Source organism: Pleurodeles waltl, chromosome 8 (assembly GCF_031143425.1).
Source record: "Pleurodeles waltl isolate 20211129_DDA chromosome 8, aPleWal1.hap1.20221129, whole genome shotgun sequence".
In the NCBI taxonomy this organism is placed as follows: domain Eukaryota; kingdom Metazoa; phylum Chordata; class Amphibia; order Caudata; family Salamandridae; genus Pleurodeles; species Pleurodeles waltl.
This window is the reverse complement of record NC_090447.1, coordinates 935,008,713-935,080,801: the sequence shown is the minus strand read 5'-3', so window position 1 is coordinate 935,080,801 and position 72,089 is coordinate 935,008,713.

Here is a 72,089-nt window from a genome sequence, read left to right as displayed (position 1 = left end):
TGGTGAGAGCACAACAAGTTACCCCATCCTGGGTTCCCCTAGGTGGCTAGTTTCCAGAAATGTCCAGGTTTTCTAGGTGCCAGACAAGCTAGAGGCCAAAATCCACAGCTAGTCACTTTGCAAAAAATAGGTCAGTTTTCTTTGGGGAAATGTGATGTGTTCATGATGTGTTTTGGGGCATTTCCTGTTGCGGGCACTAGGCCTACCCACACAAGTGAGGTACCATATTTATTGAGAGACTTGGGGGAATGCTGGGTGGAAGGAACTTTGCGGCTCCTCTCGGATTTTAGAACTTTCTATCACCAACATATGAGGAAGAAGTGTTTTTTGGCCACATGTTGAGGTTTGCAAAAGATTCTGGGTAACAGAACCTGGTGAAAGCAGCACAAGTCACCCCATTATTAATTTTCCTAGGTGTCTAGTTTTCACAAATGTATAGGTTTCCTGGGTTTCCCTAGGTGCCGGCTGAGCTAGAGGCCAAAATCCACAGCGAGGCACTTTGCAAAAAACATGTCAGATTTCAGTGTAAAAATGTGATGTGTCCATGTTGCATTTCCTGTCACGGGCACTAGGCCTACCTACACAAGGGAGGTACCATTTGTATCGGCAGATTGGGGAAACACAGAATAGAAGAACAAGTGTTATTGCCCCTTGTCTTTCTGTACATTCTTTCCTTCCAAATGTGAGACAGTGTGTAAAAAAGAAGTCTATTCGAGAAAAGCCCTGTAATTCACATGCTTGTATAGGGACCCTGGAATTCAGAGATGTGTAAACAACTACTACTTATCAAAACCTTATCCTGTGCCCTTTTTGGAAATACAAAAGTTTCCTTGATAACTATTTTTTACTCTTTATATTTCACCAAATGAATTGCTGTATACCCAGAATGCAATGAAACCCCGTAAGCACAGAGCAGCTAATTTATTGGCTCTAGGTACCTAGGGTTCTTGATGAACCTACAAGCCCTATAGATCCCCGCAACCAGAAGAGTCCACAGACATAACGGTATATTGCTTTTCAAAATCTGCCATAGCTGGAAAAAGTTATACAAGATAAAGTGGACAGTAAAGGCTCTTTTTTTCACCTCAATGTCAATATATTTTTTTTTATTTTAGCTGTTACTTTCTGTACCTTGAGGGATCTACACAAATGTTCCCTTGTTGAATTCAGAATTTCCTCTACTTTTCAGAAATGTTTAGCTGTCCAGGATCCAGCATTGGTTTCACACCATTTTCTGTCTCTAACTGAAAGGAGGCTGAAAGCAAACAAAATAGTAAAAATGGGGAATGTCCCATTAAAATGTCAAAATTGTGTTGAAAAATGTGGTTTTCTGATTCAATTCTGCATGTTCCTTGAAGCTGGGAAGATGGTGATTTTATCACCTGCAAACCCTTTGATGATGCCATTTTCAGGGACAAAAAGCACATGCCTTCTTCTGGAGCCCATTTTACCCCTTTTTTTTTTTTTTATAACACAAAGTTTACCTGTATTTTGGCTAATTTCATGGTCTCCTCCAGGGGAACCCACAATCTCTCGGTACCTTTAGAATTCCTAGGATGTTGGAAAAAAGGACTCAAATTGGGCATGGCTAGCTTATGTGGACAGAATGTTATGAGGGCCTAAGCGCGACCTGCCCCAAATAGCCAAAAAAAGGCTTGGCACAGGAGAGGGAAAAGGTCTGGCAACAAAGGGCCTAACGCACATCATCTATTCTCCACCAGCAATTGACAGCAGGGAGAAGCAAATTCAATGTTTTTTATATTCTCCACTGAGTATTCCAGAGCTCTGCTCCCAAGTTACTATCCTGCAGATGCTCACAATATACCGTGACTAAGCGCCACTTATACGAACGATTTTGCATGTCTCAACCATCGAATCTGGCTGTTTGCGATGTGCAAAATGCACTTCCCAATGTACAAACCCAGTTTTGCAACTTGGTAAACTTTTTACCGAATTGCAAAACAGGATTGCGAATCACAATTAGGAAGGGGTGTTACCTTCCTAATTGCGACTCACAGTCCTATGTATGATTGTTTTGAGACCACGAATGTGGTCACAAAACAATCGCAGTTAGCACCAGTGTCACACTGGTGCTAACACATTCACAAATGGGAAGGGGTCCCCATGGGACTCCTTCCCCTTTGTGCATGTCACTCAAAACATTTTTCCAGAGCAGGCAGTATTTTTTGTTTTTGTAATGCATCTCGTTTTCAATTAAGGAAAACAGGCTGCATTACAAAAAAATAAATAAATAAAAATGCTTTCTTTTAAAGCAGTCACAGACATGGTGGTCTGCTGTCTCCAGCAGGCCACCATTCCTGTGAGGGCGGCCATTCCCAAGGGGGTCGCAAATTGCAACCTACCTCATGAATAATCATGAGGTGGGCAATTGCGACCCCCTTGCGAGTCGCAAATAGTGGCAATGACACTATACTACATACTGTTTTGCGACTCGCAAATTTCGAATCACTCTGATTTGCAATTTGCAAGTTGCAAAAGAAAACTTTGATACATGTAGCCCCTGATCACTTAGATCAGGAACTGTGTAACCGTCCCCTGTTATCACTGCATCGGCACAGGAAGTAGGCATTTATCTTCATGTACCCAACACTTTGGAATAACCTTTAATTTGATTCTTTCTTACAGTTTTTCAAGATTATAAGCCTATCTCTTCTGTTCTTATCATCCATGCTGTTGCTGTTCAGTTCTTATCATCCCTTCTGTTATCAGAGCACAAACATCAAATGGTGGCAAATAACTCAGAAACACTGTCATCTGAATTATGCAAAAACTAGGTAACATAGCATAATAATATTTATTTAAAATGAATTAATGGCAGGAGCACTTGGATGATTTATTTCAGCAAGGAAAGATGAGTTAAAGAACCACAAACAAGCAATAGTACACAGAAAATTAGAAAATCTATAAAACATTTTTTTTTATATATGTATATGACCAAACAAGAGGACTCACACAGGTATGTTCACAATGAAAAGCCTTTTTTGATATGTATATGTGTGTGTGTGTGTCTATATATATATATATCATACCAGGAGTTTATTTTATTAAAATGTGCTTTTTAGCAGATTAACAAACGTCATGTATTTGATTGTTGCACTTTATTTGTACTGCAATCTGCATCACTTGCGTCGAAAATACAGTATTTAATCCAGTTTTGAAATATTTTCTTACAGAGCAAAGAGACTTTACATATTTGCTATTTGCTTCTGATTTCTACCTCCATTCCCCATGATTAGTGGTGCAAATAAACCTGTTACAACTTTTCAATAGTGTTTGTTTGTTCAATACATCTTACTGTGGTTTACAGCCAAATTGTTTAGTATGTCTCCTTCATAGTTTATATTTGCTTCTATTGTGCAACATAAATCGTTTCAACGATAACAAGCACTAACAGGCAATTCGTTGTGGCTATGTGTACTACATGCACACAGATACAGAAATTCACACACACACACACAAACGTATTCAGGCAAAACAGTACACGTTTATTTTGAAGTATTTATGTGAGGGTTTTGTTATGCATAAAGCTGAACTACGAGGTACATCATGCACATACAGTGCAACACACTTACCAGCATCCATTGATACACAAATCAACACTTACATTTGTATCTACATGCACAAATATACAGGTAGCCATACTTACAGACTTATAGGCACCCTTAAATACACATCACTATGGATGCAGTCTTTCAAACATACCGATGTCCATGCAGTCAGATTAAAACACGTCGAGGCTTCCACTCTCATAAACCACATACAAACACACATAAAGCCCCTCGTAAAAAACGTATACAGACAAACAGTTCACAAGCATACTTAGAAAGACTGTAATATTTATGAATCGACAGGCTGCTGGTTGGACGATAAGAGGATAGCATCTGCATGAATATTTAGGAGCCGATATCCAGTCCATTGGTAACTGAAACACCTCGACTTTTGTAGGAAGTTCAAACTTTGTAGTTGAGCAAATTGGTTGAGTTTTCTCCATGATAGCTCAAGCAACTTCAACCAGTGTGATTGTACTTTAATTTAGAATTTCCTCAAGAAATGTTCTGGTATTTTAAAATGAATCAGGTCCACAGGGTCTCATTTCTTTGAGCGCAATATCAGGATAATGATTTGCCTTTGGTGAATGTTCTACTAGGCCAAACTTTATTTCTTAAAGGGCATTCCTGATGGGCTTATTTTTGCCAAGGCACGTCTTCATATATAAATAGGGCGTGTCTCAGCATTTTTAGGGCTGTAGACCATTATAAAAGTTTTCTCACAATTAGTTTCGAGGTCCAAGCTTTTCATGAACTCAGTGAAACTATCGACCAGCTGCTTAAGCCCATTAGGTGTCCTAGCCAGTAGAGACCAACGTTTTTTCCAAGTTGTTGATGTATAGAAGGAATAAAAAAAGAGGCAAGAACACACCCCTGGCATACACCCTGACAGACTCTAAAAGTTGAGGCAGTCTCGCCATTTGGCTAGTAACTCACACTTGTCCTCTAATTCTGGTGTAAAAGTCTCAGAAGATTTGGCAGCCCACCACTGAGACCCATGGACAACATGATTACCCAAAGCTTCTCCCTGTTGATACAGTTGAACGCACTCAAGAAGTCCATAACGGCTAAGTGAGTGGACCTACCCTTCACGTACCTATACTTGGCCATGACGAGGTGGAGGTTAAGAGACTGTTTTATGGTTCCCAAAACCTTTCCGAAATCCATATTGAACCTGAGATAGATTATTTTCTCCTGCACCCAAGAGTTCAGGTGTTCCAGCACCACCCACCCTACTAATTTAGAAGAGGAGTCTAGCAGCAAGATTGGTCGATAGCACCTAGGGTCCAGATTATTACCCTTTTTAAATTTGGAAACAGATGTTCCCCAAGATATAGGGGGGTTCCAGCTCTACAAACCATGTTAATGATATTAGTAAGAAAGGGGCCCAAAATTCTGGATATTCAATAAATATATCCATCAGAATCCCATTCAGTCACAGAGTCTTGTTGGGAAGCCTGTCACAAATGTCCTTTGATACTTTTGTCTCTAAAAAGGGGGGACTGAGATTCAAAGGTAAAATTACTTTCACAAAATCATCCCTTATCTCTTCAGACCCATAGATACCAGCAAAGTGGTCAAGCCAAACTTCAGGAGAGATATGCAACATAACAACTTCCGAGGGCTTATCATTTGCAAGACCAGCCCAAACAACCTGCAGAAGTCCCAGGAATCCATTTTTTGGCAGGCTACTACTATGTTTTCCCACTGCTCCATCTTGACTTCGGCCATCCGCTGCTTCAAGGCCTGGACATATGCCTTTCTATAGACAGAGCCAGTAGCCTAATCTCAATGAGTTTGCCTAAGCACCTGGAACAGCGAGACATTTGTTATCCTACATGATTTATCAAACATGAACAACCAGTTGTGGGACCATTTTTAATGAATCTACTAATGTAATCCCTAATACAGGACAACAACTCAACAAAGCCTAACAAAGAGTTAGCAGGATCACCACTATCTACTTCACATAATCTTACCAAAAATGGGCAGGCGTTTTGCACCGGGTCCTGGTCCATAATAAGCACCAGTTTTGCATAGCGCTAAACCACCCTCCTGCTGTTATCCTTAGTCCCTAATTTTGGACTAGGGCCAGATTACCTCAAACACCCCAGAGATGGTGCTTTAAAAAGTTGGGCAAGGGGGTTACGATCACTAAAGACCGATGAATCACTTCTATCCCATAGATCAGGGCTAAGAGGTTCTTCAAAAAACAAATACATAGTCAATGGTCGAGCTACACCCCCGCCCAATAAAAGTCAGGCCACCATGACATTTGTCCAAATCATGTGCCAGAAGGAAGGCATATAGGTGTCACCCCTTCAAATTCAAACTTGCATGATCCACTTTGCAGCAGACAGGGCCAAAAGGGGAGTCCACTTGAAGGGACATATCTCCCAGTTTGCCATTAAAATCCCCTGCCAGAAGTAAATTAAAAGGTCCAACTTTCACCTGAGCTATATCAGCCAAAGAGCTAATAGCTAAAGAAAGATCTTGAAAGGTAGAGTTAGTACTACATATTAATTCATTAGTGTAGTATTTCACCATACCTATTCTTAACCTGCCGCCACAGCTAACCTCAAAGGCCTGAATCCCACCCAAATCTATTGCTATTGGTAGGACATTGTACCCAAAATTAACCTTATCTCAACAATGTAGCAGCGCTAAGCCCTTTTACTGCCTGCTCCCCACCAAGCAGCTCCACTAGGCATTTTATTAGAGGTTACAAGTGGTTGTCAATCAACATCTTCCAATTCATTCAAAGCTGAGTAACAATTACTAATTTGAAGAGGGGTAAGAAGAGAACAGCTCCCTATGCCTGGCACAGGAACATGGTGAGAAATTTGAGTGTTGTCAGCGTCTTCCGCAGGGGCTAGATGTTTATTTAAACAAAAAAAAACAATGGTAATATTCTAATCTGCTTGAGCCTCACCATACTGGCTCCTGCAAGAGCTAGCATTTCCCTAGCAACATTAGGGTCATGAAAATTGATAATCACATAGTCACCAAGAGATTGCCTCCGTATTGGGCCTATGTCACCCACCCGACGAACAAACAAAATCTCTTAGAATAGGTACCACTTATTTAGCCAAAAAATGACTTTATTTTTGAGAGCTGAGGTAGATTTGTTTGTGGGCCCTGGAAGCCTTGGCACATTGCCCAAGATAACCACATAGGGGCATGAAGCTGGGGGAGATCTGTAACCAGGACCTGAGGCAGAGGGTGCTCTTTTCGTTGTTTCCTATGCTGACTGACAGAATGTAGCATTCTATTTGAGGTTTGGGGAGTTGGATCCTGTAGACATGACTTAACAGAAATAGTGGCTAACTGATTAAGTGAGCCTCCCTCTCTACCCCCAATCTGTAGACTGGAGGGAAGACTCTGAGCAGCTACCCCAGATGAATACCTAGGACCCGTGGCCTCCACTTTGGAGAAGGGCCAATCCGAGACCACTGGCTGGGTTGCTACAGACTGTACTTGTACAGGACCCTTCCCTACCACAGAAATTAAGTTACCCAAGCTAGATTCTGGCGATGCTAGTCAACTGTGAATATGTTGTAACATAGAGTCCAACAAATCATTGAGCCAAGTCTTCACCAGAGCCCAAGAGTGAACATTTGGAGGGTTCAAAGGTACGGGATTAGCAGGAGTTTCGTAATCCGTGAGCTGTGGTTTTGAGGTTGGCTTAGATTTTGGCTTTGAGGCCCTCCTTCGCTTTTTTGGTAGTGAGCCAGAATCTGGAGAACCACCCAAGGCACCCCAGGCACCAGAAAGATCAGCTATATTCTGACCTTCACTCACCACTGACTTACCCATAACAGCTCCACTGAGTTCCAAACTCGGGGTTTGAATAACCAAACCCACAGAATAGGTATCATGCAGTGTATATCCAGCAGAACCAGTATCACATATAACAGCAGGACTTAAGGGCTTAATAAGGGGCATAGATTTGATGTCCTTTACACTAAAGAAAAGCGATGCTCAGCCAACTTATTTTCATTTGACACCAAGCCCATGGCCCGTACCACAATGTCAATAATGGAGGACCGGGATGAGTTTGCAGGGTAGGGGTAGACCCAGTGGTCACATTCCTTTTCCCCATAATACCCAAGCTTCCTGAAGGGGGGACTGAAAATACCCACAACACGGGTAGCCAAGAGTGAAATAAATCAAGATAAAGTAACTTCGAAAGAGCGTGGGCCCAGCCCAGCCTCTAACGGTCTCTGATGCGCTAAGATGGGCCTGTGTTGGCCTGGTCTTCACCTGGGCATATGCCTGGGCGCATCCCATGCAGCAGGAAGTGCTGCTGAGTTTTATGTGCCTCAGGGTGTGAGTGTCTGTTCCAGCGGTGTTCTGCCACAATGGAGTCTGGGCCTGAAAGTGCATGCCCCCCCCCCCTCGAGGTGAGCTGGAAAGTATTCAAATGCAAATGTCTGACAAACTGAGTGAGTTTGCTTGTCAGGTTGGTATGAAAAATCATAAAGTGCTATTTAAGAGCAGATTTTCCCGCACCAGGGAATTTAGGCCTGTGATTAGCTTATCTTTATCCCAGGTCAATTGGAAGCTGTGGGATACCAGAAAGCAATCATCCAGGGTGAATAAAGTATAAAAGAAACAAAAACTAAAATTATTAAAGGAAGGGACTATGCTTACCATAGTGCATAACCCACCAGTTCTTATGGGTTCTAGGTTCTCTGATCAGGCTTCTTCTGATATCTTTTAAGTTAAAGCAAGTGTGTCTTGGCGCTCTGTACTTATGTCTCTTGATACCTTTAGCTGGCTTAATGCACGGATGCAGAAAAGGTTATCAGCAGTAGCAGAGCTGTCCATCAGAGTTTCAACAGAATATCAGGTATAGTTTTTTACCATGAGGCAAATGGAAGTACAGAACCTCAAACTCAGGAAGTACCACAGTCCACTAGGCCTTTGCTGAATCAGGTCTTCCTAACTAACAGTCAGTACATAGTGAACTGTTTAATAATCCAAACTATTGTGTTGCCGAATAGTTTTCCTCCTAAAGGAGGCTCCTGTGAATTCCAGTTCCTTTTCTGCCTGATAATGCTTTGTGAGAGATGGGACTTAGGAGGCACCGAGCAGGTTTTAGATCCAGGGAATTATTCTGATGGGAAATCTTGTGTATCCTTCAGACCCTAGGGGAAAGTTTTGTCTCCAGATAGTCATGGGCTGGCGTTCTTTCTAGAATATGGCATTGCTTTCACTGCTGAAGTCTACAATACCTAGGCAGCATTGCTCTTGGTGGGCATCGGGGCAACCACAAGGAGGGAAACAAGAACCCTTGTTGAAGCAGTGTAGATGTGCTGCACAATCATGCATGTCGGTCTACAGATGTTCTATTCCTGTTAGGACTCAAGAGCACATCACACTGTTAGTTTCATTGTTTAATCTAAATACTCAATTTTCAATGGTTATGTAGGGGATTTAGCAATGGTGGTGTGGACCTACGTGTACTCTATCAAATGTCAGAGGCAAAGGTGGATTATCTTCTGTCAAATGTTAGAAGCAAAAGTGGATTAGCAGTTTTTTATATCCTTTATATTGTGTGGTTGTGCCACAGTTCAATAGTTAGCAACAAGTAGTTTCTAAGGAGCTCTAAAGAGCTACATTGTGGCACAAAAAGTGAGTGTAAATGTTATGGCGGGTGTTCTGGCTCTTCACATATTTATTTGTACCAGTCAAGACCTCCTTAAATTCACCTCTTTAGAAGAGATGTATTCACCCTGGTGTTCATAGCACCCTTGTTGAAATCCTTAATTTTCTTTTTCAATATTACCTAACAATACTTAATTTGTCATGTAAATGATGGTAACATGTAAGGGGCTAGCATAGCTTTGATTACTCAGATGGAAATGGAAGCTAATACCATCAAATTGCTTGGTGATCACTCCCCTGAAGCCATTACTTGTAGGTCTCAAGGTTCAAGATCACTCATTGAATAATGAGGATGTTTGTTTCTCAAATGCAGGAATTTGGGGATGATACCTAATTCACTGATATTTAATTATTTAGTCAATTAGTTTCAAATCCTGAATTTAGACAGCTGTAACATTTGGCAGGTCAAATGGTTGACACTTCACATATCTTCCCTTTTAGGCAACCTATGTGCTCTGGGCCTGAAGAACTGGACTAATTCCCTTTCTAATGCGAGAGGACATATCCTAAACTGAATGCTAAGATGAAGCTTTCTGTGTGTTAATGATAGGAGACTGAAATTAGAGCAGTGGTCTGGCAATGCACCGATTCCCAGTATTTTTGTCTTTGGTGATCTACCCAGGAAATACCCATCTGCAGGCCAGAGTACTAGTGTGATACGAGGAAAGGAAAATTATTATTTTTTATGGCTCAGGGTCCAAAGTCTACTTAACGTTAAATGACAGCTCAATTGAAGACCAGACTACATTTTGTCCTCATGCTCTGGTATCCATCTCTGAAGTGAAAGAGGAATTTGGTCACTGCTAGGGTCAAAAACAAAGAACCATGATCACAACAAAAATCCCTTGATGATATCTTGCAACCAAGATGAACAGGCTTTCATCTTTAGGCAGAAGACGTCAAGCTGTTGTCACAAATAAGACTGAATATTGACAATGACATGTAGAGACCGAGAACCTGATTTAAGGTTTGATTTATGGTACTCCGTCTGTAAGGGTTGCGGAGAACATTGCTTCTGCCAGACTGATAAAATACCCCCGTCTAACTCTGAGATGACTGCGGCTCCAGCATTTATCCCTGTACATCGAAAGTACTGCTGTCATTGTGGTTCCTTTCAATTTTGGTGGATGTGTGCCATCAGTTTGGCTGCCATTCACAAAACTATTCTAAGGTTTTTGTGTTTCAGAAACAAACTCTGAAAAAATAATCACTACTACACCCTAGGAAATTTCTGCCAGTGTGTTGAGGTAATTATTCTTTTTTGTTTGCTTCACCACCAGGTTTTCCCTGTCAGTAATGGACAGAAAAGAATGACATTACATCATTCACCCTAAGTAGGGTGGGTGGTGTAATGTCCTTCCACCAATAGCCCCTACTCTGTCAAGCCATCAGAAGAAGCTTTCTGTCGACGGAGTCAATAGTGATGCCATAGACAGAATGCTTATAGTCTAACCAACTCTAAATGCAGTGATAAGATTGAGGGTTTGGCGGACATAATACTCTGTTGTGTTTGTGATGGAATACCCTGCCTGCCAAAAGTTTAAGTTCATAGTAGTGGCTGTAAGAACACGTCAACTCTTTTAAAATCAATCAATATTCAAAAGGCTGAACACCAGTTCCGATGGTTTGCTATCCAGCAAGTCATAAGCCAAATAGACTTAGGTTCTGGTCAAATGCATGTATTTCAATGTTCTCAGAAATGGGTGATCTACTTTACACAAACCCACAAAAATTTCGTATTTTGGTCCTGTTACATCTTCACCTCATGTTTTGTGTGGATGTGTGCATTAGATTTGGCTCCACATGCAATTAAATACTCCTGTTATATTTTCAAGAGGCAACATTTGAAACACTCCAATAGATGCACCCACATTGGCCACACTCCACAAAATATAACAATATCATTTTAAAAACACTTGTTTTGGGGAGGTTTTTCCAGATTCATCACAGAAAATCACAATTGTTAGTGAACAAAATGTTTTTTTCTGAAATGTCAATTTATTTAACTTAAAACATCACTGTTGATAATTCTGTAATAAATAATGCCAATATATGCTGAATAGGAACTGGAACTAGATGGCTCTTGCACTATGTTAAACGTAATGAAGACAGAAGGACATCAGAAGCACTTTGGGGCATATTTATACTCTGTTTGCGCCGGATTTGCGTTGTTTTTTTTACGCAAATCCGACGCAAAGCTAACTCCATATTTATACTTTGGCGTTAGACCCGTCTAGCGCCAAAGATCTTGGAGTTTGCGTAATTTTTTAGCGTGGACACCTACCTTGCGTTAATGATATGCAAGGTAGGCGTTCCCTTCTAAAAAATGACTCCAAGGCATGTGCGCCTTATTTAAACTCCCATGCAAAAATGACGCACTGGAGTGGGCGGGCCAGAAAAAATGACGTCCAGACGCTTTTTGTCATTTTTTAACGCCTGGTCAGGGCAGGCGCTAAGGGACCTGTGGGCTCGGAAGGAGCCCAGAGGTGCCCTCCCATGCCCCCAGGGACACCCCCTGCCACCCTTGCCCACCCCAGGAGGACGCCCAAGGATGGAGGGACCCATCCCAGGGAACTTAAGGTAAGTACAGGTAAGTATATATATATCTTTTTTTTTGTGGCATAGGGGGGCCTGATTTGTGCCCCCCTACATGCCACTATGCCCAATGACCATGCCCAGGGGACATAAGTCCCCTGGGCATGGCCATTGGGCAAGGGGGCATGACTCCTGTCTGTGCTAAGACAGGAGTCATTTCAATGGGGGTTGGGAGTCAAAACAAATGGCGCAAATCGGGTTGAGGCCAAAATTTTGCCTCAGACCTGACTTGCCCCATTTTTTGACGCCCAAGCTCCATTTTTCCCTACGCCGGCGCTGCCTGGTGTGGGTCATTTTTTTTTACGCACACCAGTCCACAGCGCCGGCTAACGTCATTCAATAAATAAGGCGCCCGCATGGCGCTTTGGAATGGCGTTAGCCGGCGTTAATTTTTTTTACGCACAACTGCGTTGGCGCAGTTGTGCGTCAAAAAGTATAAATATGGCCCTTTATTTTTACCTGGTTGTTTTTCAATCTGAACGGAAAAGTACTCTCCATCTGGCCTGAGCCAAGTGATTGTTCATCAGAAAGGAACAAACAGCGCTGTGAAAGACATCTCCCTGTTTCTTACATCTCTATTTCTAGCTCACATTATTGCGTATGTTATTTAGTTGCATACCTTTGTTTACATAGTGGACTATGAAACGCATGTAATTTGCTCTTCCGTAGTTACCTGAAATGCAAATCCATCATTTAGTGCTATAGTTTAGCTCAAAGTTTAAAGCAAATAGCCACTCACGTTCTGGCCGTTTGTTTTGTTCCTGCATGCTCACAGTAAAATTTGACCCCAAATGGCCTGTAAATATATGTTGTGGTGTAATGACAGTTTTGTATAAGGAGCATAATGTGAAATTCCTTAGAATAATTAATTACGCAAATTGCACCAGCATAATTAAAAAACAGCAAAAGATGTAGATAAGCTATGGTACTAAGGGCCATATGGACCAACACTTTTTCCCATAGACACAGAATGGGTAAAAACCTTTGCTACATCTGGCCCTAAGTTATTAAGTTGAGCACAACCCTGGCCTGAAGCCAGGCATCAAGCCAATTGGGTCACACCAACCTATCCACCACCCGGTGTGAGGGGGCTCACTATTCTAGCGTGTGCCCCGCACTGAGTACTGTTGCTTCCTAATGATTTCTCATTTGCAAACCCAGCAAAGCAAATTTGCTTTCTTAGTCTGACATAAAATTAGGAGGGATGCACAGCAGCCAGAAAAAGGACCAGGGAAATTGAGAGTTTTGAGGTGTATCAGTAGAGAACGTGTGTGTTGCTGATCTTTTTGACCTCAAAGTGTAATAGGCGGATGAGATTGAAGTTCAAGAAGGCAATGTCTGTTGGCGCATTTTAATGCTGATGACTCGCAATTTTATATTTTGGTATGGTCACTGTCAAATAATTGTGTGCCATTCTCCTCCTCCATCACTTTAACGTATTACTTTCTCCAAGATGAATACATCGCAACCTCGTACATTTGGAGCGTATTATCGAAGGGCATAGAAAGTAACTCTGAAAAGCAACTCATGTGGGCAGTTGTGTCCTGGAGCATTGAAAAAACAATGTGAAAAGAGTAAAGCTTGATTTTGAGATACTCTTTCATGAGATTCATAATAGAAATCTAATTACAAGAGTACATTAAATGTATACTACAAAAATAACACACTGCAAAAAAAAGTGTGACACCCTGGGCAAAAATATGAGGTTGAATTCACCCAGGGCACAGCAGCATCCTTTCTGCTTACAATTTGATTTGAGGGTCTTTGGTATAATTATCAATACTACTGGAGTTATCTTTGCATCACAAAATGACTGAGGCTTGGTTTAAAGTACAAAGATGATGATAAATCGACCAATTTCTTTAAGAAATGCAGAATTCAGAGTAAAATGCACTTCACTAATCACCAAACTATCCATACTGTATAGTCAGTAGGAGCAGATTCCGATAAGTCACACACCCGCAGTGAGCAGCTGGTTAATCCTGGATGTGCCTAATGTACTTTGCTTTACAAGCAGTCCCAGTCTTTACAGAGATGCAGTCTGACAGTTAGCCTGGTAGCCTGACTGATAGCAGAATAGTTCCAAGCTCCGCGTTCACTTGAAAGTATCGCGTGCATGCACGTGAATGACTCGACAGATCTATGTCGGAGGAGAGACGCAACCTGCTGATGCCCTCGGACCTCCATGCACGGAATGAGAAGAGTGCATGTAATGGACTGGCCTGAAAAGGTCAGTACAAAGAATGCATTCAATTTCCCTTCAATTCCTACAGATGTGCCAATTGTCCACTCAGGCTTGTACAAACATTAGAGAACAAGGCATCACCCTGCACACAATAAATGTTTTTGTACCTTTTTGCACTGAGCCATGTTCAACAAGGTGCAAACGTGAAGTCACTTGGAAAAAGGGGCTGTAGCCTGATATGTGTAACTAGATGTATGTGTCTATGAATGCATACATCTATGTATGCATCTTTGCATATATGTTGCATTTATATAGAGCGTTAATCTAGTCAAAATTCATCAGAGCACTGTACAGGGTCTTAGATAAATACATAGACAACATGCGCTGGGAGGGGGTAGCAGGTTTGTGAACTACTACTGCAACTGATTCCGATCCTACCAACAACATTGGGAGGCTTTCAATGCAAACTGTGTTCAGGAAGCTCAGCATGAGTGCAACCTAAGTTTTTATTTTCAGTGAATTTAGCACGATCTCGTACGCACTGGCTAAATTTGCAATTTATTTGTGCGATTGCGCGCATGATGCTTAGCATTGCAACATGGCGCAAAGTGCCACAAAAACAGTGTTTGTCATCTTTCCTCACAAAGGCGGCTTGTGCCGACAATGTTATGATATGGTAATGCAAATCAGCTTTGCTATGAACATTGCAAAGTCCAGTTAATTTATGGATTGAATGTACTGGGGCAGGAACTGCGAAAATGCCTCTAAGTTGCCCAAGTAAAGCCGCATCTACAAATGCAATGCTAACTTGCTTGGAGTGAAATCTTAATTTCAAATGAAAGCTGATATAAACAATAGCAGAATGCAAAATCGCGAATTGCGTGAAATACACACGGGCCGTTGTCTACGAGTGGAAATCTCTACTGAGGGTTGTTCCTTGAGGACACATTTTTTTACAAGATTTAACTTGCACACCTTTGCACTCTGGCACAGTGCTTGGCATCGTGAAGGAACTAACCTTTATAGAAACATAGACGATGACATCACTGGCCCGCAGCCGTTTTTAAATATGGCGCTGCAGAATTTTTAGTTATCGTGTGATACAGAGCAGCTGATGTTCATTCACCACTGTTCTGCAGATTTTTTATTCTAGGTTTATGTGAATTGAGCAGGCACATACTGAGGTTCTTTCTTAAATGCACGTTCATTAGAAATCCTTAAAGCTTCATTTATAAGCCCTTTGCGCCACTGGTGCATCATTTTTTTGGGGGAAGTGAATGGGCTAGCAGTGCATTACAGTGCTCCATATTTACAAACTAACGCATTGGGCCCAATGCATCAGTTTGTAAAGCCCTGCATCACATTTTACATGCGCCAGGTAAAAAGTACGCAGTGTATTTGTTCCCTCAGAAAAAGCTACATAGAAGTGATGCAGTGAAATTTACAACTTTTCACTGAGTCATTCTACGACTTCACTAAGTCAAAATTTTACTGTCTGCTCAGAGCAGGCAAAAAATGGACGCAGGTTTTTTCGTATGAGTCTCTCCTCACATTGCTGGAGTTGCGTCAGTTTAACGATGCAACACCAGCAATGTGTCAGTTTAGCGCCAACAGATGCATCAGAAATTCTGACGCATCTGTGAAAACATGCACCATGGAGCTATGTATAGTAAATAAGGTGCATCAATGGCATCTTTAGGGGATGTGCAGCAGGCTCAAGAAAAATGACGCATCGATGACGATGTGTCAGATTCTTGTAAGTGAGACACTTAAACAGAACATTTCTTTCTTAAATTTAGGCCTGAGGTTTACTATTTCTGCACCCCCAGTTGGTCAGTGGTTGCTGATCATCAACCCCTTCAACCCCTACTTGTGCAAATGACCTGATCATTGTTCAGGTTTCTGAGTAACATTATGGATTTAAAGCGTTTTTTTTTATTTTTTATTACTGCACATATAAATTATAGCAGACACTTTAGAAAAAAAACTTAATTTGAAGAATAAATAATGTGCATTTCTTTATTGAAGTAAACTCATTATCGTTAGGTATTACACCATTTACAAATCCTGATTTTTAACCACCAATCTTTTATTAGCATGCATATGCCATATGCTGTTAAAAAAATAACATATAAGATATATTTTGCAATACACAAGTACATCAGTTTCAAATGTGGCAATAGTAAAACCAGAACCCAATTTAATGTAACTATAATTAATCAAGGACCATGGGGGAAGCGATCTATGGTCTTCTTGTTGCAAGTCAGGCTCCCATGATGTAACTTGCCACAGGCTTATAGTTTGGTGCTATGGCCTATTGCACAGTGCTGATGTTTTTGTGCAAGATGTAATTGAATACTTTTTGAATATGTGAGGAGCCATTTGGTACATAAATGTTTGGTTTTAGTGCAAAATATTATAAAGTGTGCTATTGTCTCCTGACTGGCTATTTCAGCGTCACAAAGGTCAGAGTCAAAAATACCAATTCGCAGGTCCGCAGAGGAGGAGATGTGTGGGAAAACAAGGTATTGCGATGGATTTTCTGGTGCAGCACAGACGATGAGTCGTTTCTTTCCACGCTGCAAGGTGATGCGTCAAATTTCAGGAGTGCAGCCTTAGTTCCTTACTGCGACGCAGTGATATTTTTACACTCAGGACGATGCATTGAAAAACCTGGACACGCTGGCAGAAGGAGCAGGTGCTCTGTCGATCCGGTAGGCATTGTGTTGAAATTTCATCCACGAAGCAGGTGCTGTGATGAGTTCCAATTGGGGCTCGTTCCATCGACTTTAGGACACAGGAGGATCTCCTGAAGGGGTGAAGTCTTTGTTGGCCCTGCAACTTCAGAAACAGGAGGCAAGCTCAATCCAAGCCCTTGGAGAGCTATTTGGAGGAAGGCAGAGCCCTCCAAGGATAGTTTGGAGCACTAGGCAGCAAGGCAACAAGTAGGAGAGCAGCCCTTCAGCAAAGAAGTCCAGATGAGTCCTTTGGGCAGCCATTAGTCTCACTGAGAGAGTCCAGGTGTTGGTCCAGAAGTGTCTGATGTGGTGGGGTCAGAGACCCAGTGTATATATACCAAAAAGTGCCTTTAAAGTGGGAGAAACTTCAAAGAGTGGTTTTGCAGTGCACAAGTTCCCCTTTCAGCCCAGTCCTGTCTACCAGGGTCCCTGTTGGGGGTTATCAGTCCTTTGTGTGAAGGCAGGCCACTGGCATTTGAAGTGTAAGAGAGAGCCACTCCACCCCTTCCTGCCCAGGGAGACCCATTCAGTATGGAGATGAATGCAGATGTGACAGAGTGTCCTGTGTTTCTGTCTTGGTGGAATGCAAAAGCGGAGCTGTCAACCAGCACAGACCAGAGGTGGACTAGAGACAGGCTATAAGTGCAGAGAAATGCCTGCTTTCTAAAAGAGTCATTTCTAAAATAGCAATATTAAATTTAAATTCACCAATAATCAGGAATTTCTATTACCATTGTTGCCATACTAAACATGACAGGGATACACCTTCCAGATCAGAGCCTACCACTCGAAAGTATACGAGGGAAGTTCTAATGCAAGTCAATGAGAGCAGCAAGCATCACAGTAGTGGAAAACGAATTTGTGAGTTTTATTACTACCAGAACATGTATAACAGATAAGTACAGGTCCTGCCGTTTACCTACATCGCACCCTGCCCTATAGGTTACCTATAGCCTACCTTAAGGGTGACTTGTATGCAGAAAAAAGGGGAGTTTAAGGCTTGGCAACTACTTTCAAATGCCAATTCGAAGTGGCAGAGAAACTGCACAAACAGGCCTTGCAATTGTAGGCCTGAGACACGGTTAAGGGGCTACTTATGTGGATGGCACAATCAGTGCTAAAGACACACTAGTAGCATTTAATTTACAGGCCCTGCGCACATGTTGTGCACTTTACTGGGGAATTTCAAGTAAATGAAATATGCCATTTAGGTATGAGTCAATGTTACCATTTGTTAGGGTGCACTTTATCACTGGTTAGCAGTGGTGAAGTGTCCAGATACCTAAAGTAAAAAAAAAAAAACAATGATGTCAGAAATGAGGAGGAAGGCAAAACATTTGGGGTCACCCTTCAGAGAGGCCATTTTCCAACAGTCCCCATTTGTGGGGATTAGGCGTAGGGCAGCCAAGTGAAATGGCAGGAATGCACTGTGTTTATGTAGTATGTTGCATTCCTGTCCATTCCCCCTGCACTGGTTCCATTTTGGCAGGGTAGCTCCATTGCAGGCACCCTTGCACCATGGTGCAAGTGTGCCTGTGCTGTAGGCTGGATTGCTTTTGTGCAGGAAGGTGCCTCTTCCTACACAAAAACAATCCTGAGAGGTGTGTTCCTCTTTCCATGTGTGCTGCAGAATGTAGCACACATGGAAAGAGGATAAACTAAGGTTTTGATGTATTCCCAAGTTTACATGGTTTTGTAAATCTGGGGAAACGTCAAAATCCATGGGTATTGCGTTGGAACACCCACAGCAACACCCATGGAATGCCTCCTGAACACAGAGTAAGGCAACAGAGAGATTTCAGCTGCCTTCCCTTACTCCACATCTATGAAGGCATCCAAGTGGCTCTGCGTGACCTCGTAGACATGATTTTGTAGTTTGTGCCGCTGGAGCATCTAAAAAATTGATGATCCGGCTGCACACGGGGCTCATAAATATGTCCCTAAATCCCTAGGCAGAATTTTAAATATAAAGTGCAACGTGCATCAAGGCTGATGTCATTCAAGTATTGCTCCATGCCCAGGGTATGCTTTAGGTGCTAATAATTGTGGGATAAAGTGGATATGCGGGCAAAGACAATGTATGCCTTACGTTTTGTATTTAAACATGATTCTTTGATATAGCAACAGTGGCACTGGAGGTGTGAGCTAGTTCTAACCAGAGATGCTCGAAGCAAAGACTCTTAAATAACTTTTTGTGTAGTTGCCATGGGATTATGACGAATTCTTCTTATGGCAGACACTTTGGGCATTGCTCTCAGGTATGACTTCTGTACAGATTACAAGTGAGCTCAGCTAAAATTAAACGTGGGCTAGAATTATGAGGTCAGCAATGGGGGCCATGCCCAATTCCATGTATAGGGGTCTGGCAGGGTTCAGGTGTAGTAGCAATCTCAAAAAAGGGTTTTCTATCTTTTCGCGTTGCTTGCTGTTGCTATACTCCCATAATTCCACTCCATAGATTGCTGCTGCCACTGCTTTTTGCTTATGTACTTGGTGAATAACACTCAAGCAGTGGTGGGCCATCTTGTGTTTGAGCCTCGAAATTATGTTGACAGGTCACTGTAAGGTGCTAGCTGCCTTGTCAATGTGGTCACACTAAGACAACTTGTTATTGAAGGATATCCACAGGTAGTTATATTTCTTGACAGTTTCGTGTACTTCGACAGCAATTCATGGCGGTTTTATCATTGGTGGAGATGATCTCATTGGCATTATTTTTGCATTTTGCGTGTTAATAAGGAAGTCTTGAAGGCCGCAGCAGCTTTCGAAACTGCCTAGCCTCCTATGCAGCTGGTTTTGCGTGCAGGATAGTATTACTACATCGTGTGCAAACAGGAGGATGAGTATTTTTTTTTCAATTACGCAGCTTCTGTACGTCTGTGAGCCCCGTAAACTGAAATTCTTCAGAATCGTCCAGAAAGAGGCAGAACAATAATGGGACAAAAACACATCACTGATGAACCCCCGAGGAGATGTCGAAATGGGGGGTGCATTCTTCTCTACTTCCATGGTGGCTTTTTAAATATTCTTACATTGCCCTGTTAAGTATTGTCAAGACGCCATAGTGTACTTCATTTTAATCCAACTGCATATTATTTTAAAAAAATTGTTGAATCCAGAAAATAATTCGAACATCATTCAATAGAAATACTGTGGCCCATATTTATACTTTTTGACGCTAAACTGCGCTAGCGCAGTTTAGCGTCAAAAAGTTTTGCGCCGTCTAACGCCATTCTGAAGCGCCATGCGGGCGCCGTATTTATGGAATGGCGTTAGACGGCGCAATCAGACCGGCGCTGCCTGGTTTGCGTGGGAAAAAACCACGTAGACCAGACAGCGCCGGCGTAGGGGGAAAATGGCGCATGGGCGTCTTAAAATGGGGCAAGTCAGGTTACGTCGAAAAAATCGTCTTAACCCGACTTGCGCCATTTATTTTCGACGCCCATCCCCCATCAACATGACTCCTATCATTGTAAAGATAGGAGTCATGCCCCCTTGCCCAATGGCCATGCCCAGGGGACTTCTGTCCCCTGGGCATGGTCATTGGGCATAGTGGCATGTAGGGGGGCACAAATAAGGCCCCCCTATGCCACCAAAAAAAAATATAAAAAATAAAAAATTATACTTACCTGAACTTACCTGAATGTCCCTGGGGTGGGTCCCTCCATCCTTGGGGGTCCTCCTGGGGTGGGCAAGGGTGGCAGGGGGGGTCCCTGGGGGCATGGGAGGGCACCTGTGGGCTCATTTTGAGCCCACAGGCCCCTTAACGCCTGCCCTGAGCAGGCGTTAAAAAGTGGCGCAAATGCGCCGTTTTTAGCCACGCCAACTCCCGGGCGTCTCTTTTGCCCGGGAGTATAAATACCACGTAAAGGCCTGGGAGTCATTTTTTAGACGGGAACGCCTCCCTTGCATATCATTAACGCAAGGAAGGGGTTCACGCTAAAAAATGACGCACATTCCGGGAACTTTGGCGCTATTCGCCTCTAACGCCATAGTATAAATATGGCGTTAGTTGGCGTTAGTTTTGCGTCGAAATTGCGTCAAAAAAAACGACGCAATTTCGGCGCAAACGGAGTATAAATATGGCCCTGTATATGCTGTGCATTAAAAAATACTCCCAAACTATTTACAGATGTTCCTTTCGAATTGTGTAATATTTTGTGCCCATAATATTTCTAGCTACACTCTTGAGATTCACTGGCTGACACTTGTAAGAATGCCTTCTTGTTTTACTTTATTTCTGCACCTCCTCCCCCTCGCATTCTTCCAACCGTGGACTGTGCTGTCACCGTGTCTTGCTAGGTGTGTCAGCAACAGACTTTTATTTGGCAGCTGTCATTTCCATTATATGACGTTAAGTCATTTCGCATTTACAATACCATTTCCTTTGAATATTCCGAGCACTTTAATGTTATCACCATTAAAGTTAACACACATCTTGACAGTCTGTCGAGGTGATTCGTGGAACATACATTACAATATTGCCTCAGAATGACTTTTCAGCAAGTTCTATCCCTTCCCTTCGTGCTCCAAGTGACATATTTTCATCAAGTTGTCTGCCAATATATCTTGCACATCGAGCTACACGCCACGTCTCGGTCAAACACCAAGATAGATACGGGTGACAGAACACATATTAGGTATTTCGTTTGTTAAGATAGACCAGTGTATGGATTTTTTGCGGAGCTATAAACATTTCAAAGAAGTTTAACAAATAGGAAATTAGTTTTTACTAATCTTCTGTGTTTGACTCTCCTAAGGGTATCGTGCTATAATTACTACAAAGAACCTTAAAAAATAGGTAGGACGTGAGTTTGTCCGAACCTTCAGTGTTTGAATTTGTTAGTGAGATCGTTTTTGATTCCCGTTACATTTTCAAAACCAAAATGAAAATGCAATTTGCATGCCAGCGGCAGAGACTTCTGAAATCTCAAATCCGAAAAAAGTAGAATTAACAAAGTAATATAATAATATGTTATAGGTATAAATAAGGAAGTAGCCAGAAGAAATAAATTGACCCCACTTCAAAGTGAGAGATAACTGCCATTTCTCTCCAGGCTGTGGGAATAGCACATCGCTCCACTCCAGGAAAAATGGTGTAAAATAATGCTTATATCGCACACATTTAAATAAAAATGCTCAAATAGCTGAATGTTTATCAGCCTTTCATTCTTTCTACCTTCTGTCTTCCTGTCTTCTTTCATTTACCCTATTTTTTCTTCGATGTTATATCTCTTTTTTTATTCTTTGTTAAATGTTTTCTTCTCTGTCATTCATTGAAACCTTCTGTCTTTTTACCTCTATCTCCTTCGTTATATCATTCTTTCCTTTCTACTTTATTATATTTCATTTCCTTCTTTCACCTCTCCTTTAATTCCTTCTTTCAATCTTGCTTTCGTTCTGTCCATTCCCCTTCCATTCCATGTAATCGTCTTGCTGCCTCTCTATCTTTCTTTCTTTTTATTTCGTTGCTCCCCTCTTTTCTTCTCTCATCCCTTTCCCCTTCATTTGTTTCATTGCTTGCTTATCATCTTCCTGGTGAGCCAGGTATCCCTGTCCTCCTTTAAGTCTTCATTTATCTTCTTTCATTTTTTTTCATTGCCCTTTCTTCCTTTTCCTCACTTTGACTCTTATTTATTCCTCTTTCCATATTACTTCTTCTTAATTTAATTCTACTTTCCTTCTTTCTTTTCCTCTTTTCTTTTTCTTTTATAATTTCAATTTGACCTAATTTTCTACTTGCTGCCCATCTTTCTTTTTCTTACTTTCGATTTATCATCCTTTCTCCCTTTTTTCTTTTCCTTCTTTCAACCCTCCGTTCCTTCTTTCCATTCTTCGTATGAGCCTTCTTTAAATTGTGCTTTCTTTCTTTCTTCTTTGCAATCATATTTCCCTTTCTCTGTCCTCAAACTCTATTAGCCTCTCACATATGTTTTCAGTTCCCTTTTATTCTGTCATGTTTTTTTTCCCTTTGGAAGACCTCTGTCTGACTCCACAGCTTTGCTATGTATCTTCTTTCCTGCAATATTTAACAGCTTCGGTTTTTATCTTGTGACCTGTAAGTCACAGATAGAAGACAATGATGGGTATTAAAGAACACCTTATTCTGGCCCCCGCTGGTGCAGGCATAGCAGGTGCCTCACAATGTCATTGGTTACTAGTAGATTTGAGCCAATTCCCTCTCTCCCACCATGATTTGACTGACCACTATGGTATTCTCTACTCCGGCCATTGCTGTGATTAAAGCCTCTGTAACTCCTGTGACTGAGATGGTGCACTCACTTATCACATTCCTGTACCAAGGCATTAGGTAGCATAATTCCCAGTCATCTATATTATTTCAAGAAAAACTATATTCTGTTATCTATAAACACCAAATCCCAGTTGCCCAGGTAACACACTGATTCCCTGTTTATCTGAATACATTAAGGGCCTGATTACAATCTTGGATGAGGGGATTACTCGGTCCTAAATGTGTCGAATATCCCATTTGCGTGTGTTGCAATTTCCATAGGATATAATGGAACTTGTAATACTGCTGGCGGGATATCCATCACATTTGGGATGGAGTAATCCCCTCCACCAAGGTCATAATCAGGCCCTAAGTATTATACAGAGAATTTCCCAGAGGCACTGCTTGCTCAGCAAAGTCAGCTACTGAGTCACATTCATTCAGCCCTACATATTCTGCCATGGGTCACCACAGAACATCATCCCTCCTTTCAGTGGTTTTGAATAAAGCATTTGATTTCTAGACACTGGACAGTCTGTGTGTTATTCCCACAATGGCTAGGTTTGTGACCTATATGCTTTCTTGATATGGGCATAGAGACAGAGTTGACATACTTCAAGGTGGGGTTTGTGCTGCCTACTTATAAGATCACTGATTTTAGCAGCAACTCATTTCTGGTAATCATACCTAACGGTGCATTACCACATCAAATGAAAGACATCTGCAATAGCATCCTTGTATGAATGGACTGCCACCTGTGTGAGAACCTACATTTTATTGAGTCCAGCCAATCTCAAGTGGGTGCAGGCTAAGTGGGTGAGGTACATTTGTGTGAACTATGCATTCTGGGATGCATTTGCTGCATGCTACTACTACACCTACTCAAAATCCATAAAGTTAATCCCAACTTCCCAGATTCAAACAATTATGAAAGCATCTAAGAGTGCCTATTCATATCAAACATGCTCTTATACAGTATTGTAACTGCTTTCCATCTACTCCTCAAGGTCAGATATGTCTTCACTAACCACTGGGTCTCAGGCTGGTGCAACTGGAACTTTCATATTATTAGTAGAGATGCGTGAGTCAACAATCCATAGGTCATAATTTAGCCAAATGGCAAATTCTAGGTCTGCATTGTAACCCCAAACCTAGACAACAGTGTTTCCATTGAAGTCCAGGCCATATGTGCAAACAGGGACAGATACGTTCTCCACAGTGTCCCTTTTTGTCCTTATGTATCATATCCAGCAGTGACATACTGCTGCCACTAATCCTAGAAGATGACCTTTGCAGCACAACACAATACAGTCTCTGATAGGATAATTGGCCACACTGTGACTCACATGAAATCAGATTCATACTGTGGCTCTCAGGCAGCCTTCATGACATACTCTGTTGACAAAAAATAGATTGAAAATAGATCTGCTTATGGTCAATTGTAATACTTATTTACCGTTCAGTACCCTATTTAATGAGTAAAGAGCAATATTTGAAAAATGATTTAATAGGTGAAGCAATACTGCATTTTACCTAGTGCCTCACACATACAATGGAGAGGGGGAGTTTCTCATACAGGGTCATAAACCTTTAAATCACACCCAGTGGCATTTGCAAATAGCGGGCTTTTTGTCAATTGTAATAGGTGTTTACTGTTCAATTCTCTATTTAGTGAGGAATGAGCAATATTTGAAAAATGATTTAATATGTGAAGCAATACTGCTTTTTACCTAGTGCCTGAAACTTACAATGGAGAGGGGGAGTGCCTCATACAAGGTCATAGACCTTTGTATCCCACCCAGGGACATTTGCAAATGTTTAGAAATCAGATATATATTGGAATGATACACTCATACATCCAGATGTAAAAATGTGTTGCAGGTCCATTAAATAGGATGTGTGCATAGCCTGTCTATGTAAGCAACTATTGCTTTCTTGAAGGAGAACAGGAAAAACTTAACCCAGCTAATCAACCCAACAGACCAGTGGTCTGGAGAGGAGACCAACATTGTTTACCATTTCCACTATTGTACTGTGATCTAACATGTGATCCATGAAATGCAGTAGAATGTGAATCCGCATAGAATACAATCATATGTTGGACAGTGCACGTTTAACCACTTGGATTAATCCAATTTTTTGAAAATGAATGAATGAGCATTTCTAAGGCCAAAGAACATGATAATGATGGCAATGGTCAGCCCTGCCTAGTACCCAACTCATTTTTCCTTTGGTAATAGATGGTTAGACTTGTACGAACAGTAATCCTAACTTTGAATTTCCATGGTCTGTCTAACAGTGATTATGAAGGAGCATGGAAAAGGTATAGCTTAAGGAAGCATAAACTCTGCAAAGAACAATAGGAGATGGACAATGATCAAGTTGAGAAAACAGAAACAAGACCACAGATATCTGGAAAAAATCTGTATAATTACGGTAACCTTTATGATCTATCTTTATGTTAATTTTACGTATAGGTAAATTATTGCGTATGGGGAACATTTAAAACTATTGCTGTAGGACGATTGACCTAAAATGACAAAGAAGCATTGCCCAAAGGACATGGAATAAATTACATTGCTAAGATTTGTTTTCCATAGGTTTCAGGACATTGTGGGGGAAGTTGTGGGAGAAGCAAAGGTGAGCTTGTAAACAATATATTGTAGCTAAAGAAGGACGTTTTGGAAGCCTGCCTTGAAGTATAGAGAGAGTACATTTCATCAGTTCTCTAAAGGCCTTGATCCTGCTACTGAGGTTTATTCTGGTTTGTTTGCACATGAACCAGGAATTTTAGTTGTATAGTAATTACTACATATGGTAATAACGGTATGCAGTAATTGCGACACACAGTAATTTCCTCGAGACAAATTTCACCAAGAAAATACTGGTGAAATTTGTTCGTGAAAATGGCCAGAGAAGGTAAACTTTTCTATTGTCATTTAGTTAACTTCAGTTCCTTACTAGGCCTCATACCAATTTGCCAAATACGCTCCCAGTAACAAGTTTACCTGAAGTATTGGCAATTTAATTGGATCCACCAGCTTGGATATGTTATAAGTGGTCAAAAATGAGCCACATGTGTTATTTTCTGGTAGGAAGACAGGTGCAGTGTGTCTCCTCTCCTGACGTACAGACCGAGGGTGTCATTGAGGAGTGCTAGACATGTACTTCAGAAGACCTTTAATTAGGGGCATCTACTTTTGCGACAAATATTAATATACCAGAGAAAATCAGGATCAAAGATTAAAGGTCAGTCTGAGTTAAGATATTTAGATTGGGGCTGTCTTTCTCTTAGACTGTATGAGGTAAAGAGTCCTCTCTTTTACTCCTTATTATAAAGTCTAACACGTTAGAATCATGCATCAAAGTAGGCAGAGTCTTATTGTGTACCATTTCTCCCATCATGTTTTGGAATGGTGGACGAAATCTCTTCCAAATTTTTAATATATTTTATATATTTACAACAGTTCATGATATGTAGTACAGCATCTAAAGGTGTTGTGCTTTGTTGATTGAATGGAAGAGAGTAGAACTGTGTTATATCTACGAAGAAGTGGTGCACTTCTTCTCTCTTCTGATGTTGATGCACTTTTGGCAGCAGTTCACCAATTCATGCAAAAACAACAGATGTTGGACAGAATGCAGCACAAATCAAACATTCACCCTCAGTCACAGATCTGGGTTTAATCCATCAGATTGTTTGCTTGCCATGCCATTCCAGTTTGGAACAAGCCATATGTAAATCAGTCTTGACCCTGTTCCCCATGGGACGAGTCCAGCCCAAACTGCCAGGCCATGTCCTCCCTGGACCAGAAACAAGCATCCTGAGACCAGTTTCAGGGTATTACCCTTCATCAGCCGGGCTAGCTTGAATCTGGTGGCACAGCAAGCACGGGCCCCACATCTGGGCATACCCTTCCCTCTTGGGGCAACAAATGCAAAAACAACTGATGATGGATAGAATGTAGGGCAAATCAAACATTCAACCCCAGTCACAGATCTGGGTTTAATCCATCATTTGTTTGCTTACCATGCCATTCCAGTTTGGACCCAGCCATATACAAATCAGTCTTGACCCTGTTCCCCATGGGAACAGTCCAGCCTGAACTGCCAGGCCGTGTTCTCCCTGGACCAGAAACAACCATCCTGAGGCCGGTTCCAGGGTATCACCCTTCATCAAACAGGCTAGCTTGAATCTGGTGGCATAGCAAGCATGGGCCCCACGTCTGGGCATACCCTTCCCTCTTGGGGCAATAAATGCAAAAACAACAGATAGTGGACAGAATACAGAGCAAATCAATCATTCACCCCCAGTCACAGATCTGGGGTGGCATGGTGAGCAAAAGAATTGATGGATTAAACCCAGATCTGTGACTAGGTGTGAATGTTTGATTGGTTCCGCATTCCATCCATCATTTGTGTTTATTTGCTTTTGTCACCATAAGTGTGCCGGGTACGCCCAGACATGGGTCCCAGGCTCACTCTGCCAATGGATTCAAGCTAGCCTGGCTGATGATAAGTTTGGATGTAGGAGGCTTCATCGAGACCAACATCGGTCCAAAGCCAGCTGGTGTTGAGGCCTTCTGGGGTTCGTACTCCAGACTTCTGTCTCTGAGAGCTTTCCCACCTTTGTCGACGACAGGACCATGATCTTTCTCTTCAGCAACCTGACACCGTCAAGCTCTGATCTGGATCCTGCTTGCCACATCAACAGCTATTTCATGACCACTTTTCTTTGGAAAAAATTCTAAGTCCGTACCTTCCATCGGGATGAACCTGGTCCTTGTGTCTGACCAGCACCTTAACTTTTGACTTGTACCCAGTCTAGTGGGAGCTGATTTCCACAGTTGGTGCTTTGCGATTGTTTGTGTTTTTTTAATTCAAATATAAAAATACATATTTCTGGTTCTACCTATTGGATTTTTGTAATTATGGTCCAATTTTAATTTTTAAAATGTACTCTGAGCATTCTAAATTGGTTTGAGACTTTTTTCTTATGTCACATCTTCACTTTTCTTTTTTTTTTTTTTACAAAGTGCAATCCTCTCCTTGATGATTTGTAACCTAGACATGGAACCACAGTGAGTCCTGCAATCTAACAAAGACATCAGAATCCTTCAGTTTGCACATGTTAACCTGTTCTAATGAAAGGTCACAACAAGGCAAACAAAAAAATATACTATCAACCATCCATGACTAGACATTGAATGTCATTAGACATGCAAAAACACTCCACATGAGCCCAGTAAGACAGTGCTTCTCCAAATTTACAGGTGTGCAAGTGTGCAGAGCTGCGCTGTGCACAAATTAATATACAAGGAAGAAAGGCATGGGCAAGCATTAGACAGGTCAATGGATAGGGACATCATTAGGGCAGGGTCTTCAAAATATAAAAATAGTAGAGCTACATGTGAAGGCATTGCATAGGAACATGGACATTCATGATACACATCCAGGGTTTCGAATTGCTTGAAATTTGTGGGCCCTTCATGGAGTTGTGGACAAGCACTGAATTGAAGCTATGACACCACTGGACCTAGCACTGCAGACCTATAGATTTTGCACCGCATCCTGTCCTTCCCATACCCCAAACTCCACTAAGATACAACACAGGTGCAACATTCATAGTAACATGGTAGAAAATATATCTCATCTGTGAATTAGTTAATCTCACAAACATTTTTGCAGTATTCAAAACACAAAATAATTGGTGATGTCAAAGCTTGTTTTATGAATGACTTTGTGGGTCAGTACATACCTGTGCTAAGCTCATAATATTCACCCCATCCTGAACAGGCAAGGCTGGATACGGGACCAAAAGCAGTCCGGCCTCATGACTCGCATCAGTCATACAGGTCACTGAGCAGAAAAAGTTAAACACTGGTCTCTACCTCTCTGAGGGTCAAGGTTGAATGCTCCCCTAGAACATTTTGTAACAATTACATAAAACTGTGCCTCTACAGCACTATTTATCAAGATAGGCTTGAGTGGGCACCCAGTCATTGAACCAAAGTATGTTAAAATATGGATCTGTTGTGAACCACGCAGTGGAGGGGATGCATCAATGTTCTCCACACAACAGTGGTGACGCGTTGCTCCTTAGATGCAGTGAGGCTGCGATGCAAGTTCCTGATGCGTCAATTTCAAAGATGGATTGGGCAGTCGAGGCAATGTGTCAGTTCCGATGAAAGCAGAGGCTGCAACATGGAGCTTCAGCATCATCACCAAAATTGCCATTAATGCGAGTGTGAGGACCTTGTTCCCAGAAAAATGCAACAGTGTTGGTTCTGAAGACAATGAGCTGGTTTTGAAATAGAAGGTACAGTGTCAATGTGATTCTGGTTGCACCCATTTCAACCTAGTCATAGAGGTGATGCATCTATTTTCTCCATGCGCTAGCGCTGATGCAGCAATTCCGCTCCCATAGCAGAGGATGCATCTGTTATGCTGGAGCAAGCAGCTTAGGCCCACTTCCAAGGATACAGGACCAGACAGGCACCACCTGGCAGGGCAGACTCACAGATAGCAGTGGCCATGTGCAGCGGAGGTAGTTTGGAAGCCTTTTATGTCCCTGAAACTTCAGTAAACAGCTGGCCCTTGGAGTCACTCTGGGTTCTCGGGTAGAAGGATGCAGGTCCAGTTCTCACACCCAGGCAAGTTGGCAGCACACAGAGGTCAGCACACCAAAGCAGGAGTCCAGCATAAAAGCAGTCCAACAGACTGACAGGCCTTCAGCAGCATAGCAGTCCTTCTTCCTTGCAGAGCATCAACAAGCCCAGAAATGTACTGAAGTGGTGGTGTCAGAGGTCCAGTACTTATACCCAGTAGGCCCTTTGAAGTGGGGGGCAACAGAGTCTCTGCCTGTCCTGCTCTGGCTCCAGACTTACTACAGGGGGTTATGCAACCCTTTGTGTGGGAATGAGAAAATGGCAACTTTGTAAAAGTGGCATTTTCTAAATTGAAATTTAAAATTGAACTTCATCATAAGTTGTGATTTTAAATTGTAATTCCAGCGACAGTACACTTAGAAAACCTGTCTATTCCTATTTGAAAGTCACACTTATAAAAGCTTATAAGCTAACTTGAATGCTATCCATCGATAGAGATAGTTGCAGTAGTGAAACACAAATTAAATTGTTTTTTGCTACCAGGACATGTAAAACGTAAAGGTACACATCCAACTTTTTAAATACACTGTTCCCTGCCCCTGGGGCTGCCAAGGCCTACCTTAGGGGTAACTTATATGCATATAAAAAGAAGGTTTGGGATTGGCAAAAGAGTTATTTTATTAAACACCTATGAGTGTCCAGGTCTTGTTTAGTGGTCAACCCCTTGTATGGGTCCAAAAGAGATTTGGAAGAGACATTTTACTGACAACTTATATGCTTCATCATAGGTGAATATGAGCACCACGGTATGTGAATATCACCATGGCAGACTCAACCGTTTAAGGGAGTTCTTAAATACATTTCTACTGGACAATAAATCAGGGATCCAGATAGTTAAAGAAGTTTCCTGGTAAACCTGAGGATATTTCCTTTCATTATGTGGGTACCAGTAACATGATTAAAAACATAACATGTGGGTCATATGAGAGTGTGAATGGCTTGCTTACCTAAATCATTGTGCCAACTTGTTTTGGCCCAATTTTAGAGCCCACAAGGGTCTGAGGCCTTCTTCAGGCCTACTTGTATCCCTGCCTGGTGAATCATTTGAACCAGGCAAAAAAATTGAATTATTAAGGCCTAAGGCCCACACCTAAAGAAAGTCCCAATAATCTATTTAGAGATACAGATAGAGTCATAAATATACAAGAATGTGACCACATGTAGTTAACATTCAGTAATGTATTAATTTAGTATGTGTTACTCACTAATTTAAATCAATACGCATCTCAAATAACGTGAGAAAAATCATAACACCTGATAAAATACTCTGTATAATTGTCGTAAATATTTAGTGACACAGCAATCCACTGCAAACTTTAATTCATGGGCATGCTTGCTTATGTGTTTTTGCTATGCGCAATCTCATTCATACTGTTTGTACAATATAACTGCTTACTAATACTTCCGGGTGGTTTGGGAAATATGCAAATCAATCAGGGAAGCACCCCTTTTAACATAAAAAGGAATATTACTGTTGTCCAAAGGCAAAATGTTACGGGAAACATCACCAAGGATGGCAGGTCTAACACCCACACTGTCTTACTTATTTAGCTAAGTCTGTAGCTAGGCCTGTGGACAAAACAGTTTCTTTTTTTTGCAGGAAATAATGATGTGTCAATATAAACTTTTTGTTCCCTTTGTGTCACTTGCCTTAGATCCAGCCATACAGTATGGTAGTGTTTTGGTCAGGAAAAGTGTGGAAATATAGATGTGTGAGCTTTCATATAATTTACCTCCGTTATTTGGGTTCAAGTTGCCCATTGAATCACATTGTTGCTTAAATGTGAATTTATCTTAAAAAAATAAAGACAAGAGGCATTTGGCAAAGCAGGAACAGTTAGTTTAAATAAAAACTATGGCCGGGAGAACAGTTACAGAAATGGGGTGTGAGGACTGTATCAAATTACATTCGATCTGAGCTGTGTTTTCTACTTTCTCTGAGCACCATAAAACTATTTCAGCATTTCTTTTTTGGTAAGGAATGTTGTCTGTTGTCTGGGACTTATACATAAGCTCCTGATAACAAATGCAGGTGGGTTTCAGCCTTGCGTGGACATAATGTGGGCCAGCGAGCAATGTGTCCTGATTTACGGCCTGAGGGGTGCATAATTCCTGTGTGTTACTGTGCATTCTGTGTTCTGATTGGCTGTGTGTTCCTAACTTCATTTGGCATTTAACTTTATGGTGTTTAGGAATGCGCTCACCCCTTGGGCCATGTGTGTTTTATTGGGACTAACCTCCTGGGACCATTGTGGTGTCACTGCACATATCTGTTGGATTGATCTGTGTTTCCTATTCACACGTTTGTCTGCCGAGTATGTGCTACCCCACCTGTGACCTGTCAGTCAGGAACCTGAGGCCCAGGTCTCAGAGCCTACCAGACCACATAATTCGGAGTCAGGGTTGATGTAGAGTTCAAGAGGGGTGAATTTGTTAATAGTGATATGATCTTATTATTACATGGGAATGTATTGTTGTGTGCATCGACGTTGACTTTTCCATTATTAACAATCCCCCTCTAGTTGAATATTCAACTACACCAGCTAAACCATATTTCATGACAGTCAGAGTATTGGGGGCTGCTTACCTAATTACTTGCGTTCTACCCAATTTAAGGACTTCATTTTCATAGCAAGAAATCCCCATTTGCAGGAAACCACACAAAAACAATAGCAACATGAAAACATACAACAATGACATTCACAGACTGCGCGGCCACCAAAGGAGCCAGGAGAACCAGTTCATGAACCACTCCTGCTCAGTGGCACCTCTGTCTTCACATATCTCTCTTTGTGAATGGTGCAATGCTTTGATGGCAAGAGTCAGAGTCCCATTGTCCATATCATTGTCTGGTATAAATGTGCAGCAGAATGCATCAATTTTGCTGCACACTTCACCCTCCATAGCGGTCATTAAATCCAACACATACTGATGTTGCATCACTAGGAGGCGGATGGCTCTCAGTTCTACATTGGTTGCATTATTAAGGCCAAGCTCAGTGCTGTTCTTCATCTTGAGCATTTCTCACCTGGTTATTTGCAACCAGTGGGCGTTCACTTTTGTCTGCAAAGTGAAGAAGGGTATAGACCCTCCAGCTGATATCTGTGCATTAGAGAGCAGCCTGAATTTTTCCAGAATCACCTTGTTCTGAGCCCAGCCAAAATAATCAGCAGTTCTTTTTTCTCAAGCCTGATGCAACGTCATCGTCTTCCTTACTGGGTGTTGCTGCAACTCTGACAGATCTTCTCAAGGAATGAACAGTGTTGGGGTGAGTATGCTTACGAGGGAGCAGAGGCCATGCTATCTGGGAACGAGCTGAGTGTAGGCAAACTTGCCTCATTGCCAGTAAGTGACTATCACCATGGAAGAGGCCCAGTGCATGTCCGGAATGTGCAGGATTGTGCCACAGTTTTTATTTGTTCCTAGTGGAATTGTTCCTTTGCCTCTGAAACACAAGTAATACAGTGTGAGTTTCCATACAATTAGGGGTTGCCCCTTCCCTTCTATCCATGTATGCCTATCTATCTCAGTACCCCAGCTTTCCTGACATGGGGTATTTATGCTGTTATTCAACCCTTACCTATGAGACTCATTTCTCTTCGAATAATCGAGTTGGATTGCCCTGTACTGGAACTCCATGTCTGAGGTCCACTAGTTGTTAATGAAGACAGTCCCAGAAATGCTAAAGGCCACCCTGGGACCACAGATGGAAGCGGGAGCGGACATATTTGTGCATTGGTTTAGGGCAGTGGTTCCCAACCTGTGGTCTGGGGACCCCTGGGGGTCCGCGAAGCCTTCTCAGGGGGTCCGCGAGAGCCTAGAAAATTAAAAAATATTAGCAAATATTGACAAATTAGGTCCCCAGCTTCCAGTAATGACTCAGGCAGGGGTCCCCGGATTCCCATGATGATTCAGTGGGGGTCCCCAGGTTCCATTAATGTTAAAATGGGCGTCCACTGAGATCAAAAGGTTGGGAACCACTGGTTTAGGGGTTTTGCTACCTCCAAGTATCTCTTTTCTGGAAAGGATCAGGGCCAAACAGTATCTTCCCCTATGGTGCATTTCCTGTGCATCCTATCTAGCTCATTTTGAATAGGCTGAGTGAAAAGCTACAGAGCTGTAGGTCAGATTTACCACTACCATATGAGGGTTCTACTCTGTTGGTTTGTATCTTAGCCCTAATCCTACATAGGAATAGTTGGAGAAAGCATTTAGCTTTTTCAGTGGCTACCTCTTGGGATACGTAAAGCCTATCTGTGCCTATTACATGTGGTATCAGTGAACAGATGTAACATGATCTGGCTGATGTCTTTGAATCCACTGTAGTTATGTGCTGATACCATGTGTTGTGTAAGTGGGCAATGTGTAGTGCCTGTGGAATGCTGGTGTTGTGTTTATTGTAATTATAAGTTACATGGTAGAGGTCCCTACTCAAGCACAGTCACATTTTCTCTAAGGACTCCGTTAGACTTAGCAGTTCCTTGGCACTGAATGGATGCAGGAGTACCGTTAATAAACAAAGGATATACACATGTGGAATAATACATAACTTTTTGAACATTGCAGGTCTTGGGATGAATTCCAGGGGAGACATCTGTTATCCTCTGGTGATTGGGGGTCTATTGGTTGTGACAGTTCAAAATGTTTGTGGAGCAGTTTGTGTTTCCTGATCCTGTTGGGGATGTAGTATAGTTTGAGACAAAAAGTTCACAGTGCAGTTCGGAGTTCTCAATCCTGTTGGGAATATTAGGGGGTCATTACGACCCCGGCGGTGATAATCCGCCAGGGCAGCGCTGCAAGCAGCGCTGCCCTGGGGATTATGACTCCCCTACCGCCAGCCTGTTTCTGTCAGTTTGCACCGCCAGGAAGAGGCTGGCGGTAAGGGGAGTCCTGGGGCCCCTGGGGGCCCCTGCACTGCCCATGCCACTGGCATGGGCAGTGCAAGGGCCCCCTAACAGGGCCCCGTGCAGCTTTTCACTGTCTGCATAGCAGACAGTGAAAAGCGCGATGGGTGCAACTGCACCCGTCGCACGGCCGCAACACCGCCGGCTCCATTAGGAGCCGGCTCCTATGTTGTGGCCGCATCCCCGCTGGGCCGGCGGGCGTAAACTAGGTTTGCACCCGCCGGCCCAGCGGAGATGTTGTAATGGGCACCGCGGGAGTGCGGCCGCATTGGCGGCCGCATGACGGTTAATTACAGCTTGGCGGGCGGCGGTAGCCGCCCGCCAATGTTGTAATGACCCCCTTTGTGTGGTAACTGAAAAGTTGATGGTCTGCTGTAAAGGTGGTTCACTTGGAGGCTCAATTGCAGACCTGTTGGATAAGAGCTAGGTTTGTTTTTTTTATTTGAGAAAATATTGCATCCTTGTATGTGTCATCACCAATCATTTCTTAGGGATTCATATGGGGGTATTTCTTCCATACTTCATTTGCGCTATTTAGAGATGCACCGGAATGTGGCCCCATTCAGGGTATCTATCTTGAAAAAGTGAGTTACTGTTCAAGGAACATTGATTTTATGGGTTGTTGGGCCTCCCCCCTTTCCGTGCCTAACTGGGTATACAGGAGTAAAGCATTTTTTACGGGGTGATCTTGTGAGCATGTGGGTGATTTCAGTTATTACCTAGTTCTCTGTGGGCATTGTCAGACCTACAGTCCTAGTTTGTGTGCATGGGGGTGCCATCAATGCAGGCAGTGTCTTTTGACCTACTTGAGCACAATGCGGTGTATAAAGAGGAGGCATGTTACAATGAATGTTGGCTGGCGATCGCAATATGCTCTGAGGTAATCTATGTACCTCTCGAGTCCCTTCATGTGGCATGCAACATGGCCCTAACTAGCGGTGCCAGGTGTCTTGACTTTGCCCTCTCTCTGGATACTTCTTAGGGGCTAGTTTTGGGATTCTTTTACTGGACTTTGGGTACTTGCCTAGAACTTCAAATGATCTGTTATCTTAATGGGCGTGAACCAGAGGGAGTCAAAGAGTTGTTCCGCGACCACCATGTACTTCTGATATTGTGGTGTGTGATTGGGACGATTACTTTCTCTAGACAGTTTGTGTAAGGTCTTGTGTTTGTTGGCTGATTGCTAGGCCTGATACAGGGATGAGCATACTTCTGAGTTCTATTCCCACTTGGAGCTGAGATATATCTTTTTGAACTTCCTTTCACTGGCTCACCCCTTTCCCTCGGACCACATCTTTTCCAGACTTTGAGGGAATGGAAGAGGTACAGTGTTGCTGCATGGAGCATCCAGTGCAAGGCCAAGAACTAGTCAAAAGTAGCCCAAATGATTATAATGGACTGGGACTGCTGGTTGTTCTGGTGAACCTCCCCTACTGACTCGGTGTTATGCTGTGCTTCACAATCAGTCAGAGTTTGTGTGTGTGCTGTGGAGGGGATGGGATCTATGTTATCCAAAGTGCATGGGAAACCTGGCTTAAGACACTTTAGGACAGCTTCATTTTGGAAATAAAAAGGGGCCTCCATTTGGCTGGAGGCCACTAGCTTTGTGGGGGTGCTGTTGGAACCACACACTATGAGGTTTTTTGGGCTGGATTCCAGAGAATGAGGACCTCTTCACTTGGTCATTGGAACACGTCCAAAATGACTAGTGGGTGTGGGGACCTGGATGATTGCAATTAAGCACGGATTGGAGAGCTGCCCTGTCCCCCTTTGTCAGACTGCCCTTCCCCTGGGTTGTGTCCCGCCAACCCCACTCTAGGGGATGAGAAGCAGAGTGGGGCCGAGGGTCCCACGGAGACCCTGAACTGTGGACTCTAATGAGAATACCCAAATGACAAAACACATACAGCAGCCCTGAGCTTCCCAGAAACAAGTAAAAACCTAAAATCCCTAATGTTATCTAGTTGTTCCTTCTGTGGAGTTTGAATTTTGAGATGTGATTGAAATGGGTGTTTCGCATAAGGGGATTTAACTTAATGCACATTTGGGTTCTGCTTCTGTGTCAAGGCATTGCAGCTCCAACCAGTTCCCCTCCCTGCTGTGTTTGTTGCCTCAGTCCTTCTTGGGTTGGGTTCCCTGTCTGTGGTTGGTGTTGCCACATGTTTGTCCAGCTACCCGACCCCTGTTGTGGTGGTGCAGTAGTGAACTGGCCTCCCTGCGGCTGAGTGTTATATGCATTTGGATTTCTATGGGCTTGGTTTTCTGGATGGAAATTTCACAGGGACTGGCAATGGCTCATAGATCTCTGTTAATGATATGCCATTATCTGGCATCTGTTAGTCATGTGTATCATTCTATGGCATTAGTGGCATTCTCTAAGGCCAAGCCGCTGCCAACCTCCCTGGTTTCTGGTGTTGTAACGAGGTCGAAACCCCATGGGGTTTTGAGGTTGCACTCCCTTTAGAACTGGTGCCATGTATATGCTTGCAGTCAATGCAATCCCCTCAAGGGCAGTCTTTTTTGATTTGTGTTGGACTAACTTAGAGGTTTCCCTCTGCGTTCCTGTCTTTCCCTGTCCTTCTCTTGTTTCTTTTTGTGATAGTCTAATATGTGAACTTCTATATCCCACTAGGATTTGGTGTTTAGCCCTACTACAGTGTCCAATCCACTTTGTATTTCGGTGGGCAGTCCCTTTTTGAGGATATTGCAAAAGAATGCAACCTGGCGGCCTGTATCAGTCCATTGCTGTCCTGTCTCCTGACCCCATTGTTCCCTCATTATATCCAGGAAATTGGTTATGGTCTTAACAGGTATAATAGTTTCTGCCATTATCCCTCACCCTCAGGGCTGTCCATATTTGATGAATGTGGGCCTGACATTTTTAGTGTTTGCCAGCATGATTGCTGGGACACGGGCTCAGGTGAACACTGTGTTGGTCTGTGCTCCAATAAGATGTTTGACACGGCCTATCGCTAGGTTTATTCCAACAGTTTTCTTCTCAAAACATGAGATTCATTTCCTTGCCCCATCCAACAATGGTGGTATTTTAGTCCTTAGTCCTTCTTTCTACATCTGAGCCCATGGCACATAGATGGTCCCTGATATGCCCTTCTGCAGTAGTGGGCATTTGTTGGCTTTTGGGTAGATCCACTAGTTTCTCCCTAAGATAGCATTCCCATCTTCTCCGACAATCCTGCATGTAAGGGAAGTTGCACTTGGGATCTCCCTCTCTGTGCCAGATGTAGTCTTCTGCAACAGCTGTCTCCTCTGGTTTGAAGGATCCCTCCTCCGGTCAGGGTCTATCATACTGGTCACTTCATTTGGTGCATCAGACTAGCATGTGACAAAATGGTTGCGCAACAATCTCGCCTTTCTCTTGGCCCAGTAACTCTCTTGAGTTCATTTTGTCTGTACTGCATGTTTGGGAGGAGCAACGGAAGTCTTCATCGCTGTTCCCCTCACGTGCATGCAAAAGTGCCATTTTGGTTGTCCGGCATCTAAATTGAGTTTGCACCAGGCTATCTCGGTCTCTTATTTCCTGGTCAGCCCCTCTCCTCATTGACAATTTGGTAAGGCTCGGATCCCAGCTGAAAGCATTTCTTCTAGTTTTGCCTCAGACTCTTTCTCGAACAGGGCTCTTTCCCTACTCCTGCTCTCCTCAGGTGGAGGTTGTGCGGCTCTACTTTCTTGATGTGCTTTTAGGGTGCCAGGTCTCTGACTTTCTCCCTCTCTCTCTCTCGCTCTCTCTCTCTCTCTCTCTCTCTCTCTCTTCTTAGTTCACGTCTTTCCTCTAAATCCTACCTCAGTTGTCCCTTTCTTCTGAGCTATGTGCTGTTCTTTCTAGTAGGGGCATGCCCTTAACTCACTTTCTGTTGTTTCTTCAGCTGTCTGGGCAAACCCTGTGGCTCCCCCTCGTCATTGGATCCCAGAGAACTGGGATCCCTTTAATCAACCCTGCTCATTATCTCACTGTCCAGAAAAGCTATAATCTCCCTGTGACTCGAATGTGTTCACCAGAAACAGTGGGAGTGAGTGTTCTCTGTGCCGCGAGGGTTTAATGGAGTGAACAAAACAGATGGGGAGTCAAATTCAGGAAACTCTAGTGCTGGACTAGGGTGGTGCTGGTATTGCCTAGGCCTGCTGGCTTGTTAGACTGTCATCCCTGGACCTAACAATTCCTTGCCCGGCAAGGGACCCTCCAGCTCCCTCGACCGTTGGATTGGTGTATCCTAATTTGGGGATAGCAGCCATCAGGGAAAGCTCCTCAATTCCTGCATATAGCAAGGGAGGTGCAGACACCTTGCTTCCTGACTGTGGGGTAGTGTTATCAGTCTGGGCCACCTCATAGATGGCCCAATATTCTAATAGTGCTTCTCTCCTGTCCTTCATATGCCCTACAAACTTGGGTCTATATTTATGGATGTTTATTGTCGCTATAGCAACACTAAAACAGTGCTAACCTAGGTCCATATCTATATTTTAAGGCTAGACTTGTCTAAATAAAAAATATTGGAGTTAGCACCATGTTTAGGATGAGTGAAACCACGATGCAAGGTAAGCGTTCCCATCCTAAACATGACACTAACCCCCTAGTGCCATATTCATCTCCAGGCGCAGAAACGACGCGCAAGGAGGATGCAACCTTATTAATGGTGCTAAGCCCGCTTAGCGCTATTATTTAATTTTTATGCCTGGGCCAGACCAGGCGTTAGGCTGCAGGTAGCCCCATTTCCATGGTAAAACACAATGGAATGGGCACAAAGATGCCCACCCCAAGCCCCAGGAACACCACCACCCACACCACAGGGACACTACAGGAGTGGGAACCCCATCCCAGGTAAGTTTAGGTAAGCATGAATTTTCATTTTTTTACGTACCATTGGGGGGCCTTTACCTCGGGCCCCCTGTTTGGCACTGGGTATGTTGGGCATGCCCAGGAGACATTCGTTCCCTGTGGTGGGCATTGGAGTGGTGGTAATGACTCCCATCTTCACTTTGACAGGAGTAATTTTTTGGCAGCTTGGGTATCAAACATTATGTTAGGCTGGCTAGTGGCATATTTTTTGCCGCTAACCAGCCTATCGTCATTTCAGACCCTCTAGTGCCATGTTCCCTTATGTCATCCCTGTCCAGCCAGTGTTTTAATAAATATGACACAAATATGTCTCTAAGGAATGGCAATAGCCGGTGCTAAAACAAATGACACAAAACTGCATTAGTGCAGTTTTATGTAATTTTTCTTAAATATGGGCCTTTGTCCATAAATGTGCCCTCATTTGTTCGATTGTGTTAGTGTCAAAGGTTAACGCTTTTGGCCAGGGAACTGTATATGCCTTAACTTGTGTGTGCTCCATTTGTTGGCAAAATTTGTTAAGTTTTTTAGCCTGTGTGGACAACCTGGCTTGCATGTGCTTTAGTGGCAATTCCATGATCAATTGAGCAGTTTTCAGGGGACAGACACTTCTAGCTTTTCTGATTTTAGGGAATGTTAAGTTCTACTCTAGTAGTGGTTGAAAGGACAAAGACCAGCTGCCATTTTGTTCCTTCAAAAAAGTATACCAAATTACTGTATCATGCATTCATGACACAGCTGGACATGTGGTAGTTCCATCACCATTTGGCTTCAAGATGGGATATCCAATGCGGAGGAGCAAAAGTAAACCTAAAATACCACCAATTAGGAATAACACAAGTGCTATGCCTCCAAATGCACTCAAAAACAAAGAGTGGATAACAAATAGAATCACTCAAAAAAACTCTGAAAAGTACATACCCAAACCCAACAACTTTTAAAAGTATAAAATATCTGCAGTGTTGGATGCATGAAAGGTGAGACTCACAAGTTCACTAAAGTGATGAGGAAAGTTGGTGTATTTCAGAAGAAGACCTGGCAACTCGCATTCGAAAGTTCAGGGGAAGATGTAAGGACCACTTTTTTCTGGGACAATAGTTTTTCAGTGCTTTAATTAACATTGAAGGTAGGAATGGATGGCCACAAGATAGCTCATCTAATCTCATGTGCTGAAGGGAAAATCACCTTAGCATAGCAGGTCAATATTTGAGAAACAGAAACCACACAGGAGACACCTGCTCACATCTCACAACAGCCTTGATCATTCAGCGTCAAGTAAACTTCCTTTTGAAAAGTAACTGAAGAATTGGGCGAATCAAGGAAACTGGTGCTCCCTTCAAGTAACGCTAAATTGGCCACAGACACATTACAGACACCATGCAATGTCACCTGTTTACAAATTATTGAGTAGCCTACATAAGTTTCACATTTGAAAAAAAAGTATTTTCCCCACTCACACATTTGTAATCAAAGGGTTATCCCCCTCAGGTATAAAACTCTTCCTTTGAGCCTCATATCTGCCTACTGGAAAATGTTTTAAACATGATGTAAACTGCAACATTAAGATTGGCAGTGAGATAACTCCATGCATTAGCCATACCGCTGATGGTGTTTCAGCTGCTATAAAAGGCAACTTTTCTAATTTCTCTATATGAAAGCTTCTGTATGTGGCATCTTTTATCACCATTATTAAGTGTTTACATATTAAATTCTGTTGCATTCATGTGCTTCCGGGGCAGGCAGTTTGATTTAAAAAAAAACTGTAATGTCCAACTCAACTGCGTAATAGATCTAAGTTGACTCAGTCCAAACTGTAAGAAAGACATGTCATTTTGTTTATTATGAAATGCAGAAGACACAATGTTATTTAATCTATAAATACAAGTGGATAATGTGTTAATTACATTATCAACAACAGCCAGTGATTTTTCTGATTTAGCCTAAAACAAGCAGCAGCTTTCATTTGAGAAAACTTCTAAATTTAATTGTAAATGGAATACAGAAATCATTTGGATGATGGTGACGTAGGACCTAATAAAGAATCCTGCAGATCCATGTCATCAGAGAGGAGAGAGACGTGCTCTTTTGCAACTGATAAAGTGAAGTGGATTGTTACAACAATTGCAGACAAAGCTTTCCCATGCTGTATGTAGCGACCACCCCTGGGTGCTGTGACTGGATATAACAAAGGTTCACTCTGCTTACTTTGAAACCCTGTGAGGAGTTTAAAAACTGTGCATGAGAACCATTTATGTCCACTGGCCACAATAACCACCTGTTGGGACCTGAAAATGTAGTGTAAAATCTACCATTCTGTACCATACCATTGAGCGGATCTTCAGTGTAGCATTCAGTTGAGGAAATACTGGGCACATTCATTTCTGTATTTTTTTGTAGTTCTAGGCAAGTGGTCTGCTCCACTGTGTCATTTCGAAAAATCATCTGTAGCGGAGTTAGACAGGATTTAAATGTCATCTATGCTTTACACATTGGATCTTTTTGTTCCCCAAACTGATTTCAAATTAATCATATCGTTCCAATCTTCGAAGCCTTTAATTGTTAGTTAGGAAATGAATGCATTTTAATAAATTAATTTTGTGTGAGTCAGCATAATTTTCCTTTCTTTTGAAGGTGTTATTTTGAAATTATAGCACACAGGATGTGAAGTATCATGCCCTTTCATCAGGCATAACACCTGGGGTTATCACATAACCCAGAGCCACTTTGAAGACATAAGGAATTTGTATAGTCTCTGTAGGACCAAAAATGTCATTATCTCAAACAATCCCATCAGGGAATGGAACAGCAGAAATATTTACATGGGACAGGTCTCTTCGTGATTTGTAAGAAGAAGAATGGGGCCTCACATCCCCGAAACCAGTTCAACAGCATTGAGTTCCGGAGGATTAAGACCATTTATAAGCAAGAAGAAAACAATTACTATCACTCACCATGTCCTTAGCTGATCTTAACAACAAGTCCATAAAAGCTGCTTGGTAATCTGATTTCATTCTATGAAGTGCCAGTCCTTCTTCTTCCATAGTTCAATAGATAGCCTGAAGCTTAAGCCGAGGTTTCCTCCCTTGTCAGATAAAGGGGGTTATTACAACTTTGGAGGAGGTGTTAATCCATCCCAAAAGTGACTGTAAAGTGACGGATACACCACCAGCCGTATTACGAGTTCCATAGGATATAATGGATTCGTAATACGGCTGGTGGTATATCCGTCACTTTACCGTCACTTTTGGGTTGGATTAACACCTCCTCCAAAGTTGTAATAACCCCCAAAGTGTCATAGTGCAAAATCTATTGTGTTAAAAAATGATTCTAGTATTTTAATTATGATATTGGGAAAAAAATAAGAATAATGGAAAGATATTAATTTTGATCAAGGTGACCCAGCCTATAATTGTCACTGGGAGGCTCTGCCATTGATCAAGCAATTTACACAACTTCATTAATGCAGAACCATAGTTGAGTGGAAACAAATCATCAATTTTGGAAGTAACATATATCCTTAAGTATCTGATGGGTCCTGTTGGAGATTAGTGGGCCTGCATCATTACTGGCAAAGTTCCTTGAACACAATTAAAAAGAAAGGACTCTGATTTTGAATAACCAATCTTGTAACCACCTATGTCCATCAATGCTTTAGTCCTAGTAACAGTGCACTATAAATTTGCCTTCTCCACTGCTAAATATATTACCATGTCATTGGTGAAAAATGTCTGTTTCGCTACCTCAGATATTATGATCTTGGCGTATAGCATAAGCTAGACATTCTAAGGATAATGAAATGAAATAGACGACAAGGGGCATCCTTGACTAATGCTAATAGAACTTTGACCTGCCGGTTGGGCATTTATAAGTATATGAGTTGTTGCTTTATTATATAAGTTCCTAAGAAGCTGGTCAAATCTAAATGGAAACACAAATTTGCATAAAATCACAAATAAAATATACTACTGCACTACATCAAAAGATTTTTCCGAGTCCCACATGATAAGGATCACTTTCTCTCTCTCCCTGGAATAATATTCAATTTCAAGGATTAAATAATTTGTATTGATAGCCATGTTTCTACCAGGTAAAAAATAATCTTGTTCATTATGAACTACTGTTTAAACTACTGGAGCTATTCTATTTGCCAAAATTTTGGTATAATGTTTGTGAGCGATATTAAACAGGCTGACCAGGCGATAAGAGTTCCTATCATTACTTGGATTGTTTTTCTCAAGAAAGCTAACTACCACTGATTCTGTGAATGTACTAGGGATTTCGCAACCTGAGAGAAATTTATTGAACAGCATAGGTTGACATTTATTTTGCTGCAGTGCAAATAATTTATAAACATCTGCAATTATCCTATCTGCAGGCCTTAGCATTAGGAGATTATTGAATTGCCTGCATTACCTCAGCTATAGTAAATGGAGCTGTAATAGCCTCCTGCATCTCCACGGCTACAAAGATTCCCGCTACCATGTAATCCCTTTTAAAAATCAACCCCAGCCGCAACCTCAATATCCAATAATACATGATGCTAAAGCAACCGTGAGGGAAATCCTCACACAACTAGAGTACCAGTGCATAATAGAACCCTGTGTCTCACCAAAGAATAATCCATTATTCCCAGTAAACCGGACCATTTATGCAGAATAGTCTTAGACTACAGACATTTAAACAGTCATACACACATATATGCTATACAAAACTCACATAGCACAGCACTCATGAACAACATAGTGCGCAGAAAATACAAAACAACACTGGATATCTCCAGTGGTTTCTTCTGCCAAAATATAGCACCTGAGAGTAAAGCCTTAACAACTTTCAGCACACTATGCTTCCAGAAAAAATTCTGTTGTTTACCCCAGGGGTATAATAACAGTCCAGGAGTGTTTGCAGCTCATGTGACTTCAAAATTGCATGTCATTGACCCTGAAGCATTGTCCTATGTATATGATATCTATCTCACAGATGATGAATTACTGCAACATTTAAGATGGGTAGCCCGCATTGTTGTGGGATTTGCCAAGTTCGGCTACAAATTCAATAAAAAAAATAAAAAAAATAGCCTTCCTTAGTGTCCTGTTTCTGGGATATGAGCTATCAAGTGAAGGAAAGAGCCTAGCGCCACCATTCTTGGAAAAATGCACACAGTTACAACCTCCACATACAATTAAAAAAACTCCAATCCCTTTTGGGTTTCCTAAATTTTGGCAGAACTTACATTCCTGATTATTCATCACACATATCACCTTTATATGACTTAATATGTCCTGACTTTCCAAGTAAATTTTGGACAGTCGAACACACACGCATTCTCAGAGATTTGCAAACAGACATGCTTGCAGCACAACACCTACACACAAGGGACAACAAAACACATTTGGTCATCAGAGTAATTGCTGGTGCTATTGGCTTCACCTATGTAACTTTCAATGAGTGTGAGACGGTCCCGATTTCATACAAATCGCATCTGTATTCAGCAGCAGAACAATGTTTTGCTCCCACTGAGAAAATTCTCTTTGCTGTTCAGATGGGCGTAATTAAAGAAAGCCCTCTAGCCCAAGGCAAACGCATTATTGTTGTCTCTCCGATCCCAGCCCTTGAGGCTGTTACCAATGCCAGCGTTCCAAATGCTAAAGCATTACATCCACGTTGGATTCAATGGGCAATGTCTTTGATAGCCACTGAAGTAGACTACATTTTTTACCAAAAATTACAAACTCAAGAAGATTTGCAATATGAACTAGAATACCCAGTTCCAGCAAACACACTGCCTATTGATCAATATCAAAGAGTCATGTACACTGATGGCTCAGCACAACCTGTAGTAGGCACAAAACATCAATACTCCATGCTTGCGCAGTCGTAAGTGGCTACAAGGAGGATAATACATTTTTTCCCCAGCATATGTTCACGCAAACCCTAGGGGATTGCACAGCATAATTAGCAGAGCTAAAGGTTCTCAAGATGGTACGGGAACATACGGATCCTACACAGCTAACACTGATTGTCTGTGATTCGTACTACTGTGTCTAGTTCTTCAATGAATACCTGCATTATTGGTGCCAGAATGGGTTCAGAGATTCTAAAGGCAATACCTTTAAACACAGACGTCTGTTGGGGGAAAGTAGCGGATCTGAAGGAAACGCTACCAAACGTCCCTGGTGTACATACACGTGGACACCAGCGCGTTGGAATACACGTTGATGGAAATACACTGGCTGATGAAGCTGCAAAATCAGCTGTAGCTACAGCTACTGTTGCTGCAGTAACATGCTCAGGAGAGAAACCGGACGATGACATATGGGCTGCAGTGAAAGCTATGGCTGAGGCACGCCTTATCCAAAAGCATTTCCTGCTAATTATTCAAACCGAATAAGAGGCTTCCTAGACGCTGAAGTAGTAATTCCAGGCATAGGGGTTTGAGTAATTCCCAACAAAGACATAAGATCAGAGTTGATTAAAGAAGCACATGAGGGGGTAGCATCTGCCTAAGCTGGTGTGGCAGCTTCAATGTCATTGTTGCAAGCATGTTTTTAGTGGCCAGGTCAATATAAACAGGCCGAACAGTATGTCCTTTGTTGTGACATCTGTCAACAAATTAATGGTTCCACCGCCAAACACCCACCGCAGACACCCCTCCTGATTTCCAACAAACCATTGCACTGTGTGTACTTGGACCACTGTGGTCCCCTAACACTGGATAGTGCACACAGATACATTTTAGTTGCTGTTGTCTCTTGCTTCTGATTTCCATTGGTGTGGCCACAATGCTCACCTGACGCTCGGACTGTTATTAAAGATTTTGCGAGTCTTTATCATTACAGATGCAGTTGCAGCTTTCCACTCGGACCAGGGCCCTGCTATCGCTTCAAGGGCATTCAGAGATGCCATGGTTTCGTTAGGGGTCCAACTGCATTACTTGTCTCCATTTCATCCTGAGGGAAATGGTGTCATGGAGCAACGAAACCGTGATAGCAGTCCTTAACACCCAGAGTCTTAGGTATGGGTCATATTTGGCTTAACCACCTGTATGGAGTCCAGAGAGCACTTAACAATCTGCCTAGAAGGTCCCTGGGGTTCGTACTTTATACAAGTGCCTGTTCAGAACTCGAATGTATGTTCCAGATCTTGATGTGCCTGATGTGGAGGTGGCAGAAACATCTTTTGACATAAATGAACATGTCACTGTCTTGCAGGAATTACAACAGTTCCGTGACAATAACGCTTCTACCAGTGCTACTTCCACAGGAATTAAGGATGTACCAATAACACCTACCTGCTGGATTCCTAAAGTTGGGGATCTAGTACGTGAAAACGTTGCTGTTAAAAAAAGAAAAAGAGTTCTGTCCTTCCTATCTTGCACCGGTGCCAGTCTTGGGAATACACGGTACCAGAACTGTCATTCTACCACTGTTGGCTGGTTGTTAGAAATGGGGTCTTTGTTTGGCAGTCAGGTTACCCCCTGTCCAAGCAAGGATCCTCACTCTAGTCATGGTAAGTCGCACACAATCAAAATTATCCTTCCCACTCTCTGGTAGCTTGGCACTGAGCAGTCAGGCTTAACTTAGAAGGCAATGTGTAAAGTATTTGTGCAATAAATCATGCAATGACACAGTAGAACAGGTCAAAAAGATTAAAATGCAATAAGTATATGTTGAGATATCACCGTAAAAGTGATATAAAGTGTCTTTAGTCTTTTACTAGCAATAAGTGTCTCGTTTATCTCGTCTAAGCGCAAAGTAACTGTTTCACGTTCAAAATCTCCACAAAGAACCGCAGAGGAGGATATGCGTGTAAAACAGTGAGGTGTGCGTCGTTTAGTTTTCACGCTGGAAAGGCTGTGCGTCGATTTCCGGTACTTGGTTGTGGATCCTCTTTGGGTTGAGGGGTTTTCAGACGCCCCGGGGACGATCCGTGGATTACTGGTGCTGACAGGACAACATCACAGAGGCTGAGTTGATCCGTTGAGTGTTGCATGGAAATTTCTATCCACAGCAGGTGCTGCGTTGATTCCTATCTGGAAGTCGGGCTGGGTCGCTACAGCTCTGCTGTGCGTCGATCCAGTGGGCCGTGTGTCGAATTTCCAGTAACTACGCTGGTGATGCTTCGATCTTCTCGTTGTGAAGTCGAGCTGCATCGTTCTGGTTCAGCGTGCAGTGAAATTTTCAATGCAGTGCAGGCTTTGCATCGTTTCTGGCAGACTGTGCATCGATTTTCACAGCACAAAGAGTCCTTCTTGTAGAGATGACGTTTTTCTGGTCCTGAGACTTCAAGGGAGAGGAGGCAAGCTCTATCCAAGCGATGGTGAGCACTTCTCACCACAGCCAGAGAGCAGCAAGGAAGCAGGGCAACAGCAAGGCAGCAGTCCTTCACAGAAAGCAGTCAGGTAAGCCCTTTGAGCAGCCAGGCAGTTCTTCTTGGCAGTATGCAGGTTCTGGTTCAGGTTCCCTTCTCCAGGAAGTGTCTGTAACAAGAGTGTCTTGTCAAGAAGTGTCTAAGTTGGTAGGGTCAGAGACCCTGCTTAAATACCCAAATGTGCCTTTGAAGTGGGGGAGACTTCAAAGAGTGGCTTAGAAGTGCACAAGGTCACCTTTCAGTCCCATTTTGTCTGCCAGGGCCCCAGTAGGAGGTGTGACAGTCCTTTGTGTGAGGGCAGGCTACTGTCCTTTGACATGTAAGTGTCAAGCCCTCCACCCTCCCAGCCCAGGAAGACCCATTCAAAATGCAGATCTAGGCAAGTGAGCCTGAGTATCCTGTGTTTGGGGTGTGTCTGAGTGAATGCACAAAGGAGCTTCCAGCTAAACCTAGCCAGACGTGGATTAGAAGGCACAGAAGGATTTAAGTGCAGAGAAATGTTCACTTTCTAAAAGTGGCATTTCTAAATTAGTAATATTAAATCTAACTTCACCAGTCAGCAGGATTTTGTGTCACCATTCTGGCCATACTAAATATGATCTTCCTATTCCTTTCAGATCAGAAACTACCACTCAAACCACTCAAACAGTATATGAGGGCAGCCCCAATGCTATCCTATGAAAGGAGCAGGCCTCACATCAGTGTAAACACGAATTTAGGAGTTTTACACTACCAGGACATAAAGAACACACATGTTCATGTCCTGCCTTTTATTTACATAGCTCCCTGCCCTATGGGCTACCTAGGGCCTACCTTAGAGGTGACTTCTATGATAGAAAAATAGGAGTTTAAGGTTTGGCAAGTGCTTTTAAATGCCAAGTTGAAGTGGCAGTTAAACTGCCCACACAGGAACTGCAGAGGCAGGCCTGAGACATGGTTATGGGGCTACCTATGTGGTTGGCGCAGCCGGTCCTGCAGCCCACTAGTAGCATTTAATTTACAGGCCCAGGGCACATGTAGTGCACTTGGCTAGGGAATTACTGGTAAATTAAATAAGACAATTGGGTATGAGCCAATGTCACCATGTTTTAAGGAGAGAGCATATTCACTTTAGCACTGATTAGCAGTGGTAAAGAGCGCAGAGTCCTAAAGCCAGCAAAAATGAGGTCGGAAAAAGAGAAGGAGGAAGGCAAAAAGTTTGGGGGTGACCCTGAAGAAAGGCCATTTCCATCACTGGTGCTAAAGAAAACCGCTTTGTGTCTGTCAACAATGTCAAGTTACACCATGTAGCTGATCCGGCACAGTAGACCAAGGGGAGCAGCCAGTAGTTCCCAAATCCCTCTCACTGCTGGTCAAGACATCCCTCTAAAAGTTGTGTGCGGCAACGCTGACCCCTCTCCGAGCTTGGGGAGGGTGGAAAATTATCTTGCATTAGTTCCACTAACATCTGTTTAAAAAAACAATACAGAAATAACTGATCGATTTGACACAACTTCAACACAGATGGATGGCGTCATTTATTCTAAAACATCGTGGAAAACCCCCACTGGTTCTCCACCTACAGACACGGCTCGAGCTTTTGCATGAACTGTTTTTGGATACATTGCCAACATCAACGACACCTTTTCAGACTCATTCACCTCTTTTTCATCTGAACTGTCAAAAACATATAAGCCGATATACTGGCTTAAAACAAATTACTTTATTCTCCTGTGGAACTATTTGTGGCTTTCTTTGACCATACTAGCATTCCTCCTTTGGAACGATTTTGCCATAACATTTTTTCTATTAAAACATGGTCATTTTCTTCCTGAAAGATCAACGGTTGAACTAGTGGATGAGGTCCTAAAACCCCATATTTCTTCTCACAAGGTCAGCAGAGACTTGTCTTTTGCGAACATTTCCGCTGTACCAATTCCTGATGGGATTGTTTGGGATAAAGTAACACTTGAAATATATATGGCCCCACAGAGGTCATCACAGTTCCATATGTGTTAAAACTGTCAATGAATGGTGTAATAATACCCAGAGTTGTTTCTGATGACTGGGATGTGAAAATAGTTGATTCTATGATGACTGAATTGCAGTATTATACTGTATTTGAAAGTGAAGGTGTTAATCAATCTAAAGAGAATTATGGTGATATGCTTTGCTGTAATTATTATGGGCACCATTTCATTCACAGAGCAAGTACCCCAAAGTCTGTTTTTAATTACACACATTGGGAACATTTTCCGAATCCACCACGGTGGAGTCCTAAAACATAGTCTAAAAAGTTTGCACATTTCACTAGGCACAAAGTTAAAAATGCTGAGTCATAGTTTTTTAAATTGCCATCAGTGGAAAATGTACATATATCTTATTGACAAATACAAAATGTATTTATTCGGATTCCTTTGTTTCCCGGTTGGCTATAGAAGGCTATGAATATTGGCTGAAGTTGATTGACTTGAAAAGTGTGTGGGGAACACGACATTGGCAAATGAGGGGGAAGGAAGCTTTGTTTAGAGCATGCCTGATACATGTTCAAATGATATTTTTAAATGAAACTGTACAACAAACAAGTTGTTTAGGCTTAGCAAAGATTAAGGAATTGACTGCGCCCAGTATTCCTGCCCCCTCAAAATGTCATAAAAAGCAAAAATATATAAATGCAACTGAAGATCAGCTTGATGAATGGGTCCAGAATGGCACTTTTAATGCTCCACTGTCATGTCCTGGCGGATGGTTATTGTGGTCAATAGATAGCAATGGGTGTCTGAAAACGCAGTACCCGAATTGTGCAGCACCTTTGCTTGATTACAGAGAAAGCATCTTCAGGAGGTTCTCTTCTTGGTTATGAGCATGTTGTATGAAAGTTGCAACACAACCAGAATAAAAAGAAATGCACACCGTGCCACACTTTCACCAAAAATAACAAGGAAGCAGAGAGAGGTGCCAGAGTTCAAGATAGGAAGTCACCACCGGTTCTCGTCTACAAGTCTGTGCTTCATCCTTTCAGGTCAAAGTGAACTCCTTGTTCCTAAACACTATTTTGTCATAAAAGTAAGATTTCAGATAGACAAGCAAATTAGTCAGTATGTCATAATGTACATGAACCATGTACTCTAAATATGTGCAATGTGCGTAAGCAGTGATAGCTATATAAAGCCAAGCATGTAAAGTTCAAGAAATATATGTGATATGTAAAACAGGAAGACACAAGTAAATTTTATTCTATGGCACTCTGTAAGACTGCCGTTTGATGATTTGGCATAAGCAGTGGCACTGCGTTTTCTATTAAGCCTAATTATTAGCAGGCATGCACTCCCCACCATTTGGCACTTGATACACATGAGTGAGTAATTTTGAAGATTGTGAAATATACAAAGTCATCCAATTTTCATACAGTTAGTGTCAGAGACCCCGGCTATTAGCTTAATAGGGAGGAGGATGTTGCTGGCCACATGAGGTCTAACCCTGGCTTTCTCACCTTATTACATAGTGTCATTCTAAGCCTCTTCCCTGTTCTTTACCTTCTCAAAAACAGACCAAACTCTCCTATTGCTTGTGACTGTGTAAAAAAGAGAAAAAAATGCTTTTTTATCCTAGGATAATTTGCAGAGTGGTGAAGATATCTTGAACTTACACTCACCCTAATCCCCCTTGCCTGCTCCTGTTTTGTGGCACATAGATCAATGCACGTAGCAGGGAATTTTGAAGACCTCTGCTTTGAACTGTACTGTCCCTGCCGTGCAAAGCCTAATATTCAAATATTAGGGTATGACAGCCCTCTTGTTATCAAAAGGTAAATGGTTTCCACCTTTGTTTACTGTCTTTCCCATTTTAAGTATACGATTGGTCAGACCACCATTTGATAACTTCCCACATAAAACTCCACAAATCAACAAACCCCACAACTACTTATATACTTATACCTATCAACCTTGGAGCAAACTCAATTTTGATGACTTAGAAACACCACTAACAGCCAACACAGATCTGGATACAATTAATTTTGTTCCAAAACTTTTAGTGGCTAGAGGCTAGGGGAAGCTTTTGATATCCTAATGCCACTCAGAAAAACTAAACAGGACAAAAGAAAACCAACACCTTGGAGAAACACTGAACTTAAAAGGATAAAGCAACAAATCAGAAAGTTGCAGTGGACCTGGCTCAAAACAACAGTCAAGACAAACTGCAGGTACACAAACTTAACAGAATATACAAATCATCAATCAAAAAAGCTAAACAAAGGTACTACACAGACAGAATTCAAAATGCTGAATCTGCAACCAAATAATTTTATAAAATTCTCATTGAATTTCGAAAACCTAAATGCATGGAAGGAAGTCATCCCACTACTCAAGGTTTCACAAACAAACTGGCAACCCATTACACAATCAAGGCAGACACATTGGACTCCTATTTAAAACAGAAGAAAACCTTCAGCACCAACCCCTTTCCTAAAATACCCTCTAAGAATAAACCAACCCAGTCTCTACATCCTTCCACCAAATATCACAAGGTGAATTTATAGAGCTGGTCAAAACAAGCAGACCTTCTGGTTACCCTTCTGACCCTTGCCCACCACACATGTTCAAGAACATTCTTTTATCTACTTCTGCTGCCACACCTGTAAGAAAAATCATTAACAACTCTTTAACTACAAGAACTTTTCCTGAAGACCTGAAAAAAGCATGTATATGACTGTTATTAAAGAAAACAAACCTAGACCCATAGGACCCCAACAACTGCAGACCAATCACAAATGGACCTTTCCTGCGCTGATAGAAAGAGCTGCACTCACCCAGATGTCACAATCCATTGAAGACAATTCCATATTTTAGGACTACCAAACTGGATTCCGCCCAGGAAGAGGCACTGAATTGGCACTCATAGCAACCTGGGATAATCTTAAAAACACAGTCGACCGCAATGGAGTTGTTGCACCTCTCGTCTGCCTTTGATATGGTTGACCATGACACCACAAAGCTGGCATAGAAGGGACTGCTCTTGACTGGATTACATACTACCTTAAAAAAATAACTAATATCATCTATTCTCTCCCATTCTCGTTGAAACCCTACCTCACAAAAGCAGAGGTTCCCCAAGGATTAATCATCTGACTTTTGCTTTTCAACATATACATGATATCATTACCAGAACTGATCGATGATTTTCAACTCACTTGCTACAACTATGCAGATGAAACACCAATATTACTTAAATTAGAATGCCCCAAAAACACTGAAAGCTCACAAATCTTCATTTGCCTCAGAGCTGTTGATCAGTGGATGACTTGGAGCCATCTCAAACTAAATGCCTCCAAAACAGAAATACTCATATGTGGTGACTGGAAAAATAACGACCCACTGTGCACCTGGCCTGACGATCTCGGACCACCTCCTCAATTATCTGAGAAAGTTAACAACCATGGAACTACCATGGACTCCAAGTTAACAATGAATGCCCAAGTGGACAAATTAGCACGAACAAGCTTGATCACCTTGAAGACTCTTTGACGCATATTCCCCCACCTCAGATTTCCACACAAGGTGCAGGCTGCTATCTCGCTTCTACTATCCAAACTGGATTATGCCAATGGCCTCTACCATGGATCATCTCTATCTAATATGAAAAAACTACAACGTATTCAGAACTCCGCTGCCAGGCTACTATTACATGTGAAGCCACAAGCCCACATCTCACCTGCATTGAGAGCTGTACACTGGTTACCCTTTGCCAGAAGATGCACCTTCAAGCTGTTTTGTTTCACCCACAAAGTTATACATGGAACAGGACCCCTCTTTATCAGAAACAAAATAACCAAATACATTCAACAAAGAAACCTCCGTTAAAAGATTGGTACCCCACCTTAGAACACCACCATGCAAGAAAAAGGCTATAGGTGATACATCCTTCTCCGTTCAAGCAGCCAAACTATGGAATACATTACCCCCAAATATAAGATTCACAGATAACTAGCTTGTCTTCAGAAGCCTACTCAAGAGTTGGCTCTTTCCTTCATAAGCACCATATTCAAACAGCTATGGACTGCATATGCCTGGGTTGATAAATATTTTTAATCTGATTATTCGTATATTCTAGATATGTATAGTTCTTTAGGAAATATGTATTGCTACTATGTCATAACAATAAATCACTCAGTTACTCTTTAAACCTGTTTAACTATTGTACATTTACTCACGGTTTAAATATGTATGTGTATTTATATATATATATATATATATATATATATATATATATATATATATATGTATATATTTATATATATGTGTGTGTGTGTGTATTCATGTGTGTATGTGTGTGTGTGTATATATATATATATATATATATATATATATGTTATTATATGCCTAACATGTTCAAAAGTCATTGCACAGCTTCTAGATAAGTTGTTATATTAGATACTTATGGATATCTGCTCTCATTTTATATCACACTGATCAAATGTTTTATTATCATAAGCATTTGGCTATTCAAAAATTGAGTAAAGATTAATAAATGTTAGAAAGGTACAATTATTAATTAACTTAAAATATTGGACATTTTGAAAGTCTGTGTTTATACAATTATATTATTATTATATTATATTATTATATTATACCCATTATTGTATTCCTTGAACATATATTCCCTTACTATGTACTTACATATCTATTTATTGATGACGCTAGTCCTACTGTACTAGAGAAAAAATTAATAAAAATAACATAACATCTATAACTAAAATTAAAATTATAAATAAGTAAATTAAAAAAATATATATTAATAAGAATAAAAATGAATAAATTAAATACAAATGATAACACATGTGTGTGGTGTGTGTGTGTGTGTGTGGGTGTGTATATATATATATATATTTATATATATATATATATACATATATATATATATATATATAATATATAAATAAAATTATAAATAAAAAATATAAATTTTTACTCTTGTAAGCTTTACTTTGTCTTCCCCTCACCATATGCCATGTCTCTATCAATCTATCCTCTATCCCCACTCTGACTCATCCCAAACCCATTCTACGACTTTCATCTCCTAAATAACCCCTCCTCTTCCACATGTAACTCACCCAAACCTCAGTTTACTACCATGATCTCCCATACAACCCTACTAAATTCTCCCTCATTTATCTCCCCTTGACTCATACAAAACCCCTCGTGCTACTCTAATCTCCCTAACACTTTCCCAAGACTCTTCCCTCCTCCATCTCTCCTTTACTCATCCCAAGCCTCATCCTATTACTATAAACTCCTAATTAACACTTCTGGATTCTTCCCTCCTCTACCCCTCCATTACCCCAGTCAATCCAACTAACAAACTCACATATCTGCTGCTCAAGTTAAGTCATAATTATACTAAAACTGTTCTCATATTTCCCTATTCTAATCCACCACTAATTCCTTTTGGGTTCCGGAGAAGCGTGCTACTTGCCGAAAAGCGCTTCAACACCTCATCAGGGGTAGGAATCGCTATATAAATACTATTACAATACAATACAATACAATACAATAATTTGGATTCTAATACAATCTAGCCTTCTGTTTATTTTCTCAGTAGTGGAACGACATGAATCAGAATATAGCTTTCTATAATGATTTCTAAATGCTGCGGCTATTGATTGAGGTTGGGTAAGTACTCTGGCTGAGTCTGGATCGATGACAGATTTTTCAGAATTATTATTATGCTTGCATGTGATGGATCAGGCTAAATATCTGTTCATGTGTTCTCTCTTCTCATATCTTTTTTGAAGATCTGTGCTGTTATTTAGTACTTCTGCCGAGATGCAGTATTCTTTCAGATTCTGTCTTGCTCGGGCAACCTCCACTTTGGATGTCGAAGTTGGTTTTGAGATAGATGGCATCATTGCCAGGCTAACTAACTGTAGTTGCTACAATATCACCTTATTTCGCTGTGTTTGCTTTGCTAAAAACAATTACTTCACCTCTAAATAATGCTTTGAACACTCCCCAGACCAAAAAATAAAAAGCCATATCTATATAGCACTCCAGAAAAGCCTCCAGAGCTTGTCGCATACTTTCACTCCAACTTTTGTTTGCAAATAAATACTTTTTGAACATCCCTCTAAGCCTTTCATTCTGCTTACCTGGCAGACAGAGTTCCAGCATGAATATCGAGTGGTCTGAGAATGTATTCATTATGTTATCAGATTAGCCTTGGTAAAAAATTTGTGAAATGAAAAATAAATCTATTGGTGAAGCTGAGTGGAATATTTTTAAAAAGCAAGTTTATTATTTTGTGGTGAATCCATTTTAGTTTCCCTCTGGGACACAGGAGTCAGCTTAGCCTCTGGCTTGCAGGCCTGTGCCCCAGTCATCTAGTGACCTTTTACCTATTTAGCATGGTCTGTTTTATTTCATTATTTATTTTATCCTTTGCTTATATTTTATAAGAAATGTTTTGATTTTTGTTATTAGTACCATTCTGAGTAGGCGTCATTATCAACATCATGATCAGTGATGTACGTAGGTACGTAGGTATTGTCATCATGCACCTTTTCCTCTTACATGTGATAGGAACATCATGCTAGGTATTGTTTATGCAATTGCCAACAACAACTCTGCCACATTATCAGTTATTTTGGAGCATACCTCCATCAGAGATCCTATATGATCTGTATAAATATATCTTGCACGGAAAAGGTCATTAAAGGGGTTCCTTCCAGATGCCATCTATGGTGCACGTCACCTTGTTGCAGAACTACGCCTTTGTATGACCATGGAGTCTGACTTAGAGACCGCATTCCAAAATAACGAGGGCTGGGGGGCTTCTCATGGAAATGGTACTGGCAGATTAGATTTATCATACCTAGCTCTCACTAAGGTAGAGAATTAGGCCTTCTAGGAATTTTATATCTCATATTTATTGTAGGATGGTGGAGGGTTTTATATTCACAATTCTCATCTTCACAGTTTTGCTTTTATCCCTACTTATTATCTTAATAATTGAAGCACATGCATTGTATTGCAGATTGCAGTCTTTTCAATAAATAAACTGAAAACGTTCCTCCATCTCGTTCATTGCCTGTGTATGTCTGAGACTTATGGCTACTGAGAGAAAAGGGTGATTTCCGTTCCACCATGACTTCCCTGAGAGGTCTCATCTAGAGTCCATGCTTAAGGCTGCCGAAAATCACCTTTACTGTCTGAGTTTCGGTAAGGTACTGCTTGTGAGCCAGGAGAGTTGGGCCGACAGTTACGACTTGTTGGCTTAGTTACCTACAAACAAAGGTGCTGTCATCCCTAAACCAGCAGTCGCGCTTAGGAGTGAGAGTCCAAATACGACAGTCTATCTTGTGGCTATTCAATACCCCTATGATCTGTTAAGGCCTGATCTTGCATTAATAATCTGAACTTCTTATCCATTTTGGGTTTGTTCGAAGTTTATTTAACTAAGAGCAATCTATAGAAGTGTTTGGAAGAAAGTACTGCCTCCTTTGGAATATGGTATATAGCCTTTAAAGCTAGAGGTAAATCTTGTGTGGGTCCATAGTAACTCACAATTTTTATTATATAACTTTGCACCTTAACTTTTACCCAAATCCATCTAGCTTCTGGGAGGCAAATAACATCTAATATCTTACTACATAAATCTTTAATAATAAAAATTGCTACCCCTCTAATTGCTGCATCCGAGGATGTGTTGTATTGGATGCAGCCTGGTATCTATAAAGGGGAACTTGAGGCTTTGTGATGTGTTTCTTGAAAAAATATATCATTGACATGTAATGTCTTACATTGCGGAATCATTGTCTGGTACTTACTTCTGTTATTCAGGCAATTAGCGTCAAATGAAATCACTTTTAACAATCTTGTATCTATTACTTAAATAGCATGCTAAGCACAGCAGAAATAAAACTTTATGCTTTTTTTTAAATGACTAGGCTACTAAAGAGGTCCAAGTATAAGACACTGCATGTGATTATGGATAGATTCAATAGGATCTGGATAGAATGTGGAGTTCCTCAGTTCTATCCAAGGTTAAAACTAATTGATTGCAGTCCATTGGTGCTTTCTTTAGGCATCACCATTTCCAGACTTTTTTGATTTTGTCAAAATTATTTTGTCAAAATAATAATTTCATTCCTTGTCATTGGCTATGTGGTATTTACTGCAATATCAGTTCCTCTCTGTCAAGCATTTCTGTGCAGGACATAAAACAAGAGTGAGGTGCTAGCCAATATTATCAGTAAAACTTTTTTCACCTGAAAGATAACCTGCATAGGCAATTGTTATAGAATAGTGAAGGGATAATAACAGAGTTTTAAAATAGAATTACAATTTAAACCAATTATATGACTGATATCTCCCACTGGATGTTTCTAAACCTGTTGAGTTCTAAAGCCATGCAAGCTGCCAATTATAAGAGTATGGCATTTTTTAGCAAATGGATGCATTATTCTACTCCGGCCCCCGGCCATGAAATACACCCATTTGTACCATTTGCTTCTTTTAAGTGCAAATAAGAAGATGGGGCCTGGCTTCATGTAATACTCATTTACTACTGTCTGGCTACATTTTGGGAATACATATTCTTGGAGATGAGTATGAAATTAAAGGCAAGAACAATTCCAGAAACCAATGGTACTGTTTTGACATTGTATCGCAACCGCTAACGATGTCAAAAGGACAGTGTCAATTCTTCTTATCTCCACTCTGTCCAGATCACTTATATTGGTGAATTGGAAATCTGAGAAAATCCCTACACTGGACCAGTGGATAATGAAAATTCAAAGAGATAGTTCATGTGAAATTGTTTATGCACAATGAGTTGGGTCTCTAAAAAGATTTTCAAGAATATGGAAAAGCTGGGCTAAGTAGTAAGACACTTTAGTATGATAAAGGGCAGAGGTTTTCAATCTTTTTTCTTTTCAGTATTGATTCATATAAAATAAATCAAGATAACATGAGCCTAGCATGTGTTTCTTTTTTCTTTCATTTTGTTTTTCTCCTGGTACATTTCTGAATGTTTTATATCATATGTGAACCAAGCATTTGCTATAGATGAAATTGTATTGTATGGCTTTATTGCTGCATTGCAGAAATACAAGTTTTAAAAAAGCAAGCACAAATCCAATCCACATAGGCAAAGAAAATAATGCAAGTGCAATCCACTAATAGGACCAAAGACGGATCAGATAAGTGCATTTAAACCAGTAAGTAAAGCCATGTACACCATAAAGTAAAGTGTGTGAATAATCAGAAGTGAAGACATAATTGTTGATAAAGTAAAGTACCTAGAAGCAGTCTGTGTGAAGACGGGAGCCTAGCAGGTGAAAGAGAACTGGTAGACACCTCCAAAGGTTGTTTATCATAAACAACTCTCTAGCTTTGAGAAGTAGTACAAAATTGTAGGCTTATGTCTGGTATGTTTCTTTTTTTCTTTTTTTTTGTCCTCATAAAGAAAATCCCACCACACTACTCGAGGGTCATCAACCAACATCAAGCATGGTAACCCAGTTGGACCAGGTAAAACCCAAGCAGATGCAGCACTTCACCTCTCCCTGGCCTTCCCAATGGGGAAATGAGGCAGGAATAATCATTGGACTATATATCAAGAGTAATTCCATTTTGCCGAGCATTTTCCCAAATGGCCCAAGATGCATCATTATTACCCATTGGATCACTGCGTTCTAAGCAAGAAAAGTAATCTACTGAAGACAGCCAGTCCAAAACATTCAGGGGTATAGGGCTGACCCATTTTAGACATATTTGTCTCCTGGCCAATAGCATCAACAAAAGCAATATACACTTATGCGGCCTAGATAACTTCTGATCCCATGTAGAACCGGGGGAGACACCAAAGAATACTAAAGGGGGAGTCACCTCCACTTCGGTGCTTATAAATTGCTTAAGAAAACCATTAATCCCCGACCAAAAAATACCTAGATTTGGACAACTCCAAAACATATGTATATCGTTTGCATTAAGCTCCCCACATCGCGGACACTTTTTTTCTGACTTCCCCACAGTGGATAACTTCTGAGGAGAACAATAAACCCTATGCATTGTAAACAGTTGATTTATTTTCAAAGCGGCTGATCTGGTTACCGACCACAGCATAGAGCTTGACATTTCCCAAATATGCACTAAATCCAGATCTGGCAAGACCTCTCCCCATTTCTTCTCGAGAAGCAAAACCGCTGAATCTGACGCATCAAGCAATGCCTGATACCAAACAGAGACTTCTTTATGTACCAAGATCAAGGATAATTTCTCTTCCCAAGAATTATACACCCGCCCTTTCTCCTGAAGGGATGCCGCCCAGCTTTCTAATTATTTAAACCTTGAAAGCTTATGATCTGTTAATTCCTCAAATCTTGACCAGGGCACCAGCTTAGTATCCATCAAAATTTGTCCCCACCAAACTGACACCAAAGTCAGTCTATCTAAAAGAAACTCAGGAGTGCCAGGGGAATCCCAGACCGGAGCCCTAGTACTGTAATAATAAATATGGAGAGCTTGGCGTACCAACCACCATACTCTGCCAGCATCCAAGAAGCTTCAATCAGGTCTTTTTGAAGAATTTCGGGTGACCAAACTTGTATAAGAAAAAACTACCAGCCGCTAAAAACTCTTGAGTCACTGCGCCCCAAAATAACGTATATTCAGACCTATCCCGTAGCAAAATCCTAACATTTTTCAAGTGAAAGGCTAAATAGTATTTGTAGAAATCTGGAGCTGCAATCCCCCTTCCCCTTGGGCCTACATAGTTTTTGCCAAGTGATCCTAACACCTTTTGATGACCAAACAAACAAGGTTAAATCGGCTTGCATCTTCTAAAACCAACTCTTCTTAAATTCCAAGGGGATTGTGTTAAACAAAAATGTAAATTTAGGGAGAACAACCATCTTAAGAGTATTTACTCTACCTATAAAAGACAGAGGGAGCCCGGCCCAAGTCTTAAGTAAGTTACGAGTCTCCTTACAAAGCTTATCAAAATTAACCCTAGCCAATTCATTAAGGTTGGAAATAACTTGAATACCCAGATATCTTATCTGTTGCTTAACCAACGGACTATCAAAAGTAGTATTCCAACACATAATTTCAGTTTTCTCTGGGTTAACGGAATAACCCGAAGCTTCTCCATACTCCTTTAAACGTAGTAAAATTCTAGAGAAAACCTGTGTCAAGTCCCCAGTGTATATCATAAGATCATCAGCATATAAATCAATCTTCCTCTCCCAGCCCATACATTGAAAAGGAGGGATTGCTCTAGCCGCCCTGATTCTAGCTGCTAAAGGCTCAATATATAAATTAAACAGAAGAGGGGATAGTGGACAACCTTGTCGAGTCCCTCTATGAATGCTAAATCTGGAAGATAACTTATCATTAATCAAAATGCAAGCAGATGGATCTTTATGAATAGCCTGAATTGCCTTGATAAATTTTGGGCCCAACTCAAAGGCCTCCATTACACGTTGTAAAAAAACACCAGTTTACCCACTCAAAAGCTTTAGCTGCGTCAATTGTGAGGACTGATAGGGGAACTTTTTGAGAGGTCGCCAGATCCACTGCACCCAATAAGTCATGAGTCAACTCATGCAAATATCTACCTCTAACAAACCCTTTCTGGTCCTCATGAATCAAATTGCAAACCACACTCTGAAGCCTTTTGGACAAAATATGAGTGTAAAGCTTATAATCTGAATTCAACAGAGATATTGGCCTATATGAACTACAGAGGGCCGGATCTTTCCATGGTTTCAAAAGGAGGCTAATGACTACCTCACTCCAAGACTTGGGCATATCCACCCCTTTCTGTAAAAGAAGATGAAACAATTCTGTCAAAATAGTTACCAACTCCTCGCAAAGGTTACCATATAGTTTGTTAGGCAGACCGTCTGGACCCAGAGCCTTCCCCTTCTTTAAATTCAGAATTGCTGCTCTCACCTCTCCAGGATCTATTTCCCTTGCAAGTTGGTTCTGATTCAATGCTGTTAACTGAGGAAGATGAAGTGCTTCCAAATACTCCTTTACAGACGTTTCAGACGTTTCAGAAGAACGCTGATCTTTTGTGTACAAGCTCTGAAAAAAACCCACAAAGGCCTCTTCTATCTCGGGATTAGTTGTGAATACAACTCCTGTAACCTCTGATTTGACAAGTGAAATTACATTCTTAGAACGGTTTGATCTGGTTTTCCAGGCTAAAAGTTTTCCACAGCCTTCCCCATATTCATAGTTGGCAAACCTACTGCATTCCCATGCCATTCTCACTTTCCCCTCTAAAAATAGGCCCAACTTCGATCTTGCAGATTCTAACTGAGCGTTAAAGAACCCCTTCTGTTTTTCCTCCATCCTTAAAGTAGCTTCCTGCAAGGAAGCCACCTTAAGCTCAAGTTGTTTCAATTGATCTTTCTCCGCTCTGTATCTATAAGTGGCCAACCCCACAAACCTACCTCTAATAAAGGCTTTATAAGCATCCCACAATGTCTGCAAAGTGGTGGATCCATAATTCAATGAAAAAATTTCATTAGTCTCTTTCCTCAACCCATCCACCATTAACTCATCCAAAAACAAAGTACGGTTAACTGTCCACCTAGGAATAGACACTTTGGCTATTAAGGGAGACCTGCATTATTACTGCTGAGTGATCTGAAAGATGTGCCGGGGCGTGACAAACCGACATTACCATGTCCTTTAACTGATGTTGAATTAAAAAAAAATCTATCCTTGAATGATGACCATACTTCTTATCATTAAATGTGTACCTGGGTCCCACCCCACCCCACCCTTCTGATGCCAAATAGCAATTAAACCAAGATCCAACATTCCTTGTTTTATCCTTGACCGAGTTCTGGGTAACAGTTGGTCTTGGTGTAGACTTATGTAAAGAAGGATTCAATAAAACATTAAAATCTCCACCAATTATAATCAGGTGTTTAACAACCAATAAATGGGCAAAGAGATCTTGAAAGGGTGAAGGGTCATCAACATTAGGACCATAATACCTGGCGATCGTAAACCAGGTACCGTGTAAGGCGGCTTCCACAATCAGCCACCTACCCCTAGGATCCTTCTTAATATTAACAACCTTCACTCCTACTGACTTCTTTATCAAAATTGCCACCCCCTTAATCGCGCATGACTGATTAGTACATGGACAGTAACCCACCCAATTCAGATGTTTAAGATATAGATTCCATTCGGTCTCTAACAAATGAGTTTCTTGTAAAATAATTACTTCCTCCTCTACCCTTTTTAAAAATTCAAAAATTCTCCTCCTCCACCCCGGAACCCGTAAGCCGTTTACAATCCATGATAAAAACTTTAAAGTAGCCCCTATCTGTTTAGCCATTGTCAATTAGAGAAGAGTTATCACAGGAAAACCATGAACTCAACAAAAAGTTAAGGCCCCTCATATGAATACATACCAAACTACTAAGCATTGCATAACTTCCCATCTCCCCTGCTGTTCCCCCACCCAGCACCCACCTCCCATACCATGTAAAAAAAAAAAAAACTCCTGACCTGTATCCCAAACACACCCAATACCTCCTCCACCCATGGGAACCCTCCCTCGTCGTTCAAAGGTGACTATTACCACCCATGTGAGCTCGAGCCTGCTGGCTCTTCCCAAGAAAAAAAAACATCAACATTAAATTTTCATTTTCTCAATTAATGCCTGGACTTCCGCTGGTTCCCTAATATTGTACATGGTATTGTTCTACATAATCTTCAAAAAAGCCGGGAACCTCATCTGAACTGTAGCGCCATGGGACCTGAGATCTTGCATGTACTTCCCCAATTGCCACTGCCTATCTAAAGTTGTTTTAGAAAGATCCGAATGAATCCGAAATGACCAATCGCCCATTGAAAAACTACCTGCCTTGAGAGCATTAGACAAAATCCTTTCTGTTACAGAGTAAGTGCCAAAATTAACCAGAATCTTCCGGGGGTCTTCCTATCAGGCTTCCTCCTAAAATTGTCCTGATGAACCCTTTATATGTCCTCTTTCAACTTTGTCTGGTCCATTGCGGGAAAACATTTCTTAAACAGGATTAATACAAAGGCCTTAATATAGTCTCCTTCCAGCCCTTCAGGTACATTCAATAACCTAATGTTATTCCTCCGTAAGTTATTCTCCAAAGACTCTAGCTTCTCCTGGACCATCTTGCCATCGCATATCAACTGAGAAATGTCCTGGGAATTGGACAGTACTCGGGCTTCCTGCTCTGAAACCGCCATCTCCAAATTACTTATCCTCTCAGTCAACGCATTAAGTTTAGTCTCCAATGCCGCACAGGACTCTCTGATTTTCCCTTGGTTGTACTCAGATACCTCAAATATACCTCTGATCTCCTCAGATAAGGAAATCAAGAGGTTCTGTACCGCAGAATCATGAGTAGGTAGACCAGGCTCTAAGGCCTTCGTGTCCAAGGAGCCCTGCGCCCCACCGCACACCACAGGTTGAGTTTGCACTGACTCATTGTCTCCAGCCTACTTCCCATACCCAAGGGGGGAGGCTGAGGGGGTCTGGGAGAGAGGAGAGTTCTCCAAGGACAGTGAGGGCTGCATCTCTGCACAGCATGAGGTATTCCTCAAAAAGGGTGCAAGGGGAGAAACCAACTTGTCCCCCTCGGAAAGTAAGCCTTGGATGCACAAAGCCTTACTGATTTTACTAGGCTTATTACTGTGCCTCTTTCTAGAGTCCAAATCAGACAGAAGGGGTGCAGACAAACTCCCTTTATTAGATTTTACAATCCCCTTCACTTGCACTCTCTTATTTCCAGAGCCCCCCCTTGCTAGAAACTAGCGAGCAGGTAATTACGCTTTTGTGAAGGGCCTCCTCACCATTCCCAACACTCAAGAAAACTTTCTGACTTTGCACCAATGGGGGGCCCCTCGAAGACACCCGTACTCTAAATTTAACTGGCATCATAAAAACAGAGCCTCCCACCAAAAAAGTAGAAAAATACTTGCTGTGATCCTTGGTTTCCTTGGTTTCCTCCTCCGACTCCCTCCTGAAGATATTGAAAGCTGCTTCCAAGCATGGCCCCCGGAAACAGCTGAGGCAAAGAAAATGTCTCCCTTGGTGCAGAGTGAAAGCAGCCTCTGGCAAAAATCCTGAGTGTGGAGCGCCAAACCTTGGCATCTCCAAGACGAAATTCAACCCCCTGTCTCGCCCTGACTCACACGGGGGCCGGGGCGGGGTGCGAGGCTCATCGGCCTCGCGGTGTCCAGGCGCGGCGCTTTGGCGTTTGCAAAATCGAACGCTGGCCGGGGAGAGCTTGCGACCGCTGTGTTAGGCGGCCACCATTTTCACGGAAATCCCCTCATGTCTGGTATGTTTCATGCATTTGCAATGATAAAAGGGATCAACAAAAATTAATTATTCGCTTTCCCAGCCTAGGGGAAGCAATGTTGTTGTGTTTGATGCTTGAAAAGGTATTTCCTGTAGGTTAGTGAGATGGGTTAGGGAACTACCCATGAGTTCCCGGGGCCCACTGTGCAGGATCAGCCATATGATGCAATTTTGCTTGATCAATGAAAACAAAGCAAGCAGTGACAAAATCACAGTTCTGGTACCTTGAATTATAAGTACTGGCACCGGTACACGGTATGATGGGACAAAACCTTTTTTCACAATAATTTTTTCGCAAACCAGATCCCCATCTTTTGGAATCCATTTGGTAGGTGCTGGTTGTTCCTTCACTCCTTCAATGGCAGCACAAGTGCTTCAACGCTCCTCTTGGGAGTCTTGGAGTTCCAGTGGCAGCAAAATATTCATTGATATCAAAAGATATTTCTTCTGCCACTGGGCTGGGACCCTCAAGATCTGGGACATGCATCTGGATGCTTAACAGGACTTCATATGTGGTTCTGTTACAAAAGATCATCTAGGCAGATTATTTAATGCTCTCTGTGCTCTATACAAGTGATGGAGCAAACTGCAACCTGAACCTAACACACAAGCAGTTAAGGATTGCTTTAAGCCTTGGTTCTTTCTCTCCACTATTTATTTTACCTCAGGATAATGTGAAGAGGAGTAATGCACAGCTATACCCAGGGTTCCCTGTTGCCCCTGTAAGCCTTTGAGGTAAAAGCAAGGCACTGGTCTGAGTAGAATGCAGCTACCACATATGTCCTGATAAAGACTTGCAAATATTTAATAACAGTGAAAGAGTCAGCCAATCATTGTGGTCACACCCAGAGGAATCTGAAGCAAGAATCTACAGCAAGTAGAATGTAGTGAAATGCACCAACTGTATTAAATGGGCTGCAAAGGTCTAGGTACATGCTTTGGAGAGGTTTGTCTGAGACTCAGAGGGGTATTTGTGGTTAGTGTTTAATGGTGGAACTTTTAATTTGTTGGCAAACTTCAGGGCATTCTGTTTTGACTCTTTGTACAATAGCAGTTTTGTAACAGAATAACTGTGGCCGCCACACCAGTGTGAGCAGATGCTATGCCCTCATGTGCTGCTTTAATTCATTCTAGCCTGTGGTCTTGGTTGGGGATCACTCAATCACCCACCCCAGAATGGAAGCATAAGAAATAGTTTGTGCACTTAAGTGGTAGGATATTTTGCTGGGTATGCTTTTGGTAAAGGAGTGTCGTTGCTCAAAGCATTAACACCAGCCATTATTTCTTCATCTAACCTTTTATGAGAATGAGTAATCACAACTACTGTAGCAACATTAACTACAGATTTGGCTGCTTTATCAGCCAGAGAATTCCCTACAACGTGTACTCCAACACGTTGGTGACTCAATGTTTGAATTACGTGAGCCTGTGGCAGACTGTCTTTGAGCTCTGCTACTTCTCCCCTAAGCACTTAATGCTTTATAGTATTTCCATTTGAGTCCTTGAATCCTTTTAGGCACCAATAATTCAACTTTTCATTGAAATAGTGGACACAATAAAACAAATCACATACTAGCTTTGAGTTCAGCCAGTTGCGGGGTGCAATCCCCTACGGACTGAGTGAAAGTTTGTTGAGGGTAGAATTATCCATCCCTCATCACCTCATATACTGCTGTTCAAGTTGCGGAGTGTTGGTACTTGGGCCCATATTTATACTTTTTTAGCGTCACATTTGCACCACTTTTTGACGCAAAAACGACGCAAGCTTACAAAATACAATTGTATTTTGCAAGTTTGCGCTGCTTTAGCATCAAACAATGATGTAAATGCGGTGCTAAAAAAGTATAAATATGGGCCTTGGTGCCTATAGCAGGCTGAGCTGAACCATCTGTGTATATATAATATATTTATACTGGTCAAGAGGCAATATTTTGATGGCATGGGGTATTCTTGGTTGTACTGGAGGATTTCTTGAGTTTTTAATGTAGGGTCAAAAACATATTCTACATTAGTGGCAGTCAAGGAAGAGACACATTTTATCCATCTAGGATGTAAGGCTTTTGTGTTCGGGACACTGGCCTGTGTGATGGCCTCTTAGGCTGGAAAGGTAGTAACGCATTTTCCTTGAGCCAGTAGTCTTTCCTTTACCACAGCCGTCTGAACTGCAGTAACAGTTTTTCAGTGGATGGAAAATACATTTATGCATTAGGATATAAATATGATTTATATGCAGTCAGAACTGTCACCATCTTTGAATGTGACATAAGTGAAGTCATTGGCACCAGGTATTATCTGGATGACCACATTTGTTTTGTTGGAACATGTGTAAGTGTCATGCTGCAAGATGACAGTCTATAGTGATCTGAGAATTTCTGTAGGGTCTGGTGTCCAATGTTTACTGAAAAAATCTGAACAAATTAAATTGTATAGTGGGGTTATGTGTTGTGCATAGTCTGGGGTGTATGTTCTGCCAAAATTTTAAAAAATCCTAATAAGGATTGTAATTTTTTAATAATGTTTGGTGGTTGTGATTAGGCACATTGCTCAAGGACATGTGGTGCCAGGCTCTTTTCCTAAGAACAGTACACTGAGAAAAACAATTGTGGGTTTGTTTTTTAATTGAATTTATAATGATATTTAAGTCATCATCTGTGAAATATAGATCATCAAAATAGGACAATGATTCTGGGTAAATAACAATATCATGCAATATTGAAGTTACACAGATAGCAAACAGTCCAGAACTGTTCCCATACCCCTGATGGAGCCGACACAAACGGTGCTGAAAGCCGAGCGTGGAAAAAGTGGCTAAATCCATGCTTTCAGGCACTCTCGTTTGGAAGAAAAACCCATTGGAAACATCCTGGGTTGTTTTGTACTTTTTACAGACAATTATATTCATTAATGCAATATTGTGTGACTATTGTATTGCAAATGTGCCTGTGTGGCTGTTTAAATGTCTATAATCTAAGGCTATTTTATAGGAGTGATCTAGCTTCGCTACTGAAAATGAAGGGTTGTTCATGGGAAATACACAGCATTCAATTACTCCTTGGTTCTCGAGCTGTGAGAGAATTTCCCTCTGGAGAGCTTTTGCTTCATGTTTATTTTGCGTATTGAGGTTGCACTTGCGGGCTGACGCTTATGTGTATTACAAGCTAAGTCACTTTCCACGTCCTCTTCTGAAGTGATGTTTTCAGTATGTGCAGCATATTTTGCCAAGATTCCCGCAACCTTCTTCTTTTTGAATTGGGGTCTGTATTGTAGAAGTTTCTCGTCCTTTTTTATGATGTTGTTAGAGAAGAGTTGTGAGTCCTTTTTTGGTTTCATGTACTCTTTTTGTGTGTGCTCTGACTGCCCCACTCTCTCAGACCATTTGTCTGAGGAGTCCTGAAAGGAATGAAAAGGACTTGTATCAGTGTACTGATACCTGTCAGGTTGCTTCAATGTATCATGGTTATGTAAATTAAAATGTTTCTCAGAGCTCTCCAGTTGGGGAGATTCTCCCCGTGATTTAGTATCTTCTTTATTGTTTCTTTGTTTATCCCAGCATTTTTTAGTAGCCTCTGGCGCTTGCTTTGTAATATCCTTTTCGGAACCACCTTTAAGCTGTGGCTTATTTGGTCCGGCTACAAATTATCTCAACCTATAGATGTATAAGTGTCAGCAATAATGTTTGGTAACTTTAGCTCCTGATTTATTAATGGAATCTGCACAAGGTACTGGCAAGCCACCAGTGCTGCTGCTTCCCCTTTAAATTTCAGAAGATAATTGCGGATACTGTGGCAAAGCAGCCAATAAGTTTCATCCTCAAAGCCAGGGTAGAGGGAGCACCATATTCATTTTGAATCTGTTTTAACACATCAGGTAAAACAGCAAGTGATCGTGTACCATAGGTTGTGGTATAGATTGCAGCAACAACTGTAACCCATGTGGTACAGTCGTCAATAGAGAGTACCATCCCACTGGGAAGCACTTTTTGAGAATTCTATGTTTATCTTGGGGTCCCTTATGGGGGAACACTGCTTCGCGCTGGTTAGTTTTTTAACAATCTAGAATGGAATGTCCTCCCATCTGATGGGTACTTTACCCATTATATCATTAATAGTTACTGGGTTAATCCCAGGCATAGCCAACGTGGGTAAACAGCTTGAACAGCCCTCACTGGGGTAGCTGTTGATATACATATAACAAATTGTGTTAAACAGCTGCATATTCTACATAAATTATTAAATAAAGGGCACATATCTCTGACTTCTAAATTTTGCATGTGTGAATATGGTGTGTAGCTAGCTAAAACTTGCCACGTGGCCCCATCATTACTGAGGGGACACAACATGATAGTTTCTAAAATATGTGGTAGGGCACCTTGGAACCAATTTTGGTGTTCCTGAAATGTTAAGTGTATTTCTAAATTGTAATATGGCCTGTATTGGCCTGGAGCATTGGCCGTCGTATGTGTATGAAATGTCTTTGTATTAGCATTGACTGCAGGAAAAATGACCCATAAGTAAAATATCAGTTTTGTATGCCTCACCCAGGAAGGCAACATCGCCACCCCATTTGGTATCCCATACATTGTTTTAAACAGTAATAATCTTGCACAGAAAGAGTGAGCTGTAATAGTTCGGCAGATGAAGCAAAGCAAAGTAATCAGCATTGTAAACATGGTAAAGAGGATGAATAAACCAACCATAATAAAAGATTTCTAGATGTTCCTACATAACTCTAAGGATAAACTTAGAGCATAGCGGTATACCCTCTGCCTTTGCATGATCGAAAGGATTAGCCTTATCCCCATACCTGTGAAACAGCATCAGGAGTCAGCCTGTAGTGTGGATGACAATCCTCTTGCAATGCTGGTAGAATAGTGCCAGCAAAGCTGCATGTCGAATACAGCATTCATCCCAGGACAGACGGTCATGGCTGGAGTGCCCCTCTGCACCTCCAGGGTGAATGTACCACTTATAAAATAAAACGACCACTGTTTCAGAAGCATAGCTCAGATTTAATTCTCTGTTTAGATGCTAGAAGCTATCTCCTAAGGGGATACCCCAAGCACTAGGATATTGTGTACTGTGTTCCTAGCCTTGAACAAAGTGTACTGATTATATGTCAAGAAAAGGCAAACTTAAACAAGTAACTGGTACAATATATCCCTAGGATAATATCATGCAAGTAAAGTGTGTAAAATGTAATTGCTAAACATCCACGCTAAAAACAATGCCACTAAAAAGTGTAAAATGTAAAATGAAGCTAAAATAGGGAACCAACGTGGGTCCGAGAGGGCCTCAATACAGTTCCTCCATGGATAGTTGTCAGAGGAGTTCAGTGCAATAGGATCCTCATTTCAGAACTACAATCCCACTGCCTTTGCCATCTTGTTTCACAATGATCTCAGAATAGGAATCCAGAGTTCGTAGCACAATGTTTTCTTCTTTGGATATATTATATCTGTGCATGTGGATCACATTATCAACATCTCTCAGGATGGTTTTCTGGTACGTAATAATCTCAGCAGGGATAAAATTAGAAAAAGGATTGAAGGTCTCAGTCCTGTGGCACTGTAGTCACCTGGGTGCTCATTGTTAGAGGCTGGGTATTGGTAGGGGTAAGTACACACCTACCCCAAGCAATACACCCCTAACACAGGGTTGTTCCCAGTCAAGGTTCCACAAAGTAGCCCCTGGCTCAACCCCTGGTAGCTTGGCAGCCAGAAGCCAGGCTTAACTCAGGAGACAGGGATGTAAAGCATTTAAATACATCAATACAGTGAGTAAATCATAACACACAATAACAAATCCCACACCAATTGATGAAAATAGTAAATATTGTTATCTTTAAAATGACACTAAAGTGGCAAAAAAAAACAATATAGGGAACCAGAGATATGATTTTCTATAGATTAAAAGTACAACTAGCACCACGAGCAAGAGTTCCAGCCACCTACACTGTAACACCTTAACACTTTTACACTTACTTCCAAAAGTGTTTCTTGATGCAGAAAAGTGATCCACAGACCCAACCCAAGGTTCTAGAATCTCTGAGTTGTTCCTCGGGACATTTGGACCACAATGCTCCTGGCCAAATCTTTGCATGTCCACTAGAAACACTCCAGGCGGGGGACTTTTGTAGAAGTTGGTGCAGGGTAGCTATTTTAGCCAGTTGCTTCAGGGAGTCAACTCCTGAGTCCTTTTTGAAGCAAGGCAAAGTCATTTGGGATGTGGTTCCAGGATGCAACAGGGGCAGTCCTTAAGTGTGCAGGCCTCTAGGTTGCAAATAGGGTTTCAGCAGAGCAGTTCTTTTTTTCCCTTGTGGTTTCAACCAGCAGATCTGAATTCCAGTGCACATTAGCCACTTTTATTCAACTATCCTGGGTGACAATCAGTGGGCATCCTTGACCAATGAGCTGCAGTGTGCCACCCAGAATATGACAACTTCCTCCAAAGTGTAGCATCTTCTTGTCCCATACAGCGGTGCACTTTAACATTCCGAGATAGATGATTTTCCTCCAAAGGAGTGAGATCTGGCTAAATAACCCCCTGGTGTAACTCATTTCCATTAACCCACCCCCCACCGGACATCTGCAAATTCCTTTCCAAAGTCTGACATATATATGTGGGGTTCAGGGGTGAGAGGGCAGGCCTGGCTGAATTCCTTTCTGACTGCTATCCTTTTGAAGCTTCGGCTTGATTCGCCTAGCCCCCTTCCTGGACTGGCTTCACCATCTGCCTAACTCCTCCATCAGATAGCCTCTGCTCAGTGCAGGCCACTTATCACCTCATGAAAGCAGCCTGGCTAATCGTGACCAATCAGTAGAGACCACTAGCAGGCTGGAACTTGGCTTACAATAAAAAAAGTTTCATAATATCTGTTATGTATAAGTTATGATAAATTTGACAATTACAAGTTGTTGCATTTATCATTACCATTCATTTTAATCCTTTCATTATATTTTTATCTTTT